General features: G+C 40.8%; 7 protein-coding genes and 1 gene segment (V, D, J or C); all 8 read left to right on the forward strand.

Annotated features, from left to right (window-relative positions):
* Positions 1–1043: 1043 nt before the first annotated feature.
* On the forward strand, positions 1044–1938 carry LOC311491681 (uncharacterized protein; the record flags this gene model as incomplete). The annotated part of the gene is made up of 2 exons (XM_084549674.1): positions 1044–1098; positions 1217–1938. 2 exons carry the CDS (start codon positions 1044–1046, stop codon positions 1936–1938), a joined length of 777 nt encoding a protein of 258 aa, XP_084405800.1.
* Positions 1939–8062: 6124 nt separating this feature from the next.
* Positions 8063–9718, forward strand: LOC311491689 (uncharacterized protein; the record flags this gene model as incomplete). The annotated part of the gene is made up of 2 exons (XM_084549687.1): positions 8063–8117; positions 8247–9718. 2 exons carry the CDS (start codon positions 8063–8065, stop codon positions 9152–9154), a joined length of 963 nt encoding a protein of 320 aa, XP_084405813.1. The 3' UTR covers positions 9155–9718.
* Positions 9719–11848: 2130 nt separating this feature from the next.
* Positions 11849–14106, forward strand: LOC311495925 (uncharacterized protein). Its single transcript, XM_084555594.1, has 3 exons — positions 11849–12430; positions 12549–13259; positions 13364–14106. Exons 1-3 carry the CDS (start codon positions 12376–12378, stop codon positions 13516–13518), a joined length of 921 nt encoding a protein of 306 aa, XP_084411720.1. The 5' UTR covers positions 11849–12375; the 3' UTR covers positions 13519–14106.
* A 2459-nt stretch (positions 14107–16565) lies between these two features.
* LOC311491698 (immunoglobulin alpha-2 heavy chain-like) lies at positions 16566–18986 on the forward strand (the record flags this gene model as incomplete). Its single annotated transcript, XM_084549699.1, has 3 exons — positions 16566–16577; positions 16685–16774; positions 18255–18986. 3 exons carry the CDS (start codon positions 16566–16568, stop codon positions 18984–18986), a joined length of 834 nt encoding a protein of 277 aa, XP_084405825.1.
* Positions 18987–23090: 4104 nt separating this feature from the next.
* Positions 23091–25053, forward strand: LOC311509711 (Ig heavy chain V region B1-8/186-2-like). The segment is given in 1 exon: positions 23091–25053.
* Positions 25054–27060: 2007 nt separating this feature from the next.
* On the forward strand, positions 27061–31923 carry LOC311491707 (uncharacterized protein; the record flags this gene model as incomplete). The annotated part of the gene is made up of 3 exons (XM_084549711.1): positions 27061–27257; positions 30910–31064; positions 31194–31923. 3 exons carry the CDS (start codon positions 27061–27063, stop codon positions 31898–31900), a joined length of 1059 nt encoding a protein of 352 aa, XP_084405837.1. The 3' UTR covers positions 31901–31923.
* Positions 31924–48976: 17053 nt separating this feature from the next.
* On the forward strand, positions 48977–49947 carry LOC311491713 (immunoglobulin alpha-2 heavy chain-like; the record flags this gene model as incomplete). Its single annotated transcript, XM_084549725.1, has 1 exon — positions 48977–49947. A coding segment is annotated over one exon (750 nt), but the record flags the coding sequence as incomplete, so codon positions are not given.
* Positions 49948–65168: 15221 nt separating this feature from the next.
* Positions 65169–66574, forward strand: LOC311491723 (uncharacterized protein; the record flags this gene model as incomplete). The annotated part of the gene is made up of 2 exons (XM_084549736.1): positions 65169–65223; positions 65344–66574. 2 exons carry the CDS (start codon positions 65169–65171, stop codon positions 66024–66026), a joined length of 738 nt encoding a protein of 245 aa, XP_084405862.1. The 3' UTR covers positions 66027–66574.
* Between the last annotated feature and the right edge of the window lie 5515 nt (positions 66575–72089).

Raw genomic sequence — 72089 nt, forward strand, 5'->3', positions numbered from 1 at the left:
GCACACCAACTATTTATAGAGTCGCACACACCTCCTCTACCCGAGTCTGATGTGCGATCTGCCCGGAAAATTGTATGACCTGCTAGCTCCACAGCTAGGTCTGGGATGTTCTCAAGCAGCCAGGTCTCCGTCATCACCATGATGCTGTCTATCTGGTTTACAACCCCTACAGGCTTTATACAGTACAAATGAGTTGCATGTCTTCCTTGATCTCTGTCCTGTCTCATCATACGGGGTAGACACTGGAAAAAGAGGCTAAAGTGTGATATGCTTTAGTCATGGTTTTTGGAGCTACGTCAGGAGCGACTATCTGAATCTCATAGAGACACACATTTGTGCCGTTCACTACATGCTGTTGTTCAGGTGCTGAAACAGTGTTGTTGTGCTGCTATGTCTTATTTTAACAGACTTTAGATTTCACACGGCACACAGGCCTGTTCCATGTCAGACTTTGCAAAACTGAATGTTTTCCAAATCAGTGAAGAAACACAACCCCCCTTCTTTGGTGTGTTGTCGTTGTATTTAGCGGCTGCTGTTATTCCAGCTTGGTGTAAATTGGCGAAACAGATGTCCTGATGACTCAAAGAAAATAGACTACCCCACTGTAGAAAACTGGCGGCTGTCTGGGTGGCAGATGGAGAAAAAATATTTAGATTTAGTCCTTGTGAAAGTAAATTTCAAAGTCAACTGCTATTCTCTTGGAGGGATTTTCTGTGATTCAACAAAACCTAATATTGAGTATGATCTGTCAGTGACATCTGTAAAGAGTTACATGGGTAAGAATTTGTAGTAATTTATATTTTGGTGATTTAAAATCTAAGGGTGATTTGAAGAGCCATTATGTTCTTTAAATAGCTCTCAACAGGTCTTAGGTCCTGCCCCTTGCCCAAATACCAAGCCTGACACTGTAGCTGTGAACATGTTTCCTTAATAGGACGTACAGTTTCACTTCAGATTGGCCAATCAAACAAAGTCTTGTCTTTGAAGAGTTGGTGAAGCTCAAGAGCGAGATTCTTTTCACTCAGGTCACCGATTCAAACACGATGACATCTCTAATGTATGTTGTCTACCTGACATGTTTGTTCTTGTGGGGAAAGGGTGAGTTGTGTCTTTGCGACTGCAGTTTATATCAAGTGGCATTGTTTCTAATAGTTTCTCATTTCTATACTATAATTAACCTTATAAATTATGAAATCAATTGCTTTTCTCTCTTCAGTCGCTTCAGCTCAGAAGACACATCAGTCCTCATGTGTTCATCAAGAGAGTGGCTTCAAATCAGTAAATGTTGGTGAAAGCATAATTTTGCGATGTTTCTATGTAAGTAATGTGTCGGCAAGATTTTACTGGTATAAGCAAACTCTGGGACAGAAACCAAAGCTCATTTCTACTTTCTACATCTATGATGATGACGACGATGGAGCATTTTTTGACGAATATAACAATTCACGCTTTTCACTGGAAACCGAAAATGGCAAAAACCACTTGCTTATTTCAGATTTGCGTATTTCAGACTCAGCTACTTATTACTGTGTATGTAGAATTTCAGTCATTTTGGAATTTGCAGAAGGTGTTACAGTCAGTGTAAAAAGTTCAGATTTAAATATTAACGCTTCAGTTCATCAGTCTTCATTTGAGACCGTCCAGCCAGGAGGCTCTGTGACTCTGAACTGTACAGTACAAACTGGGAGCTGTGATGAAGAACACAGTGTTTACTGGTTCAAAGACTCGGAAGATTCTCATCCGGGACTCATTTACACTCATGGAGACAGAAATGATCAGTGCAAGAGGAAAAACAACATACAAACACACACTTGTGTCTACAACCTGCCGATGGAGAACCTGAATCTGTCTCATAATGGGATCTACTACTGTGCTGTTGCCTCATGTGGACACATACTGTTTGGAAATGGGACCAAGCTGAAGTTTAATCGTGAGTAGAACTGTCACAGATGTTTTCTTATCTGATTGACAGTTATGATTATTCCATAAAGATAATATCGCAAATGTCATTACATGTCCATGTCATGCAGGTGAGGAGGTTTCTCTTGTCTTGGTATATTTCTTGGGTGGTGCTTTGGCATTCACCACTATCCTGACACTTTTACTGGCTGCCTTACTGTACACATACAAGAGAAACAGCCAGCAAGCTACAGGTAAATCGTACTGTTTATTGCATAATTACTGAATTTTAACATTATAGAAACACAGCTTTTCTTTGTGTTTCAGAGTCTCATGCAGGATTTTCGGCTTCATACACAATGAACTCAGAGGTATCCAAATAACTTTCAAAATAATCTTACTACTGAAATTGTTTCTCCTTACGTATATGCTACATTGTCAGTTATTGTTTTCTATTTTATTAGCAGAGTTGCCAGGCTGAAGAAAACCTCCATTACGCTGCTTTAAGGGTGAAGAAGGCCAATCGATCAAGAAATCAAACAGATGACACAATGACAACATGCATCTACTCTGGTGTAAAGTAATAAAACTGTTTTAGCTTTGTCTCTGTATAACAGGACATGAATAGTTCTACTTGGTGTGTAATTTCACTTGTGCAAATTTTACAGTCAGAAGTCAATATAGTGGAAATGTCCCTTTTTATTCGAAATTTGATCACAGTCACACTATATATAAGTGCAGAAGGTCCTGATTTGTACCACAGGAAGAAGACTTGAGTAGTTCTACTTTGTGTGTAATTTCACTTAAACTGTAAATAATTGCTATAAACTGAACAAAAAAAGAACTCTCTGGCTCCATATGAAGCACTGGTTTTGATCCCAAGCAGAAATGTATCCTGAATTCTTTTGTGGTTTTGGCAATTAAACAGATAAAATGTGCAAATTTTACAGTTAGAAGTCTACCATTGTAAGAAAGGATCAAGGTAGTGGAATTGTCCCTTTGTATTTAAATTTCATCACAGTCAGACTGTAGAATGTCCTGATTTGTACCACAGGGAAAAGAATTGGAGAATCCACAGGCTTAATTTCTATTATTTCTATTATTTCTATGTCATGTTGAACGGATATAAATCATGCAATAATGAATATATGGAGCATTTATCACTTAAAATTGCAGATAGTTATGTTGTTGTGAAGCACTTTTGTACGGTTGATATGAAAAGTGTTATTCGAATAAAGACTTCATATTGATGGCTCACCTACCAGTATTTTTTTTAATTAATTGTGTTTATGTGCCGTGCAGCATCTTTTTCTTTCCAACAGTTCAATGTAGGGCTGGGCGATATGGCTGAAAAATGTGTCACGATATAAGTGTTTCATATCAGTCGATATCGGATGATAGCAGAAGCTGAGATTCTTCGATAATTATTGATTCGTTTTTTTAACCTATTCTACCCAGACTTCTCAACTGTGCTAAACTGCATCCATTATTTCTTTATATCGCTTTGATGTTTTGTCATATGGCACTGCTGCCGTGTACCTCTAGATCAGAGGTTGCACTAGACTTTTTCGTTGGCTGTCACTTTGACGGACAGGGTCATAAAAATCCCGTCATAACCCATTTTTACCCGTCAATTAAATTTTTTAAAAATTATAACAATGACATATTCAATGGCGTTTAATTTTCATTCATTTTAAATTGATATTCAGTAGCCGTGGAAAAAAAGATTCGGCTCATATAACCGGCTAACTCAGGCACTAAGACACTCACCCACTTAAGCACAATACGCAGAGAAACGAAACTTGACCAACTCATAACCACTGCTCGTGGATCCCTGCTTAATCGAGTCAGCAGCCACTCACTTGGCTGTCAGACAAACGAAACTTAACTGACTACTAATCAAGAGACAAGAGCCAATTAATATGCTCACTCGCCACCAAGTTAGCAGACAACATCAGTCTGACTCTTGTCAGACTTAAAATAACAAAAATATTGCCAAGGTGACGTGACCTTTCCTTTTTTATCTACAGTTTCCTCTCGCCCAGGCCTAGTTCAATGTGGTTCATTGTTTTATAACAATGATTTGACAATGATATAATTTATAAAGTTTAGTCCTGTGTATATTTAATAGATACTCATGGCAGCTGGACTTGTAGAATTTTTTGAGAAGACGTTTTCACCACTTATCCGAGTAGCTTCTTCAGTTCTAGGGGACTGGTAGGAAGTTAGAGGTTTAAATAGGAAACCCTGTGGGTAACCCATCAGAAATTTGCTTGACTTGCTTCTGTCTTGACTTGTTTCTGTTTTCTGTAGTGTGGTGGTTAGCACTGATGCCTCACAGCAAGAAGGTTCCTGGTCGAATCCAAGCCGACTGAGGCCTTTCTGTGGAAGTCCCCCCTGTGTCTGCATGGGTTCTCTCCGGACACTCCGGCTTCCTCTCACTGTCCAAAGACATGCTTGTTAATTGGTGATTCTAAATTGCATGTGAGTGCGAATAGTTGTCTGTCTCTCCATGTTAGCCCTACAATAGACTGGCGACCTGTCCAGCATTTTAAAACACTCACACTTAAACAGTAGTGCAAATGGTATGCATGAGAAGCCAAGGTGAGATCAGCAGAGATGTGGACACCAAGGATCTTAAAGCTTTCCATCCTCTGAACCTCGTCACCCTGTATACAGAGAGCAGACTGCAGAGTGTGCTTGGATTTCCACTATAAGTTCCTTGGTCTTAGAGGTGTTTAAGCCCAGGTTATTAACTAGTTTGTGGGGGATGAAAGCACACAATCTACAGCCTCCTGACATAGGTGTTGTCATTATCTAGGTGCGAAAGAGCTGTGTGGAGAGCCGTAATGATTGCATCCTCTGTCGACCTCTTTGCCCCTATGCAAATTGGTGTTGGTCTAAGGCCCCGTCCACATGTACCAAAACGATCTTTTCCCCCTCTGTTTTCCCTGGCATCGTTTCAAGAATATTTGCGTACACACGGATTCGTCTCAACACGACTCAAAACGCGACTCAGAAATTCACCAAATACGGAGAGGAAGAGCCGGAGCATGCGCATAAAGCTTGAGCGCTGTTTACAAATCAGCTTTAGAAGAAACCAAACTCAAGGAGAAATGATATTTTGCCCTAGTAACCATAATAGGCTCAATATCTTCTCCAGCAGGAACACTAGCATGTAGTCCGCCATTGTTGTTGATGTTGTTATGAGACGTCTCGCGGGATATAGGAGGTGGAAGGCTGTTCAAGGGGTGTGTCGATGACATCATCGAAACATCATTTTTCGCCATTTTCGCTGTTCACATGAAAACTCAAAAGCTGCGTTTGCGAATTTTTTCACCCTGGGACCAGGTTTCAGAAAAGTGTGTTTTACGGCAATGCGTTTACAGGATTCGTTTGGACGATCGGCCAAAAGGATGCAAAACATCTGCGTTTAAACCAAAAAGCGTCTCCGTGTGGATGGGGCCGAAGTCAGCAGAGATTTAGTAGTCACTTAGACAGTTCACTGTGCTCTTTGTCGGTACTGGGATTATGGTGGCTGACAAAGCAGGTTGGGACAGCAGACTGAGAAGTTGAAAATGGTGGTAAATACCTCTGATTGTTGCTCTGCACATGACCTTTCCAGTGACACCATCAGGGCCAGCCACTTTCCTCATGTTGACTCTATGAAGGACGACTCTGACCTGGTGTTGCTGCAGCTGTAGGGGACAGTCCTTTTGTTGTGGTGTGGGGGAAGTGATGTCTGCACTGATCTCATGATCAAAGCGTGCAAAGAAGGTGTTGAGGGTGTCTAGGACGGTGTGGTCCATGGTGTCCGTGTCCATGTGGCTTTCTCTGTAGCCAGTATCTTTATCCCCTGCCACATTGATCTGGAGCTATTGCTACTGAATTGATGCTATTGTATCTGAGCTTGGCCTCACTGATGCCCCTCCTCAGGCTCCTCTGAGCATCTGTGTAGGCCTGAGAGTCCCCGGTTTTAAATGCAAAATCCCGTAGTTTGAGTAAGACCCTCACCTTGCCATTGAACCATTGTTTTTGAATGAGAAACACTTTAACGGTTTTGGTTGTTGAGACATTCTCAGAGCAAAAGTTTATGTAGGACAGAACAGCTGTTGTGTGTCCTTCCAGGTCTGTCCCCTCAGCAAATACTTCCCAGTCTGTGTCCTCAAAGCAGTCCTGCAGGATTGAGGTGGTCTCTTCATTCCATATTCTGACTGTCTTGGTAGATTGTGTCTGTTTACAGCTGAGTGGTTTGTATGCTGGGATTAGGGACAGAGATAGATGATATGAGATTCCCAGATGGGGCAGTTGTCTGGCTTTGAAAGCATGTCAGAAGTTACAGAAGACTTGATCCAGAGTTTTACTTTCTCTTGTCGGGAAATGTACGTATTTGTTAAATTTGGGCAGGACGGACTTCAGGTTGGCATGGTTAAAGCCTCCTGCCACAATCACCATGCTGTGTGGCTGATGTGACAAGTCCTTGTGGTGTTACATATACAGCAGCGATGGTCACTGATGTAAATTCCAGAGGCAAGTAGAAGGGTCAGCACTGTAGCATCATGTATTCAGTGTCCGGAGAATAGTAACTGTCCAAATACTAACCCAAACTGATAAAGTGAGTATAGGCTGTCATGGAGCTCAGCATTGAAGTATGTTGTCCATCAGTGGTTTAACTTGTGCTTTTGATAAACTGGAGAATTTCAAGCTCCTATCATTGTGTTTCTTATTTTCACACCACACAAAATTTCTCGATGCCACAGGATTCAGAGAAGATGTGATCATACTTCCTTAATAGAACATAGTGAGTCACGATTGCTTGGCCACTCAAACCCAAGCTTGTCTGTAGAGTGAAGACAGAAGCAAGGTTCTTCTCATTCATCTCAAGAATTTGAACACGATGGCATCTCCTAAGTTTGTTTTCTTGGGAGAAATGGGAGAGTTTGTGTTTTGGAGAGTACATTCTGCATGGGATTGCTATTGTGTTATTTACTCATTAGATTAAATGGATTGCGGATTTTTGCTTAATTTCTCCAATCATTTCAGCTCAGAAGACTCATTGGTTTACATCCATTCTTCAAATCAGTAAATGTTGGTGAAAGTTTAATTTTGCAATGTTTCAATGATAGCGATGTAACACAAAATGTTTTACAGAAGGTTGGACGGAAACCAAAGCTCATTTCTACTTTCTACATATTTGATGAAACAGAATTTTATGGTGGATTCAAAAACAATTCACGCTTCACGATGGAAAATGTAAACAGTGAAACAGTGACTTGATTGTTTCAGTTTGCGTATTTCAGACTTAGCTACTTATTACTGCATAAGTAGAGTTTCTTACATTTTGGAATTTGCAGAAAGTGTTACAGCCAGTTTAAAGAGTTCAGGTTTGAATATTAATTAGTTTCAGTTCATCAATCTTCACCTGAGACCATCCAGCCAGGAGACTGTGACTCTAAACTGCACAGTACACTCTGGACCTGTGACAGAGAACACAGTGTTTCCACCATTTCCATTTTCTCTTTGAGACACACAAATGGCCAGTTCAAATGGCTTTTGGGAAGCGAATGCCCATTTATAGTTCTTTGTGAACAGCTTCTCTAAAGTACAGTATCACTTCACCAGATTTTGACCCAGGGTAATATGGACTGACCAATTGATGCTTCACATGAGCTGTCAGCTGACCTGTCTGAACTACAGCTAAGCTCAATACCAGTCACAATAAGGCAGGAACATTCACTGCTTAATTTCACTGCAGAGAAACGCTTTAGTCACTGAGCCATGTATTGGATGTGATTATAATACTTTAGGTAGCATTTTCTGCACTTTAAAGAAATCAACTGCTGAACAAAAATGTGGAACATGACATATGAGTGATATCTGTAAGGACTTACACGGGTGAGAATGTGAGGTCATTTAAATCTCATCAAACGGTCAAGGAGTTAGCTAAAGTCAGCTTAAAGAGCAACTACGTTTTTCAAATGTCTTTCAACAAGTCCGGCCCCTTGCCCAAATAGCAAGCTTGTCATTGTGGTTGTGAACATGTTTCCTTAATGGGACGTACGGTTTCACTTCAGATTGGCCAATCAAACAAAGTCTTGTCTTTGAAGAGTCGGTGAAGCTCAACAGCGAGATTCATTTCACTCAAGTCCCCGATTTGAACACGATGCCATCTCTAACGTTTGTTTTCTACCTGACATGTTTATTCTTGTGGGGAAATGGTGAGTTGTGTTTTTGTGACTGTGGTTTGTATTTTCTTAGTGACACTGTTTCTAATCGTTTCTCATTTCTATACTGTAATTTATCTTGTAAGATATGAAATCAGTTGTGTATTTGCTTTCTCTCTGCAGCCGCTTCAGCTCAGAAGACACATCAGTCCTCTGTTCATCAAGAGAGTGGTTTCAAATCAGTAAATGTTGGTGAAAGTATAATTTTGCGATGCTTCTATGGAAGTGAAGAAACAGCATATTTTTACTGGTATAAGCAAACTCTAGGACAGAAACCAAAGCTCATTTCTACTTTCTACATCCATGATAGCGCTGGGACATTTTATGATGAATTTGTGAACAATGCACGCTTCACACTGGAAACAGAAAATGGTAAAAACCACTTGATTATTTCAGATTTGCGTATTTCAGACTCAGCTACTTATTACTGCGCACGTAGAATTTTATTAATATCTGATTTTGCAGAAGGTGTTACAGTCAGTGTAAATAATAACACTGCAGTTCATCAGTCTTCATCTGAGACTATCCTGCCAGGAGGCTCTGTGACTCTGAACTGTACAGTACAAACGGGGACCTGTGATGAAGGACACAGTGTTTACTGGTTCAAAGACTCTGAAGATTCTCATCCAGGACTCATTTACACTCATGGAGACAGGAATGATCAGTGCAAGAGGAAAAACAACACACAAACACACACCTGTGTCTACAACCTGCCAATGAAGAACCTGAATCTGTCTCATAACGGGATCTACTACTGTGCTGTTGCCTCATGTGGACACATACTGTTTGGAAATGGGACCAAGCTGGAGTTGGTGGGTGAGTTACATAATATGAAAGGTTGTCTTATTTTTAGTAGTATTTACGCCAACTGTAACACAACTGAAAACTCTGTAATTTCTCCTGATTTCATAATTAACAGAGGGACTGGACTTGGTGTCTGTGTTGAGTGTGGTCGTCACATTCACCACTATCTTAGCGGTTGTCTTGGCATGTGTGATCACCAACATCAACAGTTGCCTCTGTACAGGTAATTGGTGTCATATTGTGTATATAGTGCATATGCATTGAATGTCATTTGTTAATAAGGTTTACTCCTGTTTTCCAGAGTCCCGAGAAAGATTTTCAGATCCATCCACAAGACTTGCAGAGGTAATTTATGCTTCAATAAAAAATATATTTTTGTTTCTTATTTCTGTCAACAAGTTTATGGTTTACTATTTCTTTCACCAGGGTCATCAAGATGAAGATAGCCTCTGTTACAATGTGTCAAGGGAGAACAACAGATCAAGAAGACTGGAGGACGACACCTGGAGTGAATGTGTGTACTTCATTGTAAAGCAGTAGAGTTGGACGTGTTTCTTCATCGTCTCAGACTTCATAATTTCTCTTTTAATGTAGAATATGACGTGTAAATTCTTGTCTCGTTGTCATTGTTTCAGCTAAGTGTGATGACTGTATAACCTTGATTTCCAATAAACATGTTAAACACGCTTTTCAAATATATAAAAGAGCATTTCTACCCCTTGTGACCATGTGTTGATTGTTTGACAGGAAAGAAGCCTTTACGGCTCAAGAACAATCCACAATGATAGACCTACAACCTACATGAGAACAAAAAGTCGCCACGCACAGGAACACACCCAGAGCTCTTTCCTTTTATCGTCTCCATGTGGTTGTAGTCAAAATGTGATGGTTGTGTGAGGCTGGTACTCTGCATCATAATCTCTTTCTGCTAACTGTGTCTACAAGCATACAGACAAAGAACATATTATTATTTTGCTAGTGTGGTGAAGATGGCCTTGTATGAATATTTTTGTTAAAAAATACAATTCTTAGAAACAGAGCACTTTTAGAACAATTTTCTGCCACAACTGGTGATTTTTAACCTTTTTGACGAACTGAAGGATTACGTGTTCCTTCAAGGGTTGAGAGAATCCCCCTAATCCTTAAACTAAGTACACATTTTAATGACCGTCTTGCATTAACTAGAAAATGCATTGTCAAACAAATTAGCAACAGAACTTTTTCTGAGTTCATGTAAAGTTGACTTTTTAGAGATGCATGATTCTCGCAGGACAGCAATGCTACAAACACATGATAATCGTACAAGATATGTTGCATGGCTGCAGATTAACCTACCCAACAACATAGAAAGTAGTTTACATTTCCCTTAGTAGTGGCACAATTTCATAGTGTGGTATTAGGACCTTTACTCAAGGAAAGGGTCTGCATACGTCTTCCATCACTGCCTGATTAGCTTTTGAGAGAGAAGCACCATTGCATTGCTATAACTGTATTGATCAGTTAATGCATGAGGTTAATGCTAGATACATGAATTCTACTGTTAAGTGCAGATCGCGAAGGTAGTGAGGGTAGATCGCGTGCCATTGACATTTTTTTTAGATATTAGTCTAAAACATTTATCCGTTGCAACTCCAAAACAAACAGCAAGAGAAACGATCATCTTTATTTATTTTTACTTTATATTTGCAACCATGCCCTCAGTTCAGCGGCACACTACCACAGTCACGCACAACTTCAACAACAACTGAAGACTACAGTCTTTCTTAAAGAGACAGCACTATTTTTCTAAAGGTGTAGTGCATTAACACTGTAACAATTAATATATCAATTAATATATCAATATTATATTATATTATATTATATTATATTATATTATATTATATTATATTATGTGTATCTATGACAGATGTATGTTTATCTTGCTGTTCTCTTCTCTTCTCTCTTTGCTGTTCTGTTCTCTCTTTCTTCTGTCTGTACCCGGCTGGCCTTAGGCAGATGGGTCCCTCCATATGAGCTGGGTTCTGCTCGAGGTTTCTTCCTGTTAAAAGGGAGTTTTTCCTTGCCACCGTTGCCTTCAGGCTTGCTCTGGGGGTTTCAGGCCGGGTTTTTGTAAAGCGTCTTGAGACGACTTGTATTGTTATTGACGCTATATAAATAAAATTGAATTGAATTGAATTGAATATTATATTACATTATACATTTCCGGGTAGATCACTTTGACTTGGTTATTGTAAAAGTAGCTCGCAAGCCAAAAAAGTGTGGGCACCACGATATTAAATCACTTTTCTTTCCAGTGTGATTTTGTCTACATTACTTCAATTATCAAAAATGGCTTGTATTTTAAATTTTTATTCATAAAGGTTTCCAGAATGCTCACTTTCAGCCTTGATCGTCTCTTCACAGCTATGGAGAAGAAGCTGTGTTTGTGCCGGCTCGCATGACTCTGAGTCTGCCAGAGGTTAGGCTGGTGAAAAGAGAGTGTCCTGGGAGGGCAGGGTTCATCCTGGATCTTTGTGGCCTGTCGGGGGAGACGCCTCGAGTAGATCTCCTCTAGGTGTGGTCCACTGAGCAGTCTTGATGACCCTGCTGCAGTTGTTTCTTCTCGGATGCAGTGCAGCTGACATACCACACTGTACATACATAGGTCAGGACACTCACTCTTATGCAGTGGTAAAAGTTTTTCAGCAGAGGTGGAGGGAGTTTGTTCCTCCTCAATGTTCTCAGGAAAAAGAGACGCTGCTGGGCCTTTTTAATAATGTGGGTGGTGTTCACAGTCCAGCCCAGGTCCTCTGAGATGTACAGTCCGAGAAACTTGAAGTTTGTGGCCCCTTCCACTTCTTCCCCATTAATGTTCAGGCCTGAGCGCAGTGTGGTCCCTGATGAGGGTGTTGGAGCCATGGCTGGCGACACAGTAATGGGTGTACAGAGTGGGCTTTGTGGCCCGTTGGAGGAGACTGAAAAAGTAAAAAATCCAGGTCTGGATAGCAGTGTCTCTCAATAACAGCAGTGTCCGTACACCAACTGTTAACAGAGACGCACACGCCCCCTCCTCTCCACGAGTCTGATGTGCGATCTGCCCGGAAAATTGTCAACTGGAATTCACTTGGAGGGATTTTCTGTGATTTAACAAAACCTAATATTGAGTATGATCTGTCAGTGAAATCTGTAAAGAGCTACATGGGTAAGAATTCGTAGTAATTTATATTTTGGTGATTTAAAATCTAAGGGTGAATTGAAGAGCCATTATGTTCTTTAAATATCTCTCAACAAGTCTTAAGTCCTGCCCCTTGCCCAAATACCAAGCCTGACACTGTAGCTGTGAACATGTTTCCTTAATAGGACATACAGTTTCACTTCAGATTGGCCAATCAAACAAAGTCTTGTCTTTGAAGAGTAGGTGAAGCTCAACAGCGAGATTCTTTTCACTCAAGTCACCGATTCTAACACGATGACATCTCTAAAGTTTGTTGTCTACCTGACATGTTTGTTTTTGAGGGGAAAGGGTGAGTTGTGTTTTTGTGACTGCGGTTTATATCTTAGTGGCATTGTTTCTAATAGTTTCTCATTTCTATACTGTAATTTACCTTATAAAGTATGAAATCAATTGCTTTCTCTCTTCAGTTGCTTCAGCTCAGAAGACACATCAGTCCTCATGTGTTCATCAAGACAGTGGCTTCAAATCAGTAAATGTTGGTGAAAGTGTAATTTTGCAGTGTTTTTATGGAAATGATGTTTCGGCAAGATTTTACTGGTATAAGCAAACTCTGGGACAGAAACCAAAGCTCATTTCTACTTTTTACATCTATGATGACGATGGAACATTTTATGATGAATTTTTGAACAATTCACGCTTTTCGCTGGAATCCAGCGATGGTAAAAACCACTTGCTTATTTCAGATTTGCGTATTTCAGACTCAGCTACTTATTACTGTGCATGTAGAATTTCAGTTATTTTTGAATTTGCAGAAGGTGTTACAGTCAGTGTAAAAAGTTCAGATTTGAATATTAACGCTTCAGTTCATCAGTCATCATCCGAGACCGTCCAGCCAGGAGGCTCTGTGACTCTGAACTGTACAGTACAAACTGGGACCTGTGATGAAGGACACAGTGTTTACTGGTTCAAAGACTCTGAAGAATCTTATCCAGGACTCATTTACACTCATGGCGACAGAAATGATCAGTGCAAGAGGAAAAACAACACACAAACACACACTTGTGTCTACAACCTGCCGATGGAGAACCTGAATCTGTCTCATAATGGGATCTACTACTGTGCTGTTGCCTCATGCGGACACATACTATTTGGAAATGGGACCAAGCTGAAGTTTAAACGTGAGTAGAACTGTAACAGATGTTTTCTTATCTGATTAACAGTTATGATTATTCCATGAGGATTAATATCACTAATGTCATTATATGTCCGTGTCATGCTGCAGGTGAGGAGTTTTCTGTTTTCTTGGTGTATTTCTTGGGTGGCGCTTTGGCATTCACCACTATCCTGACACTGTTACTGGCTGGATCTCTGTACACATTCAAGAGAAACAGCCAGCAAGCTACAGGTAAATTGTACTGTTTATTGCGTCATTACTGAATTTTAACATTATAGAAACACAGCTTTTCTTTGTGTTTCAGAGTCTCATGCAGGATTTTCCGCTTCATACACAATGAACTCAGAGGTATCCAAATAACTTTCAAAATAATTTTACTGCTGAAATTGTTTCTCCTAATGTATATGGTACATTGTCAATTGTTGTTTTCTATTTTATTAGCAGAGTTGCCAGGCTGAAGAAAACCTCCATTACGCTGCTTTAAGGGTGAAGAAGGCCAGTCGATCAAGAAATCAAACAGATGACACAATGACAACATGTATATACTCTGGTGTAAAGTGATAAAACTGTTTTAGCTTTGTCTCTGTATAACAGGACATGAGTATTTCTACTTGGTGTGTAATTTCACTTATGTGCAAATTTTACTGTCAGAAGTCAATATAGTGGAAATGTCCCTTTTTATTTGAAATTTGATCACAGTCACACTCTATAACTGCAGATGGTCCTGATTTGTACCACAGGGAAAAGTCTTTGTAGAATTCACAGGTATAATTTCTATTATTTCTATTTTTACTTGACACAAAATAAAACAGACTAGTGTGTCATGCCGAATGGATCTAACTCTAAATCATCCAATAATGAATATATGGAGCAAGTATCACTTACAATTGCAGATAGTTATGTTTTTGTGACGCACTTTGTAATGTTGATTTGAAAAGCGCTATACAAATAAAGACTTCATATTGATGGATGAAAGGGAGACTATTTGCTTCTTGGCCCACCTACCAGTATTGTTACTAATTGTGTTTACATGCCACGCAGGATCTTTTTTTCGAACAGTTCCATATGGTTCATTGTTTTATAACTGTTATAATAAATTGCATCTTGGTTCTTAAACTTTAGTCCTGTGTATATTTAATAGCCCACTATTAACACTTTTTCTCATTGTGCTTAAGTGTGGTAATTCAAGGCATTACTTAAGATTGGGGTTTAAAGGTTTATTCTATTTCATTTTTTGCAAAAAGTTGCATTAAAAGCTAAGACAAATGTTCTGTCAAGCAGTCAAGTAGAGATTAGGGCTTTTTTCTGATTTATATTGATCTTAATTTTAAATACTTGTTCCCTGCATCCTCTCATTAGAAATACTGCAGTTTTCTGGAAATAGTTTAGTTTTAATTAAAATTGTTCCAAACTGAAATATCTCCAAATTAATTGATTGTGGATCGGAAAAACTAACTGTCTCTAACTGTCTGTGAAAGTTCTCAGTCATCCAGGCCATGGCATATCCAAAAAGCATTCAAAAAAGGCAGCTGGACTTGTAGAGTTTTTTTGAGAAGACGTTTCACCACTCATCCGAGTAACTTCTTCAGTTCTGTTCAAGGGGAAAGGTGGGAATTTAGAGGTTTAAATAGGAAACTCTGTGGGTAACCCATCAGAAACTTCCTTGACTCGTTTCTGTTTTATGTAGCGTGGTGGCTGATGCCTCACAGCAAGAAGGTTCCAGGTCGAATCCAAGCCAACTGGGGCCTTTCAATGTGGAGTTTGCATGTTCTCCCTGTGTCTGTGTGGGTTCTCTCCGGGTACTCTGGCTTCCTCCCACTGTCCAAAGACATGCTTGTGAGATTAATTGGTGATTCTAAATTGCATTTCAAGTGCGAATGGTTGTCTGTCTCTCCTTGTTAGCCCTACAATAGACTGGCGACCTGACCAGGGTGTAATGGTACAGTGAGCAGAGCATTTTAAAACAGTAAACACTTAAACAGTAGTGCAAATGGTATGCATGTGAAGCCCAGGTGAGATCAGCAGAGATATGGACACAAAGGAATTTAAAGCTATCCACCCTCTGAACCTCGCTCCCTGTATACAGAGAGCAGACTGCAGAGTGTGCTTGGATTTCCTAAAGTCCACTATAAATTCCTTGGTCTTAGAGGTGTTTAAGTCCAGGTTATTGTCACCACACCACTGCACAAGATGCTGAACCTCTTCTCTGTAGGCTGATTCGTTATTCTTGGATATCAGTCCTACAATGGTGGTGTCGTCAGCAAATTTGTGTTGGTGGTGTGAATGGGGGCACAGTCATGGGTGAATGATGACTACAGAAGAGGGCTAAGGACACAGCCCTGCGAGGTGACGGTGTTGAGGATGAGGTTATGTCACTCATCCTGACGTTCTGGGATCTATTGTCTAGGAAGTCCAGAATCCAGCGGCACAGTGGACTGCCTAAGCCCAAGTTGCTCAGTTTTTGAACCAGTTTGTTGGGGATGACTGTATTGCAAGCACAAAATCTATAGCCTCCTGACATAGATGTTATCCTTATCCAAGTGCAAAAGAGCTGTGTTGAGAGCTGTGATGATTGGATCCTCTGTCGACCTCTTTGCCCCTATGCAAATTGGTGTTGGTCTAAGTCAGCAGGGATTTTAGTAGTCACTTAGACAGTTCACTGTGCTCTTTGTTGGTACTGGGATTATGGTGGCTGACAAAGCAGGTTGGGACAGCAGACTGAGAAGTTGAAAATGTTGGTAAATACCTCTTATAGTTGGTCCAACACGTGACTTAAGGATATTTCCATTGACACCATCAGGGCCAGCCACTTTCCTCATGTTGACTCCATGAAGGACGACTCTGACCTGGTGTTGCTGCAGCTGTAGGGGACAGTCCTTTTTTTGTGGTGTGGGGGAAGTGATGTCTGCACTGATCTCATGATCAAAGCATGCAAAGAAGGCGTTGAGGGTGTCTAGGAGGGTGTGGCCCATGGTATCTGTGTCCATGTGGCTCTCTCTGTAGCAAGTGAGTGTCTTTATCCCCTGCCACATTGACCTGGAGCTGTTGCTATTGAAGTGCTCCCCAATACGGTGTTTGTATCTGCATTTTACCTCACAGATGGCCCTCCTAAGGCTCCTCTGAGCATCTGTGTAGGCCTGAGAGTCCCTGGTTTTAAATGCAGAATCCTGCAGTTTGAAATGTACGTATTTGTTTAATTTGGGCAAGGCAGTCTTCAGGTTGGCATGGTTTAAAGTCTCCTGCCACAATCACGACGCTGTATGGCTGATGTGACAATTGCTTGTGGTGTTACATACAGTATACAGCAGCGATGGTCACTGATGTAAATTCCAGAGGCAAGTAGAAGGGTCTGCACTGCATTCAATTTCCAGAGAACAGTAACTGTCCTTAACTGTGATAGTACACCAGATGTTATTTGTGTATATACAGAGTCCACCACCTCTGCTCTTACCGGAGTTAGCGGTCTTGTCCATTCTGAAGGAGGCGCGTCCTGCTAACTCTATAGCAGCATTCGGGATGGTATGATTCAGCCAGGTCTCTCTGATGATCATGGAGAGACCGGGTGTTCGCCAGGAAAACACTCGGTGCGGCAGTTTTGAAAGGGTTAGCCCTAAGCTTAGCATGTAGCCCAACTCAATTCCCCCTCTTTTGTTTATGATGTCTTTTCCACCTGAGCCACGGCAGTGGGGATGGTATACAGTTTGTGCAAGAGAGCATAAAAAGTACAAGAAGCTACCGAAACCAAAGTAGCACCGGGCTACTGCAGCCACTTGCACCACCATCTTGCGTAAAGTAGGATATTTCCAAGAGCTGACATTACAAGCACAGAGACATCAACATATTTAGAAATTCAAAATAGATTGTTCTATGCTTTCAAAGAGGCCAAATACTAACCCAAACTGATAAAGTGAGTATAGGCTGTCATGGAGCTCTGCATTAAAGGATGTTGTCCATCAGTGGTTTTACTTGTGCTTTTGATAAACTGGAGAATTTCAAGCTCCTATCATTGTGTCTCTTATTTTCACACCACACAAAATTTCTCGATGCCACAGGATTCAGTGAAGATGTGTGATGGAGAACACAGCATTTCCACCATTTCCATTTGAGTAAAAATAACGTTATAACACCACTATCATTCTGGCATACATACATACATACATCATATGTATGCCTTGATTTGTGATCATTTTCTGCTCTCTGAGACACACAAATGGTCAGTTCAAATGGCTTTTGGGAAGCGAATGCTCATATGTAGATCTTTCTGAACAGTCTCTCTGAAGTACAGTATCACTTCACCAGATTTTGACCCAGGGTAATATGGACTTACCAACGGATGCATCACATGAGTTGTCAGCAGAACTTTCTGAACTACCGCTAAGCTCAATGCCAGTCACAATAAGGCAGGAACATTCACTGCTTAATTTCACTGCAGAGAAACGCATCAGTCACTGAGCCATGTATTGGATGTGATTATAATACTTTAGGTAGCATTTTCTGCACTTTAAAGAAACCAACTGCTGAACAAAAATGTGGAACATGACCTGTCAGTGATATCTGTAAGGGCTTACACGGGTGAGAATGTGAGGTCATTTATATCTTAACAAACGGTCAAGGAGTTAGCTAAAGTCAGCTTAAAGAGCAACTATGTTTCTCAAATGTCTTTCAACAAGTCCTGCCCCTTGCCCAAATAGCAAGCTTGTCACTGTGGTTGTGAACATGTTTCCTTAATGGGACGTACAGTTTCACTTCAGATTGGCCAATCAAACAAAGTCTTGTCTTTGAAGAGTCGGTGAAGCTCAAAAGCGTGATTCTTTTCACTCAAACCCCCGATTTGAACACGATGACATCTCTAACGTTTGTTTTCTACCTGACATGTTCGTTCTTGTGGGGAAAGGGTGAGATGTGTTTTTGTGACTGTGGTTTGTATTTTCTCAGTGACACGGTTTCTAATAGTTTCTCATTTCTATACTGTAATTTATCTTCTAAAACATGAAATCAGTTGTGTATTTGCTTTCTCTCTGCAGTCGCTTCAGCTCAGAAGACACATCAGTCCTCATCTGTTCATCAAGAGAGTGGTTTCAAATCAGTAAATGTTGGTGAAAGTATAACTTTGCAATGTTTCTATGATGGAAGTAAAGATAATGCATGGGTTTACTGGTATAAGCAAACATTGGGACAGAAACCAAAGCTCATTTCTACTTTCTACATCCATGATAGCGCTGGGACATTTTATGATGAATTTGTGAACAATGCACGCTTCACACTGGAAACAGAAAAGGGTAAAAACCACTTGAATATTTCAGATTTGCGTATTTCAGACTCAGCTACTTATTACTGCGCACATAGAATTTCAGTAATATCTGAATTTGCAAAAGGTGTTACAGTCGGTGTAAATAATAACACTGCAGTTCATCAGTCTTCATCTGAGACTATCCTGCTAGGAGGATCTGTGACTCTGAACTGTACAGTACAAACGGGGACCTGTGATGAAGGACACAGTGTTTACTGGTTCAAAGACTCTGAAGATTCTCATCCAGGACTCATTTACACTCATGGAGACAGGAATGATCAGTGCAAGAGGGAAAATAACACACAAACACACACTTGCGTCTACAACCTGCCGATGGAGAACCTGAATCTGTCTCATAATGGGATCTACTACTGTGCTGTTGCCTCATGCGGACACATACTGTTTGGAAATGGGACCAAGCTGAAGTTTAAATGTGAGTAGAACTGTCACAGATGTTTTCTTATCTGATTAACAGTTATGATTATTCTGTAAGGATTAATATCACTAATGTCATTATATGTCCGTGTCATGCTGCAGGTGAGGAGTTTTCTGTTTTCTTGGTGTATTTCTTGGGTGGCGCTTTGACATTCGCCACTATCCTGACACTTTTACTGGCTGCCTTACTGTACACATACAAGAGAAACAGCCAGCAAGCTACAGGTAAATTGTACTGTTTATTGCGTAATTACAGAATTTTAACATTATAGAAACACAGCTTTTCTTTGTGTTTCAGAGTCTCATGCAGGATTTTCGGCTTCATACACAATGAACTCAGAGGTATCCAAATAACTTTCAAAATAATTTTACTGCTAAAATTGTTTCTCCTTGTATATGCTACATTGTCAGTTGTTGTTTTCTATTTTATTAGCAGAGTTGCCAGGCTGAAGAAAACCTCCATTACGCTGCTTTAAGGGTGAAGAAGGCCAATCGATCAAGAAATCAAACAAATGACACAATGGCAACATGTATCTACTCTGGTGTAAAGTAATAATTCAATTCAGTTCAAAGCACTTTATTTGTCCCCAAGGGGCAATTTAAAAAGGCGCATTGTAGTAGCTTATTTCAAACAAGGGACAAGAGACACAGTCAACAACAAAAGCAGCACGCATACTGTACAATCAACCAGAACATATTTCACAGGCACACTGCACAATCACACACTGCATACCACATATCATCATTCATCGTATAGTAGTAGTTCTAAAAAAGATCTAAAAGTTCTATAAAACTGTTTTAGCTTTGTCTCTGTATAACAGGACATGAGTATTTCTACTTTGTGTGTAATTTCACTTATGCGCAAATTTTACTGTCAGAAGTCAATATAGTGGAATTGTCCCTTTTTATTTGAAATTTGATCACAGTCACACTCTATAACTGCAGAAGCTCCTGATTTGTATCACAAGGACAAGTATTTGTAGAATTCGCAGGTATAATTTGTATTATTTCTGTTTTTATTTGACACAAAATAAAACAGACTTGTGTGTCATGCTGAATGGATATAACTCTAAATCATCCAATAATGAATATATGGAGCAAGTATCACTTAAAATTGTAGATAGTTATGTTTTTGTGACGCACTTTGTAATGTTGATTTGAAAAGCGCTATACAAATAAAGACTTCATACTGATGGATGAAAGTGAGACTATTTGCTGCTTGGCCCACCTACCAGTATTTTTACTAACTGTGTTTACGTGCCATGCAGGATCTTTTTTTCGAACAGTTCCATATGGTTCATTGTTTTATAACTGTTATAATAAATTGCATCTTGGTTCTAAAACTTTAGTCCTGTGTGTATTTAATAGCCCACTATTAAATATTTTTCTCATTGTGCTTTAGTGTGGTAATTCAAGGCATTACTTAAGATTGGGGTTTAAAGGTTTATTCTATTTCATTTTTTTGCAAAAAGCTGCATTACAAGCTAAGACAAATGGAACTGTCAAGCAGTCAAGTAGAGATTAGGGCTTTTTCTAATTTATATTGATCTTAATTTTAAATACTTGTTCCCTGCATCCTCTCATTAGAAATATTGCAGTGTTCTGGAAGTAGTTTAGTTTTAAGTAAAATTGTTCCAAACTGAAATATCTCCAAAAGAATTGATTGTGGATCAGAATTGATTCGGTTCACGAAATCACAGACGATACCCAGCCCTGGTGGAAAAACTAACTGTCTCTAACTGTCTGTGAAGGTTCTCAGTCATTCAGGCCATGGTATATCCAAAAAGCATTCAAAAAAGGCAGCGGGACTTGTAGAGTTTTTTTGAGAAGACGTTTCACCACTCATCCGAGTAGCTTTTTCAGTTCTATTCAAGGGAAAAAGGTGGGAATTTAGAGGTTTAAATAGGAAACTCTGTGGGTAACCCATCAGAAACTTGCTTGACTTGTTTCTGTCTTGACTCGTTTCTGTTTTATGTAGCGTGGTGGCTGATGCCTCACAGCAAGAAGGTTCCAGGTAGAATCCAAGCCAACTGGGGCCTTTCAGTGGGGAGTTTGCATGTTCTCCCTGTGTCTGTGTGGGTTCTCTCCAGGTACTCTGGCTTCCTCCCACTGTCCAAAGACATGCTCGTGAGGTTAACTGGTGATTCTAAATTGCATTGCAAGTGCGAATGGTTGTCTGTCTCTCCATGTTAGCCCTACAATAGACTGGCGACCTGTCCAGGGTGTAATGGTACAGTGAGCAGAGCATTTTAAAACAGTAAACACTTAAGCAGTTGTGCAAATGGTATGCATGTGAAGCCCAGGTGAGATCAGCAGAGATATGGACACCAAGGAATTTAAAGCTATCCACCCTCTGACCCTCGCTCCCTGTATACAGAGAGCAGACTGCAGAGTGTGCTTGGATTTCCTAAAGTCCACTATAAGTTCCTTGGTCTTAGAGGTGTTTAAGTCCAGGTTATTGTCACCACACCACTGCACAAGATGCTGAACCTCTTCTCTGTAGGCTGATTCGTTATTCTTGGATATCAGTCCTACAATGGTGGTGTTGTCAGCAAATTTGTGTTGGTGGTGTGAATGGGGGCACAGTCATGGGTGAATGATGATTACAGAAGAGGGCTAAGGACACAGCCCTGCGAGGTGACGGTGTTGAGGATGAGGTTATGTCACTCATCCTGACGTTCTGGGATCTATTGTCTAGGAAGTCCAGAATCCAGCGGCACAGTGGACTGCCTAAGCCCAAATTGCTCAGTTTTTGAACCAGTTTGTTGGGGATGACTGTATTGCAAGCACAAAATCTATAGCCTCCTGACATAGATGTTATCCTTATCTAAGTGCGAAAGAGCTGTGTTGAGAGCTGTGATGATTGGATCCTCTGTCGACCTCTTTGCCCCTATGCAAATTGGTGTTGGTCTAAGTCAGCAGGGATTTTAGTAGTCACTTAGACAGTTCACTGTGCTCTTTGTTGGTACTGGGATTATGGTGGCTGACAAAGCAGGTTGGGACAGCAGACTGAGAAGTTGAAAATGTTGGTAAATACCTCTTATAGTTGGTCCAACACGTGACTTAAGGATATTTCCATTGACACCATCAGGGCCAGCCACTTTCCTCATGTTGACTCTATGAAGGACGACTCTGACCTGGTGTTGCTGCAGCTGTAGGGGACAGTCCTTTTTTTGTGGTGTGGGGGAAGTAATGTCTGCACTGATCTCATGATCAAAGCATGCAAAGAAGGCGTTGAGGGTGTCTAGGAGGGTGTGGTCCATGGTGTCTGTGTCCATGTGGCTCTCTCTGTAGCAAGTGAGTGTCTTTATCCCCTGCCACATTGACCTGGAGCTGTTGCTATTGAAGTGCTCCCCAATACGGCGTTTGTATCTGCATTTTACCTCACAGATGGCCCTCCCAAGGCTCCTCTGAGCATCTGTGTAGGCCTGAGAGTCCCTGGTTTTAAATGCAGAATCCTGCAGTTTGAAATGTACGTATTTGTTTAATTTGGGCAAGGCAGTCTTCAGGTTGGCATGGTTTAAAGTCTCCTGCCACAATCACGACGCTGTACGGCTGATGTGACAATTGCTTGTGGTGTTACATACAGTATACAGCAGCGGTGGTCACTGATGTAAATTCCAGAGGCAAGTAGAAGGGTCTGCACTGCATTCAATTTCCAGAGAACAGTAACTGTCCTTAACTGTGATAGTACACCAGATGTTGTTTGTGTATATACAGAGTCCACCACCTCTGCTCTTACCGGAGTTAGCGGTCTTGTCCATTCTGAAGGAGGTGCGTCCTGCTAACTCTATAGCAGCATTCGGGATGGTATGATTCAGCCAGGTCTCTCTGATGATCATGGAGAGACCGGGTGTTCGCCAGGAAAACACTCGGTGCGGCAGTTTTGAAAGGTTTAGCCCTAAGCTTAGCATGTAGCCCAACTCAATTCCCCCTCTTTTGTTTGTTAGGGTTAGGGTTAGGGTTAGGTGTCTTTTCCACCTGAGCCACGGCAGTGGGGATGGTATACAGTTTGTGCAAGAGAGCATAAAAAGTACAAGAAGCTACCGAAACCAAAGTAGCACCGGGCTACTGCAGCCACTTGCACCACCATCTTGCGTAAAGTAAGATATTTCCAAGAGCTGACATTACAAGCACAGAGAGATCAACATATTTAGAAATTCAAAATAGATTGTTCTATGCTTTCAAAGAGGCCAAATACTAACCCAAACTGATAAAGTGAGTATAGGCTGTCATGGAGCTCTGCATTAAAGTATGTTGTCCATCAGTGGTTTTACTTGTGCTTTTGATAAACTGGAGAATTTCAAGCTCCTATCATTGTGTCTCTTATTTTCACACCACACAAAATTTCTCGATGCCACAGGATTCAGTGAAGATGTGTGATGGAGAACACAGCATTTCCACCATTTCCATTTGAGTAAAAATAACATTATAACACCACTATCATTCTGGCATACATACATACATACATCATATGTATGCCTTGATTTGTGATCATTTTCTGCTCTCTGAGACACACAAATGGTCAGTTCAAATGGCTTTTGGGAAGCGAATGCCCATATGTAGATCTTTCTGAACAGTCTCTCTGAAGTACAGTATCACTTCACCAGATTTTGACCCAGGGTAATATGGACTTACCAACGGATGCATCACATGAGTTGTCAGCTGACCTGTCTGAACTACCGCTAAGCTCAATGCCAGTCACAATAAGGCAGGAACATTCACTGCTTAATTTCACTGCAGAGAAACGCATCAGTCACTGAGCCATGTATTGGATGTGATTATAATACTTTAGGTAGCATTTTCTGCACTTTAAAGAAACCAACTGCTGAACAAAAATGTGGAACATGACATATCAGAGATATCTGTAAGGGCTTACACGGGTGAGAATGTGAGGTCATTTAAATCTTAACAAACGGTCAAGGAGTTAGCTAAAGTCAGCTTAAAGAGCAACTATGTTTTTCAAATGTCTTTCAACAAGTCCTGCCCCTTGCCCAAATAGCAAGCTTGTCACTGTGGTTGTGAACATGTTTCCTTAATAGGACGTACGGTTTCACTTCAGATTGGCCAATCAAACAAAGTCTTGTCTTTGAAGAGTTGGTGAAGCTCAACAGCGAGATTCTTTTCACTCAAACCCCCGATTTGAACACGATGACATCTCTAACGTTTGTTTTCTACCTGACATGTTCGTTCTTGTGGGGAAAGGGTGAGTTGTGTTTTAGTGACTGTGGTTTGTATTTTCTCAGTGACACTGTTTCTAATAGTTTCTCATTTCTATACTGTAATTTATCTTTTAAAACATGAAATCATATGTGTTATTGCTTTCTCTCTGCAGTCGCTCCAGCTCAGAAGACACATCAGTCCTCACCTGTTCATCAAGAGAGTGGTTTCAAATCAGTAAATGTTGGTGAAAGTATAATTTTGCAATGTTTCTATGATGGAAGTAAAGAGAAAGCATGGGTTTACTGGTATAAGCAAACACTGGGCCAGAAACCAAAGCTCATTTCTACTTTCTACATCCATGATAGCGCTGGGACATTTTATGGTGAATTTCTGAACAATGCACGCTTCACACTGGAAACAGAAAATGGTAAAAACCACTTGAATATTTCCGATTTGCGTATTTCAGACTCAGCTACTTATTACTGCGCACATAGAATTTCAGTATTATCTGAATTTGCAGAAGGTGTTACAGTCGGTGTAAATAATAACACTGCAGTTCATCAGTCTTCATCTGAGACTATCCTGCTAGGAGGATCTGTGACTCTGAACTGTACAGTACAAACGGGGACCTGTGATGAAGGACACAGTGTTTACTGGTTCAAAGACTCTGAAGATTCTCATCCAGGACTCATTTACACTCATGGAGACAGAAATGATCAGTGCAAGAGGGAAAATAACACACAACCACACACTTGCGTCTACAACCTGCCGATGGAGAACCTGAATCTGTCTCATAATGGGATCTACTACTGTGCTGTTGCCTCATGCGGACACATACTGTTTGGAAATGGGACCAAGCTGAAGTTTAAATGTGAGTCGACCTGTAACAGATGTTTTCTTATCTGATTAACAGTTATGATTATTCTGTAAGGATTAATATCACTAATGTCATTATATGTCCGTGTCATGCTGCAGGTGAGGAGTTTTCTGTTTTCTTGGTGTATTTCTTGGGTGGCGCTTTGGCATTCACCACTATCCTGACACTTTTACTGGCTGCCTTACTGTACACATACAAGAGAAACAGCCAGCAAGCTACAGGTAAATCGTACTGTTTATTGTGTAATTACAGAATTTTAACATTATAGAAACACAGGTGTTCTTTGTGTTTCAGAGTCTCATGCAGGATTTTCGGCTTCATACACAATGAACTCAGAGGTATCCAAATAACTTTCAAAATAATTTTACTGCTGAAATTGTTTCTCCTGGTATATGCTACATTGTCAGTTGTTGTTTTCTATTTTATTAGCAGAGTTGCCAGGCTGAAGAAAACCTCCATTACGCTGCTTTAAGGGTGAAGAAGGCCAATCGATCAAGAAATCAAACAGATGACACAGTGGCAACATGTATCTACTCTCGTGTAAAGTAATAAAACTGTTTTAGCTTTGTCTCTGTATAACAGGACATGAGTAGTTCTACTTGGTGTGTAATTTCACTTATGTGCAAATTTTACAGTCAGAAGTCAATATCGTGGAATTGTCCTTTTTTATTTGAAATTTGATCACAGTCACACTCTATAACTGCAGAAGGTCCTGATTTGTACCAGAGGGACAAGTATTTGTAGAATTTGAAGGTTTAATTTCTATTATTTCTGTTTTTATTTGACACAAAATAAAACAGACTAGTGTGTCATGCTGAATGGATATAACTCTAAATCATCCAATAATGAATATATGGAGCATGTATCACTTAAAATTGTAGATAGTTATGTTTTTGTGACGCACTTTGTAATGTTGATTTGAAAAGCGCTATACAAATAAAGACTTCATACTGATGGATGAAAGTGAGACTATTTGCTACTTGGCCCACCTACCAGTATTTTTACTAACTGTGTTTACGTGCCAGGCAGGATCTTTTTTTCGAACAGTTCCATATGGTTCATTGTTTTATAACTGTTATAATAAATTGCATCTTTGTTCTAAAACTTTAGTCCTGTGTATGTTTAATAGCCCACTATTAAATATTTTTCTCATTGTGCTTAAGTGTGGTAATTCAAGGCATTACTTAAGATCGGGGTTTAAAGGTTTATTCTAACTGTCAAGCAGTCAAGTACAGATTAGGGCTTTTTCTGATTTATATTGATCTTAATTTTAAATACATGTTCCCTGCATCCTCTCATTAGAAATATTGCAGTGTTCTGGAAGTAGTTTAGTTTTAAGTAAAATTGTTCCAAACTAAAATATCTCCAAATGAATTTGATTGTGGATCGGAATCGATTCGGTTCACGAAATCACAGACGATACCCAGCCCTGGTGGAAAAACTAACTGTCTTTAACTGTCTGTGAAGGTTCTCAGTCATCCAGGCCATGGTATATCCAAAAAGCATTCAAAAAAGGCAGCTGGACTTGTAGAGTTTTTTTGAGAAGACGTTTCACCACTCATCCGAGTAGCTTCTTCAGTTCTATTCAAGGAGAAAGGTGGGAACTTAGAGGTTTAAATAGGAAACTCCGTGGGTAACCCATCAGAAACTTGCTTGACTTGTTTTTGTCTTGACTTGTTTCTGTTTTATGTAGCGTGGTGGCTGAAGGTTCCAGGTCGAATCCAAGCCAACTGGGGCCTTTCAGTGTGGAGTTTGCATATTCTTCCTGTGTCTGTGTGGGTTCTGCTCTTTCTCCAGCACTCAACGAAGGCGGACGCATCTCTCTCTCTCTCCTCTCCCTTATCTTCCCTGCTTTGCTTTTCATGTCTCGTCCTGTCTTGTCTCAAACTTTGGGAGCCTCTCTCCGCATTGCTCTCCAAATTTAAAATCATGGAATTGGTCAACTGGTCTCTCAACACAATTGACAGAATCTTCTCGACGAGAAGCTTGGGTTCGGGGGAACCTGTCTGCCCTGACGGAACATTTGCCGCTGGATACATGATGGACTCCTGGGAGAAGTGGAGGGTCGTGTGCCTGGCGACTCTTTCCGTCGAGGACATTGAGGATCTTTACATATTCGGAACCATGATAACAGGCTTTCTGCTGATTGGATTTGGCATTGCCCTGGTGTATCAGAAAATTAGGAAGACGGTGTCAGCAGTCCAAAGCCCCATGAAGCTGCCCGACATGATTATGGAGTGAGCAGAGCTGTTAGCGCTCAGACTGTGGGTATAAACCGCAACATGGATAACACCTTGGAAAGAGCTATCAGCGCACTGACTGTGGTTATAAATCACAACATGGATAACATCTTGGACAGAGCTGTTTGTGCTCAGACTGTGGTCATTAACCGCAACATGGAATACATCTTGGAGAAATTTTCGGCTTTGCAAAGGCGAATGAATGGATTTGAAGACCAAAATGGACAAACAGAGTAAGTTGTGTCTTTTGAAATGCGACTACTCACCCTAACCCAAACAATCAGAATCTTATCTGCATTCCGGCCCCTGAGCAGCAGCGGCCTTGGCCGAGGCCGCTGCTGGAGCAACCCCCCCAGGAGATCGCTGCAGTGAGACGCTCTGTCCTATTCCTCCCTCCCTTCCTTCATGGACACCTGTTGATGGTTGACTCCATCTGGGACTCAATCAGGGACGTCTCCATGGCAACCTGCTGTGTTATCGCAATGACATCCTGCGAACTGAGGCACTGATTGGGAGGCTAGATGAAGCGACTCTCCAGGCTTATGTACACACACGCACCCACGGACACTTACACACATGCACATATGCAATACACCTCCCCAACCCCCAATCCCACGCCTTCGCCGCTTTCAGCCCCCAGTGCGACAGGCGGGGTCCGAAGGCGCCGCCGAAACTGGTCGCAGCCGCGGATGCCTGTCTGCGCTGGAACACCTCCACCCCCCTGTCCCCCCTCCCCGGTGCAAGTTGTTTTTGAGTTCTTATGTTGTAAAGTGTGCTCATATGTGCTTATGTTGCCGAGGTTTTTTTCCCGGTCCCACACTGTACTCCCCCTGATGAGTGTAGTCTGGGAGCTGCTTTTTTTTTTTTTATTATCCTCCCCTCTCCTCTTGTTTTTCTTCCCCTTTTCCTCCCCCCACTATTGCAATTTCCCCATTGCGGGACTAATAAAGGTTTTCTCAACTCTCTCCAGGTACTCTGGCTTCCTCCCACTGTCCAAAGACATGCTTGTGAGGTTAACTGGTGATTCTAAATTGCATTCCAAGTGCGAATGGTTGTCTGTCTCTCCATGTTAGCCCTACAATAGACTGGCGACCTATCCAGAGTGTAATGGTACAGTGAGCAGAGCATTTTAAAACGGTAAACACTTAAACAGTAGTGCAAATAGTATGCATGTGAAGCCCAGGTGAGATCAACAGAGATATGGACACCAAGGAATTTAAAGCTATCCACCCTCTGAACCTCGCTCCCTGTATACAGAGAGCAGACTGCAGAGTGTGCTTGGATTTCCTAAAGTCCACTATAAGTTCCTTGGTCTTAGAGGTGTTTAAGTTCAGGCTATTGTCACCACACCACTGCACAAGATGCTGAACCTCTTCTCTGTAGGCTGATTCGTTATTCTTGGATATCAATCCTACAATGGTGGTGTCGTCAGCAAATTTGTGTTGGTGGTGTGAATGGGGGCACAGTCATGGGTGAATGGTGACTACAGAAGAGGGCTAAGGACACAGCCCTGGGGGTGACGGTGTTGAGGATGAGGGTGGATGATGTTGTGTCACTCATTCTGATGTTCTGGGATCTATTGCTTAGGAAGTCCAGAATCCAGCGGCACAGTGGACTGCCTAAGCCCAAGTTGCTCAGTTTTTGAACCAGTTTGTGGGGGATGACTGTATTGAAAGCACAAAATCTATAGCCTCCTGACATAGATGTTATCCTTATCTAGGTGCGAAAGAGCTGTGTTGAAAGCTGTGATGACTGCATCGTCTGTCGACCTCTTTGCCCCTATGCAAATTGGTGTTGGTCTAAGTCAGCAGGGATTTTAGTAGTCACTTAGACAGTTCACTGTGCTCTTTGTCGGTACTGGGATTATGGTGGCTGACAAAGCAGGTTGGGACAGCAGACTGAGAAGTTGAAAATGGTGGTAAATACCTCTGATAGTTGGTCCGCACATGACTTAAGGATATTTCCATTGACACCATCAGGGCCAGCCACTTTCCTCATGTTGACTCTATATAGGACGACTCTGACCTGGTGTTGCTGCAGCTGTAGGGGACAGTCCTTTTGTTGTGGTGTGGGGGAAGTGATGTCTGCACTGATCTCATGATCAAATCGTGCAAATAAGGTGTTGAGGGTGTCTAGGAGGGTGTGGTCCATGGTGTCTGTGTCCATGTGGCTCTCTCTGTAGCCAGTGAGTGTCTTTATCCCCTGTCACATTGACCTGGAGCTGTTGCTATTGAAGTGATCCTCAATACAGTTTGTATCTGCGCTTTACCTCACTGATGCCCCTCCTAAGACTCCTCTGAGCATCTGTGTAGGCCTGAGAGTCCCCAGTTTTAAATGCAGAATCCTGCCGTTTGAGTAGGATCCTCACCTTGCCATTGAACCATGTTTTTTGATTGGCAAACACTTTAACAGTTTTGGTTGTTGAGACATTCTCAGAGCAAAAGTTTATGTAGGACAGAACAGCTGTTGTGTGTCCTTCCAGGTCTGTCCCCTCAGCAAATATTCCCCAGTCCTGCAGGGTTGAGGAGGCCTTCTCAGTCCTTATTCTGACTGTCTTGGTTGATGGTTTCTGTTTACAGCTGAGTGGTTTGTATGCTGGGATTAGGGACAGATACTGATGATCTGAGCTTCCCAGGTGGGGCAGTAGTCTGGCTTTGAAAGCATGTCAGATGTTACAGTAGACTTGATCCAGAGTTTTACTTTCTCTTGTCGGGAAATGTACGTATTTGTTTAATTTGGGCAAGACGGACTTCAGGTTGGCATGGTTAAAGTCTCCTGCCACAATCACGATGTGTGGCTGATGTGACAAGTCCTTGTGGTGTTACATACAGTATACAGCAGCGATGTTCACTGACGTAAATTCCAGAGTCAAGTAGAAGGGTCTGCACTGTATTCAATGTCCGGAGAACAGTAACTGCCCTTAACTGTGATAGTACACCAGATGTTGTTTGTGTATATACAGTGTATATACAGTCCACCACCTCTGCCCTTACCGGAGTTAGCGGTCCTGTTCATTCTGAAAGCGTTGCATCCTGCTAACTCTATAGCAGCGTCTGGGATGTTATGATTCAGCCAGGTCTACCTGATGATCATTATTCCGTAATCCAGACTGTGTGTTTGTAGATGTAGCACATCCAATGGCTTTTGGGAAGCAAATGCCCATTTGTAGGTTTTTGTGAACAGCTTCTCTAGGGTACAGTATCACTTCACCAGATATTGACCCAGGGTAATATGGACTAACCAATGGATGCTTCACATGAGCTGTCAGCTGACCTGTCTGAACTATCGCTAAGCTCAATGCCAGTTACAATAAGGCAGGAACATCCACTGATAAATTACACTGCAGAGAAACGATCACTGAGGCATGTATTGGATGTAATTATAATACTTTAGGTAGCATTTTCTGCACTTTAAAGAAACCAATTGCTGAACAAAAATGTGGAACATGACATATCAGAGATATCTGTAAGGGCTTACACGGGTGAGAATGTGAGGTCATTTATATCTTAAGAAACGGTCAAGGAGTTAGTTAAAGTCAGCTTAAAGAGCTACTATGTTTTTCAAATGTCTCTCAACAAGTCCTGCCCCTTGCCCAAATACCAAGCTTGTCACTGTGGTTGTGAACATGTTACCTTATTGGGACGTACAGTTTCACTTCAGACTGGCCAATCAAACAAAGTCTTGTCTTTGAAGAGTCGGTGAAGCTCAAAAGCGTGATTCTTTTCACTCAAACCCCCGATTTGAACACGATGACATCTCTAACGTTTGTTTTCTACCTGACATGTTCGTTCTTGTGGGGAAAGGGTGAGATGTGTTTTTGTGACTGTGGTTTGTATTTTCTCAGTGACACGGTTTCTAATCGTTTCTCATTTCTATACTGTAATTTATCTTCTAAAACATGAAATCAGTTGTGTATTTGCTTTCTCTCTGCAGTCGCTTCAGCTCAGAAGACACATCAGTCCTCATCTGTTCATCAAGAGAGTGGTTTCAAATCAGTAAATGTTGGTGAAAGTATAACTTTGCAATGTTTCTATAATGGAAGTAAAGAGAACGCATGGTTTTACTGGTATAAGCACACATTGGGACAGAAACCAAAGCTCATTTCTACTTTCTACATCCATGATAGCACTGGGACATTTTATGATGAATTTGTGAACAATGCACGCTTCACACTGGAAACAGAAAATGGTAAAAACCACTTGTATATTTCAGATTTGCGTATTTCAGACTCAGCTACTTATTACTGCGCACGTAGAATTTCAGTAATATCTGAATTTGCAGAAGGCATTACAGTCAGTGTAAATAATAACACTGCAGTTCATCAGTCTTCATCTGAGACTATCCTGCTAGGAGGCTCTGTGACTCTGAACTGTACAGTACAAACGGGGACCTGTGATGAAGGACACAGTGTTTACTGGTTCAAAGACTCTGAAGATTCTCATCCAGGACTCATTTACACTCATGGAGACAGGAATGAAGTGTGTGCGAGGAAAAACAACACACAAACACACACCTGTGTCTACAACCTGCTGATGGAGAACCTGAATCTGTCTCATAATGGGATCTACTACTGTGCTGTTGCTTCATGTGGACACGTACTGTTTGGAAATGGGACCAGGCTGGAGTTAAAGAGTGAGTAGAATTGTATGTCTTCTTATCTGATTAACAGTTATGATTATTTTATTAGTTATGATTTTCTTCTGTCTCTACCCGGCTGGCCTTAGGCAGATGGGTCCCTCCATATGAGCTGGGTTCTGCTCAAGGTTTCTCCCCACTAAAAGGCAGTTTTTCCTTGCCACCGTCGCCTTCAGGCTTTCTCTGGGGGTTTCAGGCTGGGTTTTGTGAAGCGTCTTGAGACGATTTGTATTGTTATTGACACTATATAAATAAAATTGAATTGAACTGAACTGAATTGAATCGAATTGAATTGAATTATTCGACAAAGATAATATCGCTAATGTCGTTACATGTCCATGTCATGCTGCAGGTGAGGAGGTTTCTATTGTCTTGGTGTATTTCTTGGGTGGCGCTTTGGCATTCACCACTATCCTGACACTTTTACTGGCTGCCTTACTGTACACATACAAGAGAAACAGCCAGCAAGCTACAGGTAAATCGTACTGTTTATTGCGTAATTCCTGAATTTGAACATTATAGAAACACAGCTTTTCTTTGTGTTTCAGAGTCTCATGCAGGATTTTCAGCTTCATACACAACGAACTCAGAGGTATCCAAATAACTTTCAAAGTAATCTTATTGCTACAACAGTTTCTCCTTAGGTATATGCCACATTGTCAGTTGTTGTTTTCTGTTTCATCAGCAGAGTTGCCAGGCTGAAGAAAACCTACATTATGCCGCTTTAAGGGTGAAGAAGGCCAATCGATCAAGAAGTCAAAGAGATGATACAATGGCAACATGCATCTACTCTGGTGTTAGGCAATAAAAATGAACATGTTTTAGCTGTGCATCAGAGTAAAAGGACATGAGTAGTTCTACTTTGCGAGTAATTTCACTTAAAATGTGAATAGCTGCTATAAACTAAATAAAAATAAAAATCTGTCTGGCTGCTTTCAATGTCAAGAAGAAGTATGTCCTGACACGTTTTGTTTTTCAGGCAATTTAACTAAGAAGAAATGTGAAAGTTTGAAATTTTTACAAAGTCAGAAGTGTACCACTGCCAGAAAATAACAGTATAGTAGAACTGTTCCTTTGCAGTTGAAATTTGATCATGGGAAAAAAAAAAAAAAAAATTTTAATGTATAATACAACTTCTCAAAAATTTTATTTCCTTTATTTCAGCTAAATGTATTGAGCTTGTCTTTCAATAAATGTATTAAACATGCTTCTCTAAGAACGTAATGTATGTTCCTGGGCTGATTATTTGTAAGAAAATTATCCAGGAACAAAAATAATTCATAATGAAAGACCTACCACATACATAAGTACACAATCTGTATCACAGTCGCCACACACAGCAACACACACAGAGCTGTTTCCTTTTATCGTCTCCGTGTGGTTGTAGTCAAAAGGTGATAAACTGTGATTGTGTGAGGCTGGTACTCTGCATCATAACATCTGTTAACTGTGTCTACAAGTGTACTGACACACTTGATTCTTGCTAGCGTGGTGCAGCTGACCTTGCATGAATATGCTGGTTAGAAAATGTAAATCTAAGACTTCACATGTGGTTTGGATGAGAACAAACAAATAAAGCTATAATGTTGCTAACAGCTTGCTCAGATTTTGAATTTCTCTTGATCAAATAGGTTTCCAGAACATTCTCTTCAACACGGTGTGTTTTAATGCAGCTGTGCACCAACTGAAGTGAACGTTCTTCTACTATAATAAAGTGATGCTGGCGACTAGTTGTTACGATCCCTTATGATTTAACACACTACTTACCATGAGTGGGTTGGAGAAGTCTTCTGTGGGATGACTTTGTTATCCAGGAGTAAAGAAGAGGTAGAGCAGGGGAGAAGTGCTGGAATGCTGCCATCTCTCGTCAAATCGGGCTGCGTGCTCTCGTTCCCCCGAGTGCCCTATTTCCGTAAAAGAGAAGCGGAGAGAGAAGAAAGTTGGATAAACCCATCACAAGAGACATGTTGCTGTTACTGTTATGTGCACAGTAGAATGACAAAAGATCAGCATCAGACTGCATGGGTCTTCTGGTCCAGAGATTTGCTGTTGCCGAATAAAACAGCGAGTCTCCAACTGCACTGGAATGATGTATTGATGTACTAATGGGGTAATGCTGCCTCAATGGTTCATCCATGTGATCTATGGCTTTCAACATCTTTACAATCTCACCCTCGTCCACTATTTCAGTGGGTAATATGTCTTTCCTGATATGAAAGCCAACACTTCTGCAATTTCTTTCCACCAGTGTCCTGTCTTGTCCTACTTGGTGACACTGGGCTGACAACTGGCTTTTTAATTGTGGTTTTGGAGTTGGATCAGGAGCTGGCCTCACAATCTTGTAAAGACACACATTTGTAGTCAGGTGCTGCTGGAGGTTTATCATGACACTACTTTTAGTTTTTGGAAACTCTTCACAAATGTTACACAGCACACTGGTCTGCTCCATGTCAGACATTACAAAACGTACCATTTCCATATGACTGAAATAACATCATTACATCACCACCTTTATTTTGTGTTATATCGTTGTATTCCACAACTGCCAGTTCCCCTAGCCTGTTAAACTGTGAACTGGCAAAACTCAGATGTGTTGGAGACTCAAAGAAAACTTCACAATCTCACTTCTAACTGTCCAGCATTTGAAAACGATTGATCCTTTTCTGCTCTTTGAGACACACAAATGGCCAGTTTGAATGGCTTATTGGAAGCGACTAAACATTTATAGCTCTTTGCGTCACCGTGGGTAGTAAATGTGGCCATTTTCCTGTTTTTACAGCAGAGGCTAAGCTACACCTAGTTAAAACATTTTGTCACGGATCTCTTGTTTTCATGATTTGAAAAAAAAAAGATTAAAAAAAAAAGTGTTTTGGTCAAGACCTCTTTATTTATTTCAATTCACAGTTGTTCTGTTCTGGGACCCTCTAGGCAACTTAGGTAAGCTGCCCTAAATCGAATTTTCCAGTGGATGTCTCAAATGAGCTGTCAGCTGAATTGTTTGGGCTGGCTTATAGATCAACTATCAGCTGATGTAGCTGGGATTGTAAACAGAGCTTGACTTTGTGGCCTGTCTCAAAAAATGCAAAACTCAATACCAATCACAATCCCACAAGAACACTGAATACTTCATTCAATTGTACTCAAAAGTCTTACTGATTGTTGTTTCAAATATGTTTATTAGGAAACTGATCACATAACAGAGAAATTAAGAGTCGACAATTATGTTTCCATGTTTTTTACAGAAGATGAGAAAAGTAATCCCTGACAAAAAGGACTAATGACAAAAATGAATAGCAAGTAAACATCAACAAAGCAGCTAATAGAAAATGGACAGGACAAAAACAAACACACACACACACACACACACACACACACCCCAGGTGTGCATCCAACCAAGGACTCAATCAGATTGTCTTTCAAGATGAGAGACCAAAGGTTGCCAGATTTTATCAAAGTCCCTTAACTTATGTTTCAGAATAAATCGAATCCTCTCCTAATGTAAAGTGTCTGTCAAATCAGTCAACCAGTGTTTAAATGAGGGGACCTCTTTCTTCTTCCAATTGAGTAGGATCAGTTTTGTTGCCGTTATAAGGCCATATGCCAGAAGTTGCTGTTGTGCACTATTTAGCTTCCTTAGCCCCTCAGATGTTCCCAGAATTATTAAAATAAGATCTGGGTCTAATTGAATCCCCAAAATCAACGAGAAGAAATCAAATATTTCATGCCAATAGTTTTGAAGTTTGGGGCAGAGAGCGAAACTATGAGATGGGGTAGCCTCCATGGACTCACATTTCTCACACAAAGGAGAGACTTCAGGAAATATTTTAAGCAGCTTCGTTTTGGAGTAATGAAGTCTGTGCAATATTTTAAATTGAATCAAACAGTGTCGGACGTTAATAGAGCATTCATGGATGTGCTCCAAACTCTCCTCCCACACATTGGGAGGTATCAGGGCTCCGAACTCTCTTTCCCATTCTTCTTTTATCCTATCCATCTTGGGAAGGCACATGTTTTGCAAAATCTCATATAGTTGTGAGATTATGTAGCGTGGGTTAGGGAAAAGATTAAATAAACTCTCTATCTTGTCTGGGTTCGCCTTCTCAAAATTAGGGAGGTGTGTTCTGACACAATTCCTAATCTGAAGACATCTGAAAAACTGATTCCTCTGTAAATTCAACCTTTCATGGAGTTTCTGGAAAGAGGCGAAAGTCCCTTCTATGTATAGGTTACCAACAATACCAATCCCCAGTCGTTTCCAGGAGGAAAAGGCCTCATCCAGAGCTGAGGGAGTGAAAGAGGAGTTTGCAGTTATAGGTAGCAGAAATGAAACTGCCTTAAGTTTGAAATGATTCCTTTGGTGTTTCCAAATCTTAATTAAAGCATAAATTACAGGGTTATGTTTAAAACAAGATCTATTGACTGGAACGGGAGATAGTACAACAGCTCTAATAGAATAGGGTAGACAGTCTTCCCGTTCCATCTCTGGCCCATCAAAGGGTATTGGGTTGTCATCTAACCAATATACCACAGAGCGTAACCCAGCGGCCCAGTAATATAAAATAAAATTAGGCAGCGCCAGCCCCCCATTAGATCTGTGTTTACAAAGATGGTCTTTCTTTATTCTATGAGACTTGTAATTCCGTACAAAGGGGAGAATGATGGAGTCCAATTTAATAAAAAAAAAGATTTGGCAAGGTAAATAGGTAGGTTTTGAAAAAGATAAAGTAGCTGAGGGACAAAAATCATCTTAATAGCATTCACTCTGCCCAGCAGAGAAATGGGGAGTGTTTTCCAAAATTGTATATTGTTTGCTAACTTATTTAACAGAGTGGGGAAATTGGCCTTGTAAAGATCATTATACTTCTTGGTAATTACTATCCCCAAATAAGTTAAACTGTCTGATGCTATTCTGAGAGGAAACTGTTTGAGCCAATCTTGATCTGTAATTTGTACTGGAAGTAACTCGCTTTTGCCCCAGTTAATCTTGTACCCCGAGAAACTGCCAAACAGTTGAAATGTTTTCAAAATTGAAGGAATTGTAATCCTAGGCTGCGTGACAAATAACAAAATGTCGTCCGCGTACAATGATATCTTATTGTTGGTGTACAGTAGTCCCTCGCTATAACGCGGTTCACCTGTTGTGGCCTCGCAGTTTCGCGGATTTTTTTAGTGCAATTGTGCATACTTTTTTTTTTTTTTTTTTTTTTTTACAGCGCATTGTTTTCTGCGTCCTGATTGGCTAAGGGAGAGCCCGCGTGTCGTCTTTTGCGTCCTGATTGGCTAAGGGACTGTAGACCATTGTCAATCAATTTCCTCCGTACGGTGTCTCTTGTACAGTACAGAATGCGTTCAGCTTGCCAAATTTACATATACAGTATCTTTGATCAGTGTGACTGAAGTGCGGTATGTTTGCAAGTTATTGAGAAAAGTGTATAAAGTGTGTAGTAAGGGGTTTTGCAACCTTAAAACATTTATAATCATTGTAAAAAATAAAGCTGACTACTTCGCGGATTTCGCCTATTGCAGGTTATTTTTAGAACGTAACTCCCGCGATAAACGAGGGACTACTGTATTCTGTATTGTAACCATGTACATCTGGATGCGAACGAATAGTCTCGGCCAGCGGCTCTATGGCTAACGCGAACAGTAGAGGGCTAAGTGGGCAGCCCTGCCTCGTGCCCCTACCCAGCCGGAAAGGATCAGAAAGAATTTTATTAGTAAGTATTCTGGCCCAGGGGCTATTGTATAAGAGCTTAGTCCAAGACACAAATTTATCACCACAGTTGAACTTCTGCAAGACCGAGAATAAGTATGCCCATTCGACCCGGTCGAAAGCTTTTTCAGCGTCCAAACTGAGGATAATAAGGTCCTTTTGGGGAAATCTGGGAGAGTGCATGATATTTAAAAGACGTCTAAAGTTATGGAAGGAATTTCTTTGTGGGATAAACCCAGTTTGGTCTGGGTGAATCAGCTTGCACATAAATACATTAAGTCGTCTGGCCAGTGTCTTGGCTAGAATTGTTTGAAAAGTCTTACGAATTGTAACTGTAAATTATTATACTGAAAAAATATAAGTACCCAACTCAGTAACTGAACCATGAATTGGATGTGATTGTAATCCTTTTTGGAGCATTTTCTGCATTAAACAAACCTAATGCTCAACAAATATGTAGAACATGACCTATCAGTGACATCTGTAAGGGGTTATGGGTTAGAATGTGAGGTCATTTATATTTTAATGATTTAAAATCTAAGGGCAGATTGAAGAGCAGCTGCACTTTTCAAATATCTCTCAACAAATCTTGAGTCCGGCCCCTTGCCCAAATACCAAGCTTGTCACTGTGGTCGTGAACATGTTACTTAAATGGAACGTACAGTTTCACTTCAGACTGGCCAATCAAACAAAGTCTTGTCTTTGAAGAGTCGGTGAAGCTCAAGAGCAAGATTCTTTCAACTCAAGTCCCCGATTTGAACACGATGACATCTCTAATGTTTGTTTTCTACCTGACATCTTTGTTCTTGTGGGGAAAGGGTGAGTTGTGTTTTTGCGACTGTGGTTTGTATTGTCTTAGTGACACTGTTTCTAATCATTTCTCATTTCTATACTTTATCTTCTAAAATATGAAATCAATTGAGGCTATGTTTTCTCTCTCCAGTTGCTTCAGCTCAGAAGACACATCAGTCCTCATCTGTCCATCCAAAGAGTGGTTTCAAATTAGTAAATGTTGGTGAAACTATAACTTTGCGATGTATGTATAGTAATGATGAGTATGCAAAATTTTACTGGTATAAGCAAACTTTGGGACAGAAACCAAAGCAAATTTTTTCCTTCCACACCTATGGTAGCAGTGGTATATCTTATGATGAATTTGTGAACAATTCACGCTTCACACTGACAGTTAAAAATGGTACAAACCATTTGACTATTTCAGATTTGCGTATTTCAGACTCAGCTACTTATTACTGCGTACGTAGAATTTCAGTAATTTTTGAATTTGAATTTGCAGAAGGCATTACAGTCAGTGTAAAGGGTTCAGGTTTGGATATTAAAGCTTCAGTTCATCAGTCTTCATCGGAGACCATCCAGCCAGGAGGCACTGTGACTCTGAACTGTACAGTACAAACTGGGAGCTGTGATGAAGAACACAATGTTTACTGGTTCAAAGACTCTGAAGAAACTCATCCGAGGATCATTTACACTCATGGAGACAGGAATGATCAGTGCGAGAAGAAAGGCAACACACAAACACACACTTGTGTCTACAACCTGCAAATGAAGAATCTGAATCTGTCTCATAATGGGATCTACTACTGTGCTGTTGCCTCATGTGGACACATACTGTTTGGAAATGGGACCAGTCTCTTATTAGAGAGTGAGTACAATTGTGTTTTTTCTTGTCTTATGATTACTCCTTGAAAATAATGTCAATAAGGTCATTACATGTCTTATGCTGCAGGTGAAAATGTTTCTCTTGTCTTGGTGTATTTCTTGGGTGGCGCTTTGGCATTCACCACTACCCTGGCACTTTTACTGGCTGTCTTACTGTACACATACAAGAGAAACAGCCAGCAAGCTACAGGTAAATCGTACTGTTTATTACGTAATTACTGAATGATAACATTATAGAAACACAGCTTTTCTTTGTGTTTCAGAGTCTCATGCAAGATTTTTCGCTTCATACACAACAAACCCAGAGGTATCCAAATAACTTTGAAAATAATCTTATTGCTGAAATGGTTTTTCTTCTTAGGTATATGCCACATTGTCAGTTGCTGTTTTCTATTTTATTAGCAGAGTTACCACGCTGAAGAAAACCTCCATTACGCTGCTTTAAGGGTGAAGAAGGCCAATCGATCAAGAAGTCAAAGAGATGACACAGAGGAAAAATGCATCTACTCTGGTGTTAGGCAATAAAAATTATCATATTTTAGCTTTGTCTCTGAGTAAAAGGACATGAGTCTCTCTGGAGAAGTCTCTCTGGCTGCTTTCAATGCCAAAAAGAAGTATATCCTGACATGTTTGTTTTTTTTCTGGCAATTTAACTTATAAGAAATGTGAAAGTTTGAACATTTTACAAAGTCAGAAGTCTACCATTGCCAGAAAATATCAGTATACTAGAATTGTCCCTTTGTATTTGAAATTTGATAATGGGAAAACAAAATCTTTTCGCTTTTAATGCATTATACAACTTCTCAAAATTTTTATTTCCTTTATTTCAGCTAAATGTATTGAGCTGTAAGACCTTGTTTTTCAATAAATGTATTAAACATGCTTCTCTAAGAACGTAATGTCTGTTCCTGGGCTGATTATTTGACAGAAAAGTATCTAGGAATAACACAACAATAATTCACAATAAAAGACCTACAACCTACATAAGTACACAATCTGCATCACAGTCGCCACACACAGCGAAACACCCAGAGCTGTTTCCTTTTATTGTCTCCATGTGGTTGTAGTCAAAAGGTGATGAACTGTGGTTGTGTGAGGCTGGAACTCTGCATCATAATATCGGCTAATTGTGTCTACAAGTGTATAGACAAACAACATATGATTTTTGCTAGCGTGGGGAAGCTGACCTTGCATGAATATGCTGGTTAGAAAATGCAATTCTAAGACTTCACATGCGGTTGAGATGAGAACAAACAAATAAAGGTATATTGTTGCTAACAGCTTGCTCAGATTTTGAATTTCTCTTGATCAAATAGGTTTCCAGAACATTCTCTTCAACACAGTGTGCTTTAATGCAGCTGTGCACCAACTGAAGTGAACGTTCTTCTACTATAATAAAGTGGTGTTGGCGACTCGTTCTTACGATCCCTCATGATTTAGCACAGTACTTACCATGAGTGGGTTGGAGAAGTCTTCTGTACGATGACTTTGTTATCCAGGAATAAAGAGGTAGAGCAGGGGAGAAGTGCTGGAATGCTGCCATCTCTCAAGTCAAATCGGGCTGTGTGCTCTCGTTCCCCCGAGTGCCCTATTTCCGTGAAAGAGAAGAGGAGAGAGAAGAAAGTTGGATAAACCCATCACAGGACACATGTTGCTGTTACTGTCATGTGCACAGTAGAATGACATAAGATCAGCATCAGACTGCATGGGTCTTCTGGTCCAGAGATTTGCTGTTGTTGAATAAAACAACAAGTCTCCAACTGCACTGGAATGATGTTTTGATGTACTTATGGGGTAATGCTGCCTCAATGGTTCATCCATGTGATCTATGGCTTTCAGCATCTTTACAATCTCACCCTCGTCCACTATTTCAGTGGGTAATATGTCTTTCCCTATATGAAAGCCAACACTTCTGCAATTTCTTTCCACCAGTGCCCTCTCTTGTCCTACTTGGTGACACTGGGCGGACAACTGGCTTTTTAATCATGGTTTCGGAGTTGGATCAGGAGCGAGCATCACAATCTTGTAAAGACACACATTTGTGTTCAGGTGCTGCTGGAGGTTTATCATGACACTACTTTTAGTTTTTAGAAATTCTTCACAAATGTTACACAGCACATTGGTCTGCTCCATGTCAGACATTACAAAAACGTACCATGTCCATATGAATGAAATAACATCATTACATCACCACCTTTATTTTGTGTTATATCGTTGTAATCCACAGCTGCCATTTCCCCTAGCCTGTTAAACTGTGAAATGGCAAAACTCAGACGTGCTGCTGTGAAGGAAACGTCACAAAGTCACTACTAACTGTTCAGCATTTGAATACGATTGATACTTTTCTGCTCTTTGAGACACACAAGTGGCCAGTTTGAATGGCTTATTGAAATCGACTAAACATTTTTAGCTCTTTGTGTCACCTTGGGTAGTAAATGTGGCCATTTCATGTTTTTAGAGCAGAGGCTAAGCTAGACCTAGTCAAAGCTTTCTGTCAAGGATCTCTGGTTTTCATGACTTGAAAAAAAGATTAAAAAAATGTGTTTTGGTCAAGACCTGTTTATTTATTTCAATTCACAGATGTTCTGTTCTGGGACCCTCGAGGCAACTTAGGTAAGCTGCCTTGAATGGGATTTTCCAGTGGATGTCTCAAATGAGCTGTCAGCTGAAATATATTGGGCTGGCTTACAGATCAACTATCAGTCACAGTGCCGCAGGAACACTGACTGCTTCATTCAAGTGTACTCAAAAGTCTTACTGATTGTAACTATAAATTATTATACTGAAAAAATATAAATACCAAACTCAGAAACTGAACCAAGAATTGGATGTGATTTTAATCCTTTTTGGAGCATTTTCTGCATTAAACAAACCTAATGCTGAACAAATATTTAGAACATGACCTATCAGTGACATCTGTAAGGGGTTACATGGGTGAGAATGTGAGGTCATTTATATTTTATTGATTTAAAATCTAAGGGCAGATTGAAGAGCAGCTACACTTTTCAAATATCTCTCAACAAGTCTTGAGTCCTGCCCCTTGCCCAAAGACCAAGCTTGTCACTGTGGTTGTGAACATGTTACCTTAATGGGACGTACAGTTTCACTTCAGACTGGCCAATCAAACAAAGTCTTGTCTTTGAAGAGTCCGTGAAGCTCAAGAGCGAGATTCTTTCAACTCGAGTCCCCGATATGAACACGATGACATCTCTAATGTTTGTTTTCTACCTGACATGTTTGTTCTTGTGGGGAAAGGGTGAGTTGTGTTTTTGTGACTGTGGTTTGTATTATCTCAGTGACACTGTTTCTAATCGTTTCTCATTTCTATACTATAATTATCTTCTGAAATATGAAATCAATTGTGTCTATGCTTTGTCTCTCCGGTTGCTTCAGCTCAGAAGACACATCAGTCCTCATCTATTCATCCAAAGAGTGGTTTCAAATTAGTAAATGTTGGTGAAACTACAACTTTGCGATGTATGTATGGAAATTATGAGTCTGCAAAATTTTACTGGTATAAGCAAACTCTGGGACAGAAACCAAAGCGAATCTTTTCCTTCCACACCTACGGTAGCACTGGTATATCTTATGATGAATTTGTGAACAATCAACGCTTCAAATTGAAAGTTATAAATGGTACAAACCATTTGATTATTTCAGATTTGCGTATTTCAGACTCAGCTACTTATTACTGCGCACGTAGAATTTCAGTAATATCTGAATTTGAAATTGAATTTGCAGAAGGCATTACAGTCAGTGTAAAGGGTTCAGGTTTGGATATTAAAGCTTCAGTTCATCAGTCTTCATCTGAGACCATCCAGCCAGGAGGCTCTGTGACTCTGAACTGTACAGTACACACTGGGAGCTGTGATGAAGAACACAGTGTTTACTGGTTCAAAGACTCTGAAGAAACTCATCCGAGGATCATTCACACTCATGGAGACAGGAATGACCAGTGCGAGAAGAAAGGCAACACACAAACACACACTTGTGTCTACAACCTGCAAATGAAGAATCTGAATCTGTCTCATAGTGGGATCTACTACTGTGCTGTTGCCTCATGTGGACACATACTGTTTGGAAATGGGACCAGGCTGGAGATAGAGAGTGAGTAGAATTGTATTTTTTTCTTGTCTTATGATTACTCCATGAAGATAATGTCAGTAAGATCATTACATGTCTTATGCTGCAGGTGAAGAGGTTTCTCTTGTCTTGGTGTATTTACTGGGTGGCGCTTCGGCATTCACCACTATGCTTACACTTTTACTGGCTGCCTTACTGTACACATACAAGAGAAACAGCCAGCAAGGTAAATAATACTGTTTTTTACGTAATTACTGAATGTTAAAATTATAGAAACACAGGTGTTCTTTGTGTTTCAGAGTCTCATGCAAGATTTTCAGCTTCATACACAACAAACTCAGAGGTATCTAAATAACTTTCAAAATAATCTTATTGCTGAAATGATTTCTTCTTAGGTATATGCCACATTGTCATTTGCTGTTTTCTATTTTATTAGCAGAGTTACCAGGCTGAAGAGAACCTCCATTACGCTGCTGTAAGGGTGAAGATGGCCAGTCGATCAAGAAGTCAAAGAGATGACACAGATGAAAAATGCATCTACTCTGCTGTCAGGCGATAAAAATGATCATGTTTTAGCTGTGTCTCAGAGTAAAAGGACATGAGTAGTTCTACTTTGTGTGTAACTTAGTGTGAATAACTGCTATAAACTAAACACAAATAAAAATATCTCTCTGGCTGCTTTCAATGTCAAGAAGAAGTATATCCTGACATCTTTTCTGTTTCCAGCAATTTAACAAAGAAGAAATTTTACAAAGTCAGAAGTCTGCCATTGCCAGAAAATATCAGTATTCTAGAATTGTTCCTTTGCTTTTAAAATTTGTTCATGGGAAAACAAAATCTTTTCGCTTTTAATGTCTACGTAATACAACTTCTCAAAATTTTTATTTTCTTTATTTCAGCTAAATGTACTGAGCTTTAAGAACTTGTCTTTCAATAAATGTATTAAACATGCTTTTCTATGAACGTAATGCATGTTCCTGGGCTGATTATTTAACAGAAAATTATCCAGGAATAACAACAATAATTCACAATGAAAGACCTACAAGCTACATAAGCATACAATCTGCATCACAGTTGCTACACACAGCGACACACCCAGAGCTGTTTCCTTTTATCGTCTCCATGTGGTTGTAGTCAAAAGACCAAAATCTATGGTTGTGTGAGGCTGGTACTCCGCATCATAATATCTGCTAACTGTGTCTACGAATGTACAGACAAACAACATATGATTTTTGCTGGCGTGGTAAAGCTGGTCTTGCATGAATATGCTGATTAGAAAATGTAATTCTAAGAAAGACTTCACATGTGGTTTAAATGAGAACAAACACATAAAGCTATAATGTTGCTAACAGCTTGCTCAGATTTCAAATTTCTCTTGATCAAATAGGTTTCCAGAACATTCTCTTCAACACAGTGTGTTTTAATGCAGCTGTGCACCAACTGAAGTGAACGTTCTTCTGCTATAATAAAGTGAAGCTAACGACTAGTTGTTATGATTCCTTACAATTTAGCACAGTACTTACCAAGTATGTCTGACAGTGCTGTATGCGGTGGAGATGTCAGTTTCCCTGCGGGAACTCAATAAAGTTGTCGATCTATCTATCTATCTATCTATGACACACATTTGTGGTCAGGTGCTGCTACAGCTATCGCAATCGACCAGTAGATTGTGAAGGTGTTGTGGGTAGATCGTATGCCATTGAAAAAATGTTTTAGATGTTAGTATATAATTTATCTGTTGCACCTCCAAAACAAACAGCAAGTCAGACATCTTTCTTAAAGGGACAGCGCTATTTTTCTAAAGGTAAACTTTTCTTAATAAAAATAAAACCAAAGATGGATAGCGCTTTTAACACTGTAGCAACAGTTAAACCCTTGACTCCGAGTGTCACCAATTTGCGACACACTGCTTCCACTCAGACTGTGTACAGTAGGCACTAGGCATGATGACTAACCCTGATGCGCTGGTCCCCCACTATCCTTCCAGTTTTTAATAATGCATTGGACAGTTCTTAACCCAATTTTAATATTTTTGCTTGTTGAAATCCAGGTGGCGACTTTTTTTTTGGCCAGGCAGCGTTAATTCCTCAAATGAGAAATTCATTTATAACCAAATCGTCACCTTAATCAAATATATATTATATATATTAATATTGCTTTGTTAAATCTTCTGATGATCTGATCCATTTGTAATACAGACTGTTTAACAAAATATCTTCCATCATTACCACTTCCTGTTTTGACTGAAGGTCAAGACTGAATCGTCTATTTCTGGCACAGAGAAAAGATCCAATTAATGGACTGACAGTACAGTTCACCCAGCGTAGAAGAAGAACCCCAGCACATGAATCATACATAAATTGCATTTATATCTGATTTATATCAGACCAATGGATAAATAGTATGATTTATTTTATCAATAGTATAATTTATTTTATCATCATTACTTTTCATGATGCTTGGTGAGGCACTGCCTCACCTGCCTCCCCTGACCACAGGTCCCTGATACACACACATATATATATATACACACACACATATATATGAGAATGGCACAGATACCACCCCAAGAGGGTGAGCGGAATGTCCCTCTTACCTACAATCAGAGATTGGGTACCAAGCCCCAACAAATACCAACAGTCTCAGTACAAGAGTTGCTGACCTGAGAAGGAAGATCATGGCCCAACTAGAAACCTGGAATCCCAGACGAATACCGAAGCTGACTTGTAAAGTACCCTCAGAAGATCTGCTAGTGGATGTGAATGCTGCACTAACAACAATCACTGCAGGAACCATCAATGAGACAGATTAGCTGGAACACAGTACAGCGACAGTAATCCTATTATGCTTGGATACAAGAGGGCCCAAACCATAACAGGCAGCACCCACCATGGAGGATACGGTTAGAGGCCAAGATAAGGTCAACACAGAGAGAAGTTAGCCAGCTAGCAGAGCTAACAGAAAGGCAACATGGTGAATAAAAGGGCACCCAGGAAATACAACAAGCTCTCTATACCTGAGGCACTCAAAACTGAGAATAGCAGCACTGGCCACCCGGTTGAAGAAATACACCAAGGAGGCGGAGGCCAGGAGAATAAAGAAGCTGTTCTCCACAGCACCAGCCATGGTGTATTCTCAGTGGCAGGGAAGAAATAACAAAGGGTCAGATCCAACGAGAGCTGAGGTGGAAGAATACTGGAAGGCCATATGGCCCAGTGGCTAGTGGACCTAAGAGCTGACCACGGAAACCTCCCAGAACAAGAACCAGTAACCATCTCAATGGCAGACATCCAGGAAAGAGTGTCAAAGATGACGAGCTGGATAGCATCAGGCCCTGATATGATCCATGCCTACTGGCTGAAGAAGCTAACTGCACTCTATGAACGCCAAGCAGCACAGATGAACCAGCTGCTATGGGATGGGTCCCACCCAGACTGGCTAACCCAGGAAGGGACAGTCCTACTCTTGAAGGACCCTCAGAAGGGACCCGTCCCATCCAACTACCCGCCAATAACCTGTCTCTCCACAACATGGAAGGCCCTGTCAGGCATCATCACGGCTAAGATGAGTAAGCACGTAGCCCGATATATGAGTGGGGCTCAGAAGGAAATTGGTATCAACACCAGAAGCACCATCTACCGGTCGATAGAGCAGTTGTCCGAGACTGCAAGAGCAGACAGACCAACCTGTGCACCGCCTGGACTGACTAGAATGGATACTGCAATGTCTGAAACTGCATAAGATCAACAGGAACCTAAGGGTTCATCCAGAACTTGATGGGCATGTGGAAGACAACCCTAGAGGCCAACTCAAAGCCAGTTGCCCAAGTCAACATCAAATGCATATACCAAGAAGATGCACTATCACCACTGCAGTTCTGAATAGGCCTGAACCCCCTCAGTCAGATCATCACAAAGAGTGGATATGGGTACCAATTAGCCTCCTGCTCTTCATGGATGACATCAAGCTGTACACCAGGAATGAGTGTAAAGAAGTGTAATGAAGAAATCGACTCACTGATCCACACCACCAGGATCTACAGCAAAGACATAGGGATGTCATACGGATTGGACAAGTGTGGCTGTATGGTCTCAAAGAGAGGCAAGATCATCAGAACTGAAGGGGTCGACCTACCAGAGGGCAACATAGGTGATATCCAAGACAGCTACAAGTACCTTGGTATCCCACAGGCTGATGGAAACCATGAGGAAAACCGAGGGAGTCAACCACAACCAAATACCTCCAGAGAGTGAGGCAAGTCCTGAAAAGTCAGCCGAATGGCAAGAACAAGATCCAAGCCATGAACATGTATGCACTACCAGTCATCAGATACCCAGCTGGGATCATAAGCTGGTTAAAGGAAGAGATAGAAGCCACAGATATCAAGACAAGAAAGCTCCTCACCATGTGTGGAGGGTTTCACCACAAATCCAGCACCCTGAGACTGTACACTAAGTGGAAAGAGGGAGGCCAAGGACTAGTGAGCATCAAGGCCACGATCCAGGATAAAACATCAAAAATCAAAGCGTACATCAGAAAAAAGGATGAACTGCAAAGTGAATGTCTCAGGCAACAGAAACCCGATAAGAGTGCAGAGGAAGAGGAGCAGAAAACTGGGAGGGACAAGCCCCTACAGGGCATGTACCACCGTCAAATTGAAGAAGTGGCGGATATTGAGAAGATCTACCAATGGCTGGAAAAGGCTGGACTCAGACACAGCACAGAGGCACTAATCATATATATGTGTGTGTGTGTGTGTGTGTGTGTTGCTGTCAAGGAACTCTGGTTTTCATGACTAGAAAAAAAAAAAGATGAAAAAAAGACTGTATTTAGGTCAAGGCCTCTTTATTTATTTCAGTTTACAGTTGTTCTGTTTTGGGACCCTGCAGGCAACTTAGGTAAGGTGCCCTAAATGGGATTTTCCAGTGGATGCCTCAAATGAGCTGTCAGCTAAACTATTTGGGCTGGCTTAGATCAATTATCAGCTGATGTAACTGGGATTGTGAGCTGAGCTTGACTTTGTGGCCTGTCTCAACTAACGCTAAGATCAATACCAGTCACAGTGCCGCAGGAACATTGAATGCTTCATTTAAGTGTACTCAAAAGTTTTACTGATTGCAACTGTAAAGTATTATACTGAAAAAAATTAACCCAACTCAATAACTAAACCATGAATTGGATGTGAGTGTAATCCTTTTTGGAGCATTTTCTGCACTTTAAAGGAAACCTAATGGGCAGATTGAAGAGCAGCTACACTTTTCAAATATCTCTCAACAAGTCTTGAGTCCTGCCCCTTGCCCAAAGACCAAGCTTGTCACTGTGGTTGTGAACATGTTACCTTATTGGGACGCACAGTTTCACTTCAGATTGGCCAATCAAACAAAGTGTTGTCTTTGAAGAGTCGGTGAAGCTCAAGAGCAAGATTCTTTTCACTCAAGTCACCGATCTGAACACGATGACATCTCTAACATTTGTTTTCTACCTGACATGTTTGTTCTTTTGGGGAAAAGGTGAGTTGTGTTTTAGTGACTGTGGTTTTTATTTTCTTAGGGACACTGTTTCTAATCGTTTCTCATTTCTATACTCTAATTTATCTTCTAAATTATGAAATCAGTTGTGTCTTTGCTTTGTTTCTCCAGTCGCTTCAGCTCAGAAGACACATCAATCCTCATCTGTTCATCAAGAGAGTGGTTTCAAATCAGTAAATGTTGGTGAAAGTATAATTTTGCGATGTTTCTATGGAAGTGAAGCGTCAGCATGGTTTAACTGGTATAAGCAAACATTGGGACAGAAACCAAAGCTCATTTCTAATTTCTACATCTATGATAGCACTGGGACATTTTATGATGAATTTGTGAACAATTCAAGATTCACATTGGAAACAGAAAATGGTAAAAACAACTTGATTATTTCAGATTTGCGTATTTCAGATTCAGCTACTTATTACTGCGCACGTACAATTTCTGTAATGTCTGAATTTGCAGAAGGCATTACAGTCATTGTAAAAGGTTTAGATTTAAATATTAAAGCTTCAGTTCATCACTCCTCATCTGAGACCATCCAGCCAGGAGGCTCTGTGACTCTGAACTGTACAGTACAAACTGGGACCTGTGATGGAGAACACAGTGTTTACTGGTTCAAAGACTCTGAAGAATCTCATCCAGGACTCATTTACACTCACAGAGACAGGAATGAAAAGTGTGAGAGGAAAAACAACACACAAACACACACTTGTGTCTACAACCTGCCAATGAAGAACCTGAATCTGTCTCATAATGGGATCTACTACTGTGCTGTTGCCTCATGTGGACACATACTGTTTGGAAATGGGACCAGGCTGGAGTTAAAGAGTGAGTAGAATTGTATTTTTTTCTTATCGTAACAGTTATGATTACTCCATAAAGATAATATCGCTAATGTCATTACACATCCTCGTTATGCTGCAGGTGAGGAGTTTTCTGTTTTCTTGGTGTATTTCTTGGGTGGCGCTTTGACATTCACCACTATCCTTACACTGTTACTGGCTGCCTTACTGTACACATACAAGAGAAACAGCCAGCAAACTACAGGTAAATCGTGCTGTTTATTGTGTAATTACTGAATTTTAACATTATAGAAACACAGCTTTTCTTTGTGTTTCAGAGCCTCATGCAGGATTTTCGGCTTCACACACAACAAACTCTGAGGTATCTAAATACCTTTCAAAATAATCTTATTGTTGAAATGGTTTCTTCTTAGGTATATACCACATTGTCAGTTGTTGTTTTCTATTTTACCAGGCTGAAGAAAACCTCCATTACGCTGCTTTAAGGGTGAAGAAGGCCAATCGATCAAGAAATCAAAGAGATGACACAATGGCAACGTGTATCTACTCTGGTGTTAGGCAATAAAAATGATCATGTTTTAGCTGTGTCTCTGTAGAATAGGACAAGAGTCTACTTTGTGTGTAATTTCACTTAAAATGTAAATACCTGCTATAAACTAAACAAAAATAAAAAGCTCTCTCTCTGGCTGGTTTCGATGCAAAGAAGAAGTGTACCCTGACTTCTTTTCTGTTTCTGGCAATTTAACTGAGATGAAATGTGACTTTTTGAAAATTTTACAAAGTCAGAAGTCTACAATTGCCAGAAAGTGTCAGTATACTAGAAATGTCCCTTTGTATTTGAAATTTAATTTAATGATGTTCTGTCAGTATTTTCTTCTCACACTCTATAACTGCAATTGGGCCTGATTTGTACCACTGGAAAAAGCCTTTGCAGAATTCACAGGTATAATTTCTTTTATTTTTATTTGACACAAAATGAGATAAACTAGTGTGTCATGCTGAATAAATATAACTCTAAATCAGTGGTTCCCAACTTTTTCACAGCCCGTACCCCTTCAGACATTTGACCTCCTGCCATGTACCCCCTACTCTCACGCACTTGTAGCAGCTAGAAAAAGAAATGTCTGTGAGCCTGACTGGTGGTAGCAGCTGAGGTCTCTCTGGAAGGGCAATCCATCCGTTTTCGCCATTTATCCATTTTTGGCGGTTAGCCGGGCGACCTAGTTTACCTCAGACCGATGACTTGACAGCTCAAATGACAGAAAGTTATCGGAATTGTTGACAACAGCATTTAAAGACCCAATCAAGAACGAGATTTGCTTGTTTCTGGGGGGGAAATAACTCTAGCAAGTATAGCTATATCATCAGGAGACCAATCACAGACATTTCAGGGAATCAGCGTCTTTCTTATTTAGGTGACCTAGCACTAGCCACATTAGCAGCAAACTGATACATAGCTTCAAAGCCAGTTGTCCTACAATCCAGTTATTGGCATACTTGATTCACATGAAAAACAGTCTTTTGATTTTTCATTTAGGTGGAGAATCCGAAAATGAGAAAATAGGGCTGTTTGATTATGTCAAAAATCATAATCACGATTATTTTGATTGATATTGTAATCACGATTATTAAAGATGATTATTCATTGATTTGAGAACAAGCATTTATTGAACTTTTAACTCTGGTATTTCTTTTAACACGATAAGTTTGAACTGAAAAATACAAATAAATAAGAGAAAATTTTATTAATAAAGTTAATTATTCGGTCTGAAAGTGCGGGTCTACTTGTGGTTCCTAGAATTTCAAAAAGTAGAACATCACATCACAGAACATCAGTGTAACATCATCAGTTTGTATCATAAGATGTACGCTTTAGTTAGATATGTGTATCAATGCCAGATGTATGTTTATCTTGCTGTTCTCTTCTCTCTTTCTTCTGTCTCTACCCGGCTGGCTTTAGGCAGATGGGTCCCTCCATATGAGCTGGGCTCTGCTCAAGGTTTCTTCCTGTTAAAAGGGAGTTTTTCCTTGCCACCGTCGCCTTCAGGCTTGGTCTGGGGGTTTCAGGCCGGGTTTTTGTAAAGCGTCTTGGGACGATTTGTATTGTTATTGACGCTATATAAATAAAACTGAACTGAATTGAATTAAATTAAATAATATGTAAAAATAAAAAAATAAACACTATCTCAGACTTTGGTAGGGCCAGTGTGGTGAATTTTTTTTTCAACAATTTATTTTCAATACAAGATTCGCAAGCAACAGTACCTCGACCAATGAGCTGAGCGGGATTTCCGCTGTCATCTCATTGGTCACAGAGCAGGAGACCGCCTGGGAATAAATTTACTGTAAATGTTCATATACACTCACCGGCCACTTTAGATAGATAGATAGATAGATAGATAGATAGATAGATACTTCCAGATAATTCCAGCATCCAGTAGCAGTAACATACATTGAACATAAAATACAAAAGCTATATAAAAAATATAAAGTGACTAGAAATAAAATGTTTATACAACTATAAACTATGTTAAAAATATAAATTGACCTGTTAGAAATATAAATATAAAGTGACCTGTTAGAAATATAAAGTGACCAGTAGAAGTAGAAGTTTTTTTTTTTTTTTTTTTAAATATGAGAGCTACAAATGGGAAAAAATGAATGAAAATCACAGTCACCAGATGTAGCAGAGGTAGACAGACCTGGTAATGACAGAGTGTCCAGTAAGTAGGTGCAAAAAAGTATGTCCATTGTCTATTGTGTCTCCTGCCATCACTGAGAGCTGTTGTACAGCCTGATGGCCAGGGGGACGAAAGAGTTTTTCAGTCTGTTGGTGGAGCAGGATTGAGACAGCAGCCTGCCACTGAACACACTCCTTTATTAGGTACACCTGTCCAACTGCTCGTTAACTTAAATTTCTAATCAGCCACATGGCAGCAACTCAATGCATTTAGGCATGTAGACATGGTCAAGACGATCTGCTGCAGTTCAAACCGAGCATCAGAATGGGGAAGAAAGGTGATTTAAGTGACTTTGAACGTGGCATGGTTGTTGGTGCCAGACGGGCTGGTCTGAGTATTTCAGAAACTGCTGATCTACTGGGATTTTCACACACAACCATCTCTAGGGTTTACAGAGAATGGTCCGAAAAAGAGAAAATATCCAGTGAGCGGCAGTTCTGTGGGCGCAAATTCCTTGTTGATGCCAGAGGTCAGAGGAGAATGGCCAGACTGGTTCGAGCTGATAGAAAGGCAACAGTAATTCAAATAACCACTCGTTACAACCGAGGTATGCAGAAGAGCATCTCTGAACGCACAACACGTCGAACCTTGAGGCAGATGGGCTACAGCAGCAGAAGACCACACCGGGTGCCACTCCTGTCAGCTAAGAACAGGAAACTGAGGCTACAATTCGCACAGGCTCACCAAAATTGGACAATAGAAGATTGGAAAAACGTTGCCTGGTCTGATGAGTCTCGATTTCTGCTGCGACATTCGGATGGTAGGGTCAGAATTTGGCGTCAACAACATGAAAGCATGGATCCATCCTGCCTTGTATCAACGGTTCAGGCTGGTGGTGGTGGTGTAATGGTGTGGGGGATATTTTCTTGGCACACTTTGGGCCCATTAGTACCAATTGAGCATCGTGTCAACGCCACAGCCTACCTGAGTATTGTTGCTGACCATGTCCATCCTTTATGACCACAGTGTACCCATCTTCTGATGGCTGCTTCCAGCAGGATAACGCGCCATGTCATAAAGCGCGAATCATCTCAGACTGGTTTCTTGAACATGACAATGAGTTCACTGTACTCAAATGGCCTCCACAGTCACCAGATCTCAATCCAATAGAGCACCTTTGGGATGTGGTGGAACGGGAGATTTGCATCATGGATGTGCAGCCGACAAATCTGCAGCAACTGCGTGATGCTATCATGTCAATATGGACCAAACTCTCTGAGGAATGTTTCCAGTACCTTGTTGAATTTATGCCACGAAGGATTAAAGCAGTTCTGAAGGCAAAAGGGGGTCCAACCCGGTACGAGCAAGGTGTACCTAATAAAGTGGCCGGTGAGTGTAAATTGCCTGGTTATTCCTTAAATCCATTCTCATTTTACACAGTATTTTTCACGGTAATACAGGACAAAGTGTGTCCCATGACAGCACAATACGAGACTTTGTTTGTAAATACGGGACTATGCCGTTTTTCAAGGGACGGATGGCAACCTTAGTAGCGTGACATATCTTGCACAATATCTTCGTTTGTTCCGAGTCAGACTCCTCGAAACCGAAGTGTTTCCACGCCACAGAATTGGCTTTACCTTTCTTTCCGACCAAAGGCTGCCTTTCTGCCATCTTCTATCGTCTTCTTCTACACTTCTTTTTTTTCGGCGGGGGCAGAGTGGAGCGCACAGGTGGAGATGGAAGTGTTCGCTGCATTTACCACACAAGACACGGCGTGCGGCAGAATGATCGTTTTATTACGATTATCTTATTTTCATGATAGAGGGAAGCCGAAATCGAAATCAAAATTCAATTAATCGTCCGTTTTTTCAGTTTCAAAATGTAATCAGGCTGAGTTCAACTCAGAATCAACTCTTTTGCGTACCCCCTACGTCACTCTGCGTACCCCCGTACCCCAGGTTGGGAACCACTGCTCTAAATCATCCAGTAATGAATATATGGAGCATTTATCACTTAAAACTTCATCTTTTTAAGTTTTTGTAAAGCACTTTGTAATGTTGATTTGAAAAGAGCTATACAAATAAAGACTTCATACTGGTGGACAAAAGTGAGACTATTTGCTGCTTGACCAGTATCTTTACTATTAATTGTGTTTAAGTGGGATCTTTGTTTAATGGTTCAAAGACACTGATGAAATTCATCCAGGACTCATTTGCACTCATGGAGATAGGAATAATCAGTGTGAGAGGAAAAAAACAACACACAAACAAGCACCTGTATCTACAACCTGCCGATGGAGAACCTGAATCTGTCTCATAATGGGATCTACTACTATGCTGTTGCCTCATGTGGACACATACTGTTTGGAAATGGGACCAGGATGGAGTTTGTGGGTGAGTTACTTAATGTAAAAGGTTGTCTTATTTTTAGTCGTATTTACTCCCATTGTAGCACAGCTGAAAGCAAATTATGGGCCCTGTACACTCTTAATGTCAGTGGGCCTCTATCCATGCCAGTGCGCGAAGTGTGCGAGCAAAAAAAAATTGGGGCATTTATTTATAAATAAAGAAGCATAAATATGGTTTTAAGCTAAAATCAGATCAGATTATATTGATAACTGGTTCTTTCATTCACCACCTGAATTGATGCATTTGGCCTGCTTGTGCCCAAACACCTATAGGCTACATCTAGTTTGTCTACTAATGTTTTGATCCTTGATACATTTTGATTTAAAAACATTTATTCTTGAACAGGAGCCAACAACTGTACACAGAGAATCAAATCAAATATACTATTTCATTATTCAATAAAATTGTTCTTCAGCTTGCAGAAAAAGAAATAAAGCCTGGTTAAAGCCTCACACAAAATGTAAGATCTCACCCTCATTAAATTAAACCTCCAGGACTGGCCACTGCTTCTCCAGCTCCGACACACCCAGAGCTGTTTCCTTTTATTGTCTTCATGTGTTTGTAGTCAAAAGGTGATATCTGTGGTTGTGTGAGACTGGTACTATGCATCATAATATCTGCTAATTGCTCCTACAAGTGTACTGACAAACAACAAATGATTTTTTCTAGGCTGGTGAAGGTGGCCTTGCATGAATATGTTGATTAAAAAGCATAATTTTTAGACAACCATACATTTATTCACTATTTCAGTGAGTAATGTCTTTCCTGATATTAAAGCCAACACTTCTGCAAGTTCTTTCCACCAGTGTCCTGTCCTGTCCTACGGGGTGACACCGCGCTGACAGCTGGCACTTTAGTTGTGGTTTTGGAGTTGGATCAGGAGCTAGCATCACAATCTTTTAAAGACACACATTTGTGGTCAGGTGCTGCTACAGCAGTGGTGCTCAATACGCCGATCGGGTAGATCGCATGCCATTGAAAAAATGTTTTAGATGTTATTATTTATCTATTGCACCTCCAAAACAAACAGCAAGTCAAAGGTCTTTCGTAAAGGGACAGCGCCATTTTTCTAAAGGTGTAGCGCATCAATTTTTCTTTTAATTTTTTTTATTATTGTTATAATCTTTATATATTATTTATTATTATTACCTTTTTCCATAAACAATACACGCCAAGTTTGGTGAGAATTGGATGAATGAGCGAGAAGGAGTTGATTTTGCTTTTTTTCAAAATGGCGGGAAAATAATGAAGGCGGAAATGAGCGTGGCCTAGTCCATTAAAAGCAGGGCTGTGTAAGGAATTTTTTTTCTAGGGCACACGGTTCTCGAGATATGAGACAAAACGTAAATTGGCTTATTATAGCGCCACCTAGGTGTAGGCATGTGTATTGACACCTTGGAAAAGCGAAATGCTAGGACTTCTACCAAGTTACCAGGTTTGATGCCTTTCACACTTGCAGTTTGTCCTGGGACACTTTTAGCTAAGCAGAAGAAACAGAAGAAGAAGAAGAAAAACTAGATGATCGCAAGAGATCACAAAGGGGTCCATGCTGTGGCGAAGTTGCCCCCGAGCGAGACGTAGAGGCATAAGCGGGCTGGACATGGCCTGAAAGGAGGCAAAGTGTCTGCGGAGGAATCCCTTGGCTGACAAGTGAATGAGAGTCTGGCGGGTCAGAATCAACGAAATTTGGTGGGCATGTAAAGAGTCATCCACAGATTATTATTGTCAAATTTCAAGCAGTTTACTGTGGTGGTTTGTGAGAAATAAACACATAGTTGTTGTAGCGCCCCCTACAGCCCGAATTTCATTAAACTTGGCATAATTGCATATTATAATTATGGATCATGCCATGTCATTGCATGGACCCCTAAAACAGACTGTGTTTTGGTCAAGACCTCTTTATTTATTTCAGTTTTCATTTGTTATGTTCTGGGACCCTATAGGCAACTTAGGTAAACTGCCCTAAATGGGATTTTCCAGTGGATGGCTCAAATGAGCTGTCAGCTGAAATATTTGGGCTGGTTTATAGATCAACTATCAGCTGATGTAGCTGGGATTGTGAGCTGAGCTTGACTTTGTGGCCTGTCTCAACTAACGCTAAGCTCAATACCAGTCACTATGCTGCAGAAAGATGGACTGCTTCATTCAAGTGTACTCAAAAGTTTTACTGATTGTAACTGTAAATTATTATACTGAAAAAGTAAGTACCCAACTCAGTAACTAAACCATGTATTGGATGAGATCAGCTGTCATCAGTCACAGTGCCGCAGGAAGACTGACTGCTTCATTCAAGTGCACTCAAAAGTCTTACTGATTGTAAGTATAAATTATTATACTGAAAAAAATACCCAACTCAGTAACTGAACCATGTATTGGATGTGATTGTAATCCTTTTTGGAGCATTTTCTGCATTAAACAAACCTAATGCTCAACAAATATGTAGAACATGACCTATCAGTGACATCTGTAAGGGGTTATGGGTGAGAATGTGAGGTCATTTATATTTTAATGATTTAAAATCTAAGGGCAGATTGAAGAGCAGCTACACTTTTCAAATATCTCTCAACAAGTCTTGAGTCCTGCCCCTTGCCCAAATAGCAAGCTTGTCACTGTGGTTGTGAACACGTTACCTTAATGGGACGTACAGTTTCACTTCAGACTGGCCAATCAAACAAAGTCTTGTCTTTGAAGAGTTGGTGAAGCTCAAGAGCGAGATTCTTTCAACTCAAGTCCCCGATTTGAACACAATGACATCTCTAACGTTTGTTTTCTACCTGACATGTTTGTTCTTGTGGGGAAAGGGTGAGTTGTGTTTTTGTGACTGTGGTTTGTATTTTCTTAGTGACACTGCCGCTAATTGTTTCTCATTTCTATACTATAATTTATCTTCTGAAATAAGAAATCACTTGTGTCTTTGCTTTGTCTCTCCAGTTACTTCAGCTCAGAAGACACATCAGTCCTCATCTGTTTATCAAAAGAGTGGTTTCAAATCAGTAAATGTTGGTGAAAGTATAATTTTGCAATGCATGTATGAGTCAAGATTATACTGGTATAAGCAAACTTTGGGACAGAAACCCAAGCTCATTTCTTCCATCCACATCTCTGATGGCACTGGGAAATTTTATGGTGAATTTGTGAACGATTCACGCTTTACACTGAAAGTTATAAATGGTAAAAACCACTTGTTTATTTCAGATTTGCGTATTTCAGACTCAGCAACTTATTACTGCGCACGTAGAACTTCAGTAATTTTTGAATTTGCAGAAGGTGTTACAGTCAATGTAAAAGGTTCAGATTTAAATATTAACACTTCAGTTCATCAGTCTTCATCTGAGACCATCCAGCAAGGAGGTTCTGTGACTCTGACCTGTACAGTACAAACTGGGACCTGTGATGGAGAACACAGTGTTTACTGGTTCAAAGAATCTCATCCAAGGATCATTTACACTCATGGAGACAGGGATGATCAGTGTGAGAGGAAAAACAACACACAAACGCACACCTGTGTCTACAACCTGCAGATGAAGAACCTGAATCTGTCTCATAATGGGATCTACTATTGTGCTGTTGCCTCATGTGGACACATACTGTTTGGAAATGGGACCAGACTGGAGTTAGACAGTGAGTAGAATTGTATTTTTTCATATCTGATCAACAGTTATAATTACTCCATAAAGATAATATCGCTAATGTCTGTGTCATGCTGCAGGTGAAGAGGTTTCTCTTGTCTTGGTGTATTTCTTGGGTGGCGCTTTGACATTCACCACTATCCTGACACTTTTACTGGCTTCCTTACTGTACACATACAAGAGAGACAGGCAGCAAGCTGCAGGTAAATTGTACTGTTTATTGTGTAATTACTGAATTTTAACATTATAGAAACACAGCTTTTCTTTGTGTTTCAGAGTCTCATGCAAGATTTTCGGCTTCGTACACAATGAACTCAGAGGTATCCAAATAACTTTCAAAATAATCTTATTGCTGACATGGTTTCTTCTTAGGTATATGCCACATTGTCAGTTGTGGGTACTTATGAAGTCCTGGTTTTGATGACAAGCAGAAGTGTATCCTGACTTTTTTTTTTTTTTTTTATCTTTTTATCATTTAACTGAGCTGAAATGTGCAGGAAATGTATGTTCCTTGACTGATTATTTGACAGAAAATGATCCAGGAACAACAGTAATTCACAATGAAAGACCTGCAACTTGCATAAGATCAAAATCTGTATGACAGTCGCAACACACTCAGAGCTGCTTCCTTTTATCATCTCCACGTGGTTGTAGTCAAAAGGTGATAATCTGTGGTTGTGTGAGGCTGGTACTCTGCATCATAATATCTGCCAACTATGTCTACAAGTGTACAGACACACAACAAATGATTTTTGCTAGTGTGGCGAAGGTGGCCTTGCATGAATATGTTGGCTAAGAAATATAAATCTAAGAAAGACTTCCCATATGGTTTAAATGAGACAAACACATAAAGCTATAATGTTGCTAACAGCTGGCTCAGATTTTGACTTTCTCTTGATCAAATGGGTTTCCAGAACATTCTCTTCAACACAGTGTGTTTTAATGCAGCTGTGCACCAACTGAAGTGAACATTCTTCTACTATAATAAAGTGACGCTGACAACTTGTTATTACTATCCCTTATAATTTAGCACAGTACTTACCATGAGTGGGTTGGAGAAGTCTTCTGTGGGATGACTTTGTTATCCAGGGGAAAAGAAGAGGTGGAGCAGGGGAGAAGTGCCGGAATGCTGCCATCTCTCAAGTCAAATCGGGCTGTGTGCTCTAGTTCCCTCCAATGCCCTATTTCCATGAGAGAGAAGGGGAGAGAGAAGAAAGTTGGATAAACCCATCACAGGACACATGTTGCTGTTTCTGTTATGTGCACAGTAGAATGACATGAGATCAGCATCAGACTGCATGGTTCTTCTGGTCCAGAGATTTGCTGTTGCCGAATAAAACAGCGTGCAAGATGGCGCCGCCTATGGCTGCTATAGCGTTACACTGTGTCGTGTTTTGTTTACTGTGTACGTTTTGTGTGTCGTGTCGGATAACTTTCACAACCGAAGAACTTTTGCACTTTAAGGGTTCTGTCCCTCCGGATGTTTACCCTAAACTACTCACCCGCTCTACGGACGTTTTGGATATACTCGTAAGGGGGACTTCGTTCTTTGCCTGTGCCGTGAAATGGATCAGAAGACAGCGGGGAAGGAGAGCTGGTTCTCTGGTCCGCTTGCGTCGGAGGGGAACGCGGCCACCTCTTCCGGGTATCTTTCTGGCTAATGTGAACTCTATTTGCAACAAAATGGACGAACTTCGGTGCCTTGTAGCAAGGAGCAGGGACTTTCACTCCTCTGCTGCCTTTGCTTTCGTGGAGACCCACCTGTCGCCATCTGTTCCCGATGTGGCTGTTGAACTGGAAGGTTTCTCCTCGTTCCGGGCGGACAGGGACTTTGAGGAAGTGAACAAATTGCGTGGAGGGGGGCTTTTGCTCCTTGTGAATGATCGCTGGAGTTCCGACGTCAAGGTTATTTATCAACACTGCTCCGCTGAAATTGAATCCCTCTTCATCCTCTGTTACCCATTCTATTCCCCCCGTGAGTACAGTTCATTCATTCTCGTGTGTGTTTATATCCCGCCTTCTGCTGACGTCACAACAGCTGTGGACACACTGGCCGAGCAGATAATGAGCGTGGAACGCAGACACACAGATAGTCTTGTTATTGTTGTGGGCGACTTTAACAGGGCTAATCTGAGTCGGGCGCTCCCCAGATATAAGCAACAAGTAACATGTCCCACCCGGGGAGAAAACACCCTTGATCACTGCTACTGCACAATCCGCCAGGCCTACCACTCCGTCGGCCGTGCTGCGCTGGGCAACAGTGACCACGATCTCATTCACCTGATCCCCAGCTACAGGCAAAAACTGAAACTCTCCAAGCCTGTTGTAAGCCAGTTCAGAGTGTGGTCTAGCGAAGCATGTGAGAGACTCCAAGCCTGGCTGGAGAAAGCAGGCTGTGACCAGAACTTTGAGTGGGCGGGGCCAGTGGCTGGCAACAACTTGGACGAATACACAGACACTGTGGCTTCGTTCATCGGCTTCTGTGAGGAGGCATGTGTCCCCCTCCACTCCAGGAAGTCTTATAACAACGACAAGCCCTGGTTCACACCCCAGCTCAAGCGACTGAGGAGAGAGAAGGAGGCAGCCAGGCGTAGCGGGGATGGCGACCTGTTCAAGCAGGCCAAGTACAGTTTCACCAAAGCGGTGAAGGAGGCGAAACAACGCTTCGCAGAGAGACTGCAGCTGCAGCTGTCAGAGGGGAAACCTGCCTCTGCCTAAAGAAGATCACCAATTATAGACCTAAGTCCCCCCAAGCGCCTGATAGCCTGCCTCTCGCTAACGAGCTCAATGAGTTCTACTGCAGGTTTGAGAAGGTGCCCCCCCCGGCCCCCCCTCTTGGGTCCTATTCACAGCCCCCTTCTACTCCCCCTCATCTCCATTCCCCCATCTCTCCCTCCTATCCCTCCTCCCTCCACTCCCCCACTCCCCCCACTCCCCCCCTCTCAGTCACCGAGCAGCAGGTGAGACGGTTGTTCAGGAGTCAGAATCCTCGCAAGGCAGCTGGCCCGGACTCTGTCTCTCCATCGGCCCTGAAGCACTGTGCTGACCAGCTGGCCCCAGTGTTTACCAACATCTTCAACACCTCTCTGGAGCTGTGCCGTGTCCCAGCATGCTTCAAGGCTTCAGTCATCATCCCCATCCCCAAGAAGGCCAAGGTCTCAGGCCTCAACGACTACAGACCTGTCGCCCTGACCTCTGTTGTCATGAAGGTGCTGGAGCGCCTTGTCCTGGCCCATCTGAAGTCTATCACCGATCCTGCACTGGATTCCCTGCAGTTTGCATACAGAGCCAACAGGTCCATGGACGACGCTGTGAACATGGCTATGCATTACGTTCTGGAACACCTGGACACTACAGGGAACTACGCTAGGATTCTGTTTGTGGACTTCAGCTCGGCATTCAACACCATCATCCCTCCTATCCTGGAGCGCCAGCTCTCCCAGCTACAAGTACCAGTCCCCACCTGTAGGTGGATTACGGACTTTCTTACCAACAGGTCCCAGCGGGTGAAGCTGGGGAAATGTACATCTAGCCCCAGATCCATCAGCACAGGCTCCCCCCAGGGCTGTGTACTGTCCCCCGCCTTATTCTCCCTGTACACCAATAGCTGTACCTCACTCCACCCGTCTGTAAAACTCCTGAAATTTGCGGATGACACCACCCTGGTGGGTCTCATCTCTAAGGGGGACGAGTCCGCATATAGGAGGGAGATTTCACGGTTACAGTGCTGGTGCAGCCGTTACAACCTTGAGCTTAACGCATCAAAGACAATGGAGATGGTGGTGGACTTCAGGAGGAATCCTACCCCGCCCCTTCCCATCATGCTGGGGGAAACACCGGTGGCCTTTGTAGACTCATGCCGGTTTTTAGGTCTGATCATCTCCAGGGACCTGAAATGGCAGCTAAACATCACAACCCTCCTCAATAAAGCCCATAAACGGATGTATTTCCTCCGGCAGCTAAAGAAATTTAAGCTGCCGAGGCCCATCATGACTCAGTTCTACATCACCATCATTGAGTCCATCCTTACACACTCCATAATCACCTGGTTCCCTGCCGCAGCGGCCAAGGACCGGGCCAAGCTGCAGCGAGTGATCAAGTCGGCTGAGAGGGTGATTGGCACTCCCTTGCCCTCTCTCAAGTCCCTTCATGACAACAGGACACTGAAGAGGGCAAGAAAGATCCTAGCTGATCCCACACACCCAGGGAACTGCCTGTTCTCCATCCTCCCCTCTGGGAGAAGGCTGCGGGTGCCCAGGACCATGAAGACCCGCCACCGCCTCAGCTTCTTCCCCACAGCCGTCAGTTTGATCAATGCGGCTGGTCCTTTACCACCACCCCTACCCCCACTGAGTGTTATCTGACTGTCATTGGCCATTGAACTATGACTGATGCCCATTTCATTGCACTTTATGACTGTTGCACATTCCATTGCACTTATTACTAAATTATTATTACTAATATCATCACTACCTCTACAATATCATTATCTATGCACTGTTGTGTGTCTGTTGTGTCATCACTGTCTTTGTCTAGCTGCACTCTGCTATTTGTAAAACACACACTGTAATTGCTGAAACAAATTCCTATATGTTTTTACATAAATGGCAATAAAGTACCTTGAACCTTGAACCTTGAACAGCGAGTCTCCAACTGCGACAGAATCATATTTTGATGTACTTATGGGGTAATGCTGCCTCAATGGTTCATCCATGTAATCTATGGCTTTCACCATCTTTACAATCACTCACTTGTTCATTATTTCAGTGGGTAATATGTCTTTCCTGATACGAAAGCCAGCATTTCTACGATTTCTTTCCACCAGTGTCCTCTCTTGTCCTACGGGGTGACACTGGGCTGACAACTGGCTTTTTAATTGTGGTTATGGAGTTGGATCAGGAGCTAGCATCACAATCTTGTAAAGACACACATTTGTGATCAGGTGCTGATGCAGGTTTATCATGACACTACTTTTAGTTTTTAGAAACTCTTCACAAATGTTACACAGCACATTGGTCTGCTCCATGTCAGACATTACAAAATGTACCATTTCCATATGAGTGAAATAACATCATTACATCACCACCTTTATTTTGTGTTATATCTTTGTATTCCACAACTGCCAATTCCCCTAGCCTGTTATACAGTGAACTGGCATAACTCTGATGTGCTGCTGTGAAGGAAACTTTACAAGGTCACTACTAACTGTTCAGCATTTGAATATGATTGATTCTTTTCTGCTCTTTGAGACAAGCAAATGGCCAGTTTGAATGGCTTTTGGGAAGTGACTAAACATTTATAGCTCTTTTGTGTCACATTGGGTGGTAAATGTGGCCATGTTCATGTTTTTACAACAGAGGCTAAGCTAGACCTAGGGGCCGTCCACACGGAAACGCAAAAACGCAGAAACGCAGAAACTTTTCATCGTTTTGGCCGATCATCCACACGTATCCTGTAAACGCATAGCCCTAAAACGCACTTTTCTGAAAACGGGTCCCAGGGTGGAGAAATTCGCAAACGCAACTCTTGCGTTTCTGTGTGGACGGCGAAAACGGCGAAAACGATGATGTCATCGCCACACCCCCGAGCAGCCTTCCACTTCCCGCAAGATGTCTCATAACAACATCAACAACAATGGCGGACTACATGCTAGTTTTCCTGCTGGAGAAGATATTGAGCCTATTAGGGTTACTAGGGCAAAATATCATGCTCCTGTGCCACCACGCTGAGCAAAAAAGGCGATTTGTGAACAGCGCTCAAGATTTGTGTGCATGCTCCGCCTCTTCCTCTCCGTTTTTGGTGAATTTTTGAAACTGAAACAGCGCCACCTATAGGCCTGGAATATGAAGTAGCGTTTTCGGTCGTGCTGAAACGGACCTGTGCGGACGCGGATATTTCTTGAAACGATGCCCTCGAAAACGGAGAGGGAAAAGATCGTTTTCGTATGTGTGGACGTGGCCCTAGTCAAAACTTTCTGTCACGGATCTCTGGTTTTCATGACTCGGAAAAAAAAAAAGAAAGGTGAAAAAAAAAAAAACCTGTGTTTTGGTCAAGACCTCTTTATTTATTTCATTTCACAGTTGTTCTGTTCTGGGACCCTATAGGCAACTGAGCTAAGCTACCCTAAATGGGATTTTCCAGTAGATGCCTCAAATGACCTGTCAGGTGAATTATTTGGGCTGGTTTATAGATCAACTATCAGCTGATGTAGCTGGGATTGTGAGCTGAGCTTGACTTTGTGGCCTGTCTCAACTAACGCTAAGCTCAATACCAGTCACTATGCCGGGGGAACATTGACTGCTTCATTCAGGTACACTCAAAAGTTCTACTGATTGTAACTGTAAATTATTATACTGAAAAAGTAAGCACCCAACTCAATAATTAATTGGATGAGATTGTAATCCTTTTTGTAGGATTTTCTGAAACCTAATGCTGAAAAAACATGTAGAATATGACCTATCACTAACATCTGTAAGGGGTTACAGGGGTGAGAATGTGAGGTCATTTATATTTTAATGATTTAAAATCTAAGGGCAGATTGAAGAGCAGCTACACTTTTCAAATATCTCTCAACAAGTCTTGAGTCCTGCCCCTTGCCCAAAGACCAAGCTTGTCACTGTGGTTGTGAACATGTTACCTTAATAGGACGTTAAGTTTCACTTCAGACCGGCCAATCAAACAAAGTCATGTCTTTGAAGAGTCAGTGAAGCTCAAGAGCGAGATTCTTTTAACTCAAGTCACCGATCTGAACACGATGACATCTCTAACGTTTGTTTTCTACCTGACATGTTTGTTCTTGTGGGGAAAGGGTGAGTTGTGTTTTTGTGACTATTTTCTTAGTGACACTGCCTCTAATTGTTTCTCATTTCTATAATATAATTTATCTTCTAAAATATGAAATCAATGGTGTCTTTGCTTTGTCTCTCCAGTTGCTTCAGTTCAGAAGACACATCAGTCCTCGTATGTTCCTCAAGAGAGTGGTTTCAAATCAGTAAATGTTGGTGAAAGTATAATTTTGCAATGTTTCTGTGAAAGTAAAGAGTCAGCATGGTTGGCCTGGTATAAGCAAACATTGGGACAGAAACCAAAGCTCATTTCTAGTTTGTACATCCATATTAACGTTGTAATATTTTATGATGAATTTTTGAACAATTCACGCTTCACAATGGAAATTGAAAATGGTGAAAACCACTTGATTATTTCAGATTTGCGTATTTCAGACTCAGCTACCTATTACTGCGCATGTAGTGCTGCATTAATTTTTGAATTTGCAGAAGGTGTTACAGTCAGTGTAAAAGGTTCAGATTTAAATATTAAAGCTTCAGTTTCTCAGACTCTGAACTGTACAGTACAATCTGCGACCTGTGATGGAGAACACAGTGTTTACTGGTTCAAAGACTCTGAAGAATCTCATCCAGGATTCATTTACACTCATGGAGACAGGAATGATCAGTGTGAGAGGAAAAACAACACACAAACACACACTTGTGTCTACAACCTGCCAATGAAGAACCTGAATCTGTCTCATAATGGGATCTACTACTGTGCTGTTGCCTCATGTGGACACATACTGTTTGGAAATGGGACCAGGCTGGAGTTAAAGAGTGAGTAGAATTGTATTTTTTCTTATCTTAACAGTTATGATTACTCCATAAAGATAATATCGCTAATGTCATCATACGCCTGTGTCATGCTGCAGGTGAGGAGGTTTCTCTTGTCTTGGTATATTTCTTGGGTGGCGCTTTGGCATTCACCACTATCCTGACACTTTTACTGGCTGCCTTACTGTACACATACAAGAGAAACAGCCAGCAAGCTACAGGTAAATCGTGCTGTTTATTGCGTAATTCCTGAATTTTAACATTATAGAAACACAGCTTTTCTTTGTGTTTCAGAGTCTCATGCAGGATTTTCGGCTTCATACACAACGAACTTAGAGGTATCCAAATAACTTTCAAAATAATCTTATTGCTGAAATGGTTTCTTCTTAGGTATATGCCACATTGTCAGTTGTTGTTTTCTATTTTATTAGCAGAGTTACCAGGCTGAAGAAAACCTCCATTACGCTGCTGTAAGGGTGAAGAAGGCCAATCGATCAAGAAATCAAAGAGATGACACAATGGCAACGTGTATCTACTCTGGTGTTAGGCAATAAAAATGATCATGTTGTTGGTTTTAGCTGTGTCTCTGTAAAATAGGACAAGAGTCTACTTTGTGTGTAATTTCACTGAAAATGTAAATACCTGCTATAAACTAAACAAAAATAAAAAGCTCTCTCTCTGGCTGGTTTTGATGCAAAGAAGAAGTGTATCCTGACTTCTTTTCTGTTTTTGGCAATTTAACTGAGATGAAATGTGACTTTTTGAAAATTTTACAAAGTCAGAAGTCTACAATTGCCAGAAAGTGTCAGTATAGTAGAACTGTCCCTTTGTATTTCAAATTTAAATTAATGATGTTCTGTCAGTATTTTCTTCTCACGCTTCATAACTGCAGCTGGGCCTGATTTGTACCACAGGGAAAAGCCTTTGCAGAATTCACAGGTATAATTTCTTTTATTTTTATTTTTATTTGACACAAAATGAGATAAACTACTGTGTCACGGCTGAATACATATAACTCTAAATCATCCAATAATGAATATATGAAGCATTTATCATTTAAAACTTCAGGGGCCGTATTCCTAAAGATTCTTAGCGCTAAGAGTTGCTCCTAGTGGCCAAATTCTGAGAAAATTCTTAGAATCATGACGTTTCACTCCTAAAGTTAGGAGTAGCTCCTAGTAAAGATAAAAGGTATTCCTAAAGAATCTTAGCTCTTAAGAGTGCTCCTAAGGTGAGATCTGCTAAGAGCAGGGAGGAGGACTTTTAGGAGGCTTAGGAATTTCTTAAGCAGAGGAGAAAATGGCTGAAAGAAGAGACAGGAGAGATATTCTCCAAACACTGAATGACAATCAAGCTTGTTACAATCGCAATACAGTAGTCCCTCGTTTATCGCGGGAGTTACGTTCTAAAAATAACCCGCAATAGGCGAAATCCGCGAAGTAGTCAGCTTTATTTTTTACAATGATTATAAATGTTTTAAGGTTGCAAAACCCCTCACTACACACTTTATACACTTTTCTCAGTAACTTGCAAACATACCGCACTTCAGTCACACTGCCAGCGATCAAAGATAGCCTACTGTATATGTAAATTTGCAACAATTCTGTAGACACCGTACGGAGGAGATTGATTGACAATGGTCTACAGTCCCTTAGCCAATCAGGACGCAGAAGACGACACGCAGCCTCTCCCTTAGCCAATCAGGATGCAGAAAACAATGCGCTGTAAAAAAAAAAAAAAAAAAAAAAAAAAAAGCATGCAAAATTGCACTAAAAAAATCCGCGAGGCCGCGAAAGGTGAACCGCGTTATAGTGAGGGACTACTGTATCACCGGAAATGAAAGTCATCACAACACTGAGGTATTTAGCAACAGGAAAAATGCAAAAATGCAACAATGCAGCAGTGATGACTTGGAGCCAAATCTACGTCTCTAAACACTTTTATTCTCATTGACCAGTTGATCCAGAAGCAAACACTGTTCCTCTTCATTTGGGTTTCCTACTTCATTTCTTCTCCACTGCTGTTCGGTTTTTGGAAGATTTGAACACCAACCAACACTGCTTCTTCTAGGCCGGTTAGCAATCACAGAAATTGATGAAAGCTGAGCCATTTTACTCTTGTTAATACCAAATAGGTGAAGTGCAAAATGTTACCAGTGTGGTAAATGAATGAAAGCAAATAAATAGAACTATCAGCATGTGAATACTGTGGTAGTGGCCTGAGTTTAATCACACATTTTATAGGATACTTTTTAAAGTATAGCGTACTATTTATTTATTTTTATGTAAAGTATTATTTATAATTATACAGTCTTCATAGAGATTAGATTCTGTTATTAAGTCTATTAATTTGACGTCTATTCTAGGCCAATTATCACCAAAAGTGTATTTTTATCTAGCTTTTAGGATCAACCAATCACACCTCTTGAAATGATGACTCATACCTAGCAACGGGGTCAACCACACCTCCTCACTAAGATAAGAGTTTCTGTCCATTCCTTGAGAAGAGTTCTCTAAGAATTTTCTGGAATCACTCCTAAGCTAAGACTCCTAGCTAGGAATTTTTAGGCTAAGATAGGAACTCTCTTAGAGGATTCTTAGAATCTTTAGGAATACGCCCAGGTTTTTAAGTTTTTGTGAAGCACTATGTAATGTTGATTTGAAAAGAGCTATACAAATAAAGACTTCATACTGGTGGATAAAAGTGAGACTATTTGCTGCTTGGCCCACCTACCAGTATCTTTACTATTAATTGTGTTTATGTGGGATCTTTGTTTAATGGTTCAAAGACTCTGACGAATTTTATCCAGGACTCATTTACACTCATGGAGACAGGAATAATCAGTGTGAGAGGAAAAACCACACACAAACAAGCACTTGTGTCTACAACCTGCCAATGAAGAACCTGAATCTGTCTCATAATGGGATCTACTACTGTGCTGTTTCCTCATGTGGACACATACTGTTTGGAAATGGGAACAGGATGGAGTTTGTGGGCAAGTTACTTAATTTGAAAGGTTGTCTTATTTTTAGTCGTATTTACTCCCACTGTAGCACAACTGAAAGCTCTGTAATGTCTGCTGATTTTAGAATCCACAGAGGAACTGGACTTGGTGTCTGTGTTGAGCGTGGCCGTCACCCAGGGGTGTTGCACCAAATTCTGTGCCCTGTACACTCTTAATGTCAGTGGGCCCCTATCCATGCCAGTGCACGAAGTGCGCGAGCAAAAAAAAAAAAAAAAAAATGGGGCATTTATTTATAAATAAAGAAGCATAAATATGGTTTTAAGCTAAAATCAGATCAGATTATATTGATAACTGGTTCTTTCATTCACCACCTGAATTGATGCATTTGGCCTGCTTGTGCCCAAACACCTATAAACAGTAGGCTACATCTGGTTTGTGTACTAACGTTTTGATCCTTGATACATTTTGATTTTGATGAGCCAACAACTGTATAAAGAGAATCAAATCAAATATACTATTTCATTTTTCAATAAAATTGTTCTTCAGCTTGCAGAAAAAGAAATAAAGCCTTACTAAAGCCTTACACAAGATGTAAGATCTCACCCTCATCAAATGAACCGCCAGGACTGGCCACTGCTGCTCCAGCTGCGCGACAGTTTATTTCTGAAACTGGTTAATGTTGACAACTAACGTTAGCTGGCCCATAATCGTCTTTACTTGTAATAGCAAGCAGCCTGGTTGGCAAACTTTGGCATACAAACATTGGCAACTGACAAACTGCATGCTGTCTGGACTATTGTTAATTGGATGCAGTTACACAACAAGTAAACTTGTTTCACCTTTTGGAATGAAAGCAGTTAACAGTTACTTCCCCTCCTTCTGCCTTATTTCTTTTTCTTTCCGCTCTTTCTTTTTCTGGTACCCCGATTTGTATTTTTTGGCCGGCATGAGGCCAGTTAGCCTCCAGGTCATTCAATCTGGGCTCACTGACGTACTTGTCGCCGGCCGCTGTCTATGCATGGACTAAACCATTTTGCGTCTCCAAGAGGGGCCCCCAGAATGTCCAATATGTTGGGAGGGATGTGACACAAAGTTCCAGTTGATGTTATTAATATATCTGAAATACCTTATGACACCAATTAATTGGAAGGCCCAATTCATTAAAAAAAAAAAAAAATAAATAAATTCAGTATTTTCATGGGCCCTCTCCCTACTCGGGCCCTGGGTCGTCAGGTCCCCTTTTCCCCCCACTACCACGCCCGTGCTGTCACCTTCAACAATATCTTAGTGGTTTTCTTATTACGTGTGATCACCAGCGTCAACAGCAGCCGTTGAACAGGCAACTGGTGTCATATTGTGTATATCGTGCAAATGCATTTAATGCCATTTTTTATATAAGGTTTACTCCTGTTTTCCAGAGTCCCGAAAATTGTTTTCAGATCCATCCAAAAAACCTGCAGAGCTAATTTATAATTAAAAATAAAAATTAAATAAATAATAACAATAATAATAATTTTTCTTATTTCTGTCAACAAGTTTATGGTTTACTATTTCCATCACAGGGGTCACCAAGATGAAGAAATCATCTGTTATAATCCGTCAGGGGAGAACAACAGATCAAGAACACTGCGGACAACACCTGGAGTTGATGTGTGTACTTCATTGTAAAGCAGTAGAGTTAGACGTGTTTCTTTTTTGTCTCAGACTTAATAATTTCTCTTTTCATGTATAATTCATCTTCTCAAAATTTTTATTTTCTTTATTTCAGCTAAATGTATTGACTGTATGACCTTGACTTCCAATGAATTTATTCAACTTACTTTTCTAAGACATAATGTATGTTCCTGGGCTGATTATTTGACAGAATATTATCCCTGAACAACAATAATTCACAACGAAAGACCTACAACCTACATACATACACAATCTGCATCACAGTCGCCAAACACCATAATCTGTGGTTGTGTGAGGCTGGTACTCTGCATCATAATATCTGCTAATTGTTTCTACAAGTGTACTGACAAACAACAAATGATTTGGTGTGCATGTAAAGGGCCATCCACAGATTATTACTGTCAAATTTCAAACAGTTTACTGTGGTGGTTTGTGAGATATAAACATGTAGTCGTTGTAGCGCCCCCTACAACCCGAATTTTCATGAAACTTGGCATGATTGTACGCAAGCATATTATAATGATGGATCATGCAATGTCATTGCATGGACCCCTAAAAAAGACTGTAAACTGAAATAAATAAAGTGGTCTTGACCAAAACACAGTTGTTCCATTCTATGACCCTCTAGGCAACTTAGCTAAGCTGCCCTAAATGGGATTTTCCAGTGGATGCCTCGAATGAGCTGTCAGCTGAAATATTTGGGCTGGTTTATAGATCAATTATCAGCTGATGTAGCTGGGATTGTGAGCTGAGCTTGACTTTGTGGCCTGTCTCAACTAACGCTAAGCTCAATACCAGTCACAATGCTGCAGGAACATTGACTGCTTCATTCAAGTGTACTCAAAAGTTTTACTGATTGTAACTGTAAATTATTATACTGAAAAAGTAAGTAACCAACTCAGTAAATAAACCATGTATTGGATGATATTGTAATCCTTTTTGGAGCATTTTCTGCACTTTAAAGAAACCTAATGCCAAACAAACATGTGGAATTTGACCTATCAGTGATATCTGTAAGGGGTTACATGGGTGAGAATGTGAGGTCATTTATATTTTAATGACTTAAAATCTAAGGGCAGATTGAAGAGCAGCTACACTTTTCAAATATCTCTCAACAAGTCTTGAGTCCTGCCCCTTGCCCAAATACCAAGCTTGTCACTGTGGTTGTGAACATGTTTCCTTAATGGGACGTACAGTTTCACTTCAGACTGGCCAATCAAACAAAGTCTTGTCTTTGAAGAGTCAGTGAAGCTCAAGAGCGAGATTCTTTTCACTCAAGTCCCCGATTTGAACATGATGACATCTCTAACGTTTGTTTTCTACCTGACATGTTTGTTCTTGTGGGGAAAGGGTGAGTTGTGTTTTTGTGACTGTGGTTTGTATTTTCTTACTAGCACTGCCTCTAATTGTTTCTCATTTTTATACTGTAATTTAT

Source organism: Chelon labrosus (assembly GCF_963514085.1).
Source record: "Chelon labrosus genome assembly, chromosome: 1".
Taxonomy (NCBI): Eukaryota; Metazoa; Chordata; class Actinopteri; order Mugiliformes; family Mugilidae; genus Chelon; species Chelon labrosus.

Excerpts from the sequence above, each read along its gene's own strand:
- LOC311495925 (XM_084555594.1), top strand. The coding sequence starts at position 12,376 with ATGACATCTCTAAAGTTTGTTGTCTACCTGACATGTTTGTTTTTGAGG. Across the intron at positions 12,431-12,548 it reads TTTGTTTTTGAGGGGAAAGG|TTGCTTCAGCTCAGAAGACA; the intron begins GTGAGTTGTGTT and ends TTCTCTCTTCAG. Across the intron at positions 13,260-13,363 it reads GACCAAGCTGAAGTTTAAAC|GTGAGGAGTTTTCTGTTTTC; the intron begins GTGAGTAGAACT and ends GTCATGCTGCAG.